General features: G+C 35.4%; 1 protein-coding gene, 1 long non-coding RNA gene and 1 pseudogene across 2 annotated transcripts; 1 reads left to right on the top strand and 2 right to left on the bottom strand.

Moving 5' to 3' along the window:
* Positions 1–10,057: 10,057 nt before the first annotated feature.
* LOC120158433 lies at positions 10,058–16,627 on the bottom strand (annotated as a pseudogene).
* Positions 16,628–16,856: 229 nt separating this feature from the next.
* Positions 16,857–31,878, top strand: LOC120158374. The gene is made up of 8 exons (XM_039169230.1): positions 16,857–16,863; positions 29,698–29,869; positions 29,953–30,024; positions 30,539–30,612; positions 30,786–30,930; positions 31,232–31,312; positions 31,410–31,505; positions 31,609–31,878. Exons 2-8 carry the CDS (start codon positions 29,735–29,737, stop codon positions 31,663–31,665), a joined length of 660 nt encoding a protein of 219 aa, XP_039025161.1. The 5' UTR covers positions 16,857–16,863; positions 29,698–29,734; the 3' UTR covers positions 31,666–31,878.
* Positions 31,879–47,875: 15,997 nt separating this feature from the next.
* LOC120158333 lies at positions 47,876–48,626 on the bottom strand. Its single transcript, XR_005519224.1, has 2 exons — positions 48,561–48,626; positions 47,876–48,288 (listed from the first exon to the last, which is right to left on the bottom strand). It is a non-coding gene; the product is annotated as an uncharacterized LOC120158333 (long non-coding RNA).
* Between the last annotated feature and the right edge of the window lie 6,753 nt (positions 48,627–55,379).

The raw sequence follows: 55,379 nt of genomic DNA on the forward strand, positions 1-55,379 counted from the left end.
AAGCAAGCATGTTGGATTTCGGGTTTGTTGAATCTAAGGCAGATGTGTCTCTCTTTGTCAGGATTCAGGGTGATTGCTATACATATGCCCTAGTGTATGTCGATGACATTTTAATAACGGGCACGTCAACTGAAACTGTTAATCAAGTTGTTCGTATGCTTAGCTCTCGTTTTTCCCTTAAAGATCTTGGTGAGCTGTCTTTTTTCTTGGGGATTGAAGTTAAAAGAATTGCGTCTGGCCTTGTTTTAAGTCAGAAATCTTATATTTGTGATCTATTGAAGAAAACAAATATGTCTCAAGCAACGCCTGTATGCACCCCGATGACTGCTGCCACAAAAACTAATGATCAAAGCAGTCCTTTACTGGCGAATGCATATGAATATCGTAGCATTGTGGGAGCACTTTTGTATGTCTGCCATACTCGACCGGACATAGCATTTGCTGTTAATAAAGCGGCCCAGTATATGCAGTCTCCTCGTGAAATACATTTGGTAGCAGTTAAAAGAATCCTGCGTTATTTAGCAGGATCATTAGATCATGGGCTAGTGTTTTCAGACAGTGATACTAGGTTGTGTCTTAAATCTTTTTCCGACGCAGATTGGGCTGGTGATGCCAGTGATCGTAGGTCGATGTCAGGATATTGTGTCTTTCTTGGAGGTTGCTTGGTTGCTTGGAATTCCAAGAAACAAAAGACTGTATCTCGCTCAACGATGGAAGCAGAATACAGGAGTGTTGCTGATTCGGCTGCTGAAATCACTTGGCTTGCTGCTCTACTATGTGAGCTTGGGTTGTCATTGTGTGATGTACCTGTGATTTGGTGTGACAACACGAGTGCTGTTGCTTTGAGTATAAACCCTGTGTGCCATGCTCGGTCCAAGCATGTTGAATTGGATGTGCATTTTATCCGAGAGAAGATTGCAGCTGGTACTCTTCGAGTCAGTTATGTTCCTGCTGCGTTTCAAGTAGCTGATGGGCTTACCAAGCCGCTGACTAGACCAGCGTTTGAGCAGTTTCGCGAGAAGCTACGAGTATTGCCTTGTTAAAGAAGTGAGAAAGAAGAAGCGGGGAGAATGTTGAGATATATGAGGCAGCTGAGGGTGCTGTTCGTATGATTCAGTATTTTATGCATGATTTACATGGGAATTGGTAGTATCTAATAAATATAGCATTGTATACGTGTCAAGGCTGTTAGAGAATCATTCTAGAATTTGTTAGTTTGTTAAAGTTGTTAAGAACTTGCTATAAGAAGCTAGCTCAGGTGATGTATTTGGTATGCTAAATGAAATATCACTGATAATCTGTTTGTTTTCTAGCCTTGTCCACTGCAATATACTCAACACTTTGCTCTATAATGTGGATAATAATGCAACAAAATTTTATTATTTTACTACCACATTATACTCAAATTATAGTTTATCATCTGGCTTAAGCTACCAGCTGGCCTTCATCGTGCTACTTAGTTAGGCACAACATCCATAATGATATTTTAATTACTCTATAATCTTTGTAATCAATTTGATATCGGATCATTTATGATTTTTGAACCCCATGACATCCCATGCCACTAACTTTGGAAGAAAGTCAATGTTCATTTGTTCACATAAAGGAAGTTTTAATTTAAATATTAACAACCTTAAATTATTTTCAAACCTTAATATATATTATTTTGAGATACAAACCTTACATATCATATGTATGCATGAAATAGTTAAGGAGTGGTATAAGATTTCTGATAATAACAAGTTTGTCTCATTAATCGTTCGCGATTCATTTTTTTTGGTATTTGAATGGAGAGTTATGATCAAAGAGAATGGTGTTTCTCCGGAAGAGAGAGTGAGCTCTGAAGATGATGATGAAGAAGAAGACAACGTTCTTTATATAGGTCTGGGAGGTTTTAATCCTTTTTTCAATCTTGGTTGGGATTTTTATAGCCACTCTTAGTATGTTTCTGTGGTAGGGTAATTATAATTATTTGTAGGTTAACAAGCTGGACAAATCTAATTGTCATACCTTGAATTATATTTTGACAAGTAACGTGGACTTGTTAGATGTATTATCCGTGTATCGTAGTTGATTAAGAAACTTGTATCCAACGAATACGATCATATTAGAGGCTTCGGTAGACAAGCATGTCTAAAGAACTTGAATAACATAATGCCAACAGTTTTGCTGGTAATTTTAACAAGTTCGATCTGGCGAAAACTCGAAGACTTTCGAAAATCATTTTGAAAAATATAGCATAGATGAAATTCAATACGAAGAGTCAAAAACAAGGTTTTATAGATGTTCACCCTTGAAGGTTGTGGGGGACCTTGATTGCACCACAATTGAACCGTGATTCCAGCAGATTTAGTGGCTAATGAGGAGTAAGAGATGGGTAAAATGAAAAGCAAAAAATAGATCCGGAGGTAAAAAAGGTAGAGTAGTTGGGAACATGTAAAAAAGTGGATACGGATGGAGCTTTCTTCTAACGCTGTGTCAGTTTTGGCACCACACTCTCCGTTCTTCATCTGGCAATGGCATCTTTTCACAGCCTTTCTTCATTCAGTGATTATCACTCAAAACAGAAAGGAAAATTCCTTTCAGATCCTTCACTCCATCTCCATCCTTTTGCTACTGCCCAAAGTAAAACAATGTATCTTACAAAATGGATACAGAACCCCGTGTCCTATAGCACCATCACTGTCTTATTAACTCTTTAAACAAAAGAGGGTAGGGGCCTGGGATGACATGTAACCCTTTCGACCAGCCCATACATTACGACTAGATCTAGTGGATCACACTAAATTTTTTTAAAAATAGTTTCAATTATTTTAAAAATCTTAGTTTCTTTAAAACATGATTATAATGATAAAATTTAAATCGAGGGATAGAAAACCAAAAATAGTGCAAATTAAATTTAAAATATCAGTAAGTAGTGTCAATAATATCCATAAACTAGCCTATCAAAATAATGACACATGTCACCAAAATAAAGCTAGTTCGAAAGATTGAAACATTACAATAAAAATATTGTATCCAAAATATCTTAAAGGGGAAACGAAGGAGGAGTGAACTAGGGAACTCGGTGTGTTCCAATAAGTGCAGAAATAAACATGCTCAAAACTGCTTTTAAAAAATCAGAGTAAAAATAACCATATAGTTTTAATTTAAAACTCCTAGCTACCCTCCACCCGTACACCATATGAAATAACCCAAAACAAACATCCATAAAGACTTATCCTATACCACTAAGATCTAGGAGTCCATTATAGAAGATATAGGCATCCATAAACTAAGATATAGGAGTTCAATATGGAAGATACATGCATCCGACTTGCCGTATGCCACTAAGATCTAGAAGTCCAATATGGGAGATACAGACATCCATAAGGACTTACTCTAAACCACTAAATTTAGAAGTCCAATATGAAAGATACAAGTATCCATAAGGACTTACCGTGGACCACTAAAATCTAGGAATCCAATATGGAAGATCAGAAAAGGCAAGAATTATTAGCTAGTTGAACCTCAGAATCTCCATACACCTACCCAACAATCATATGCACATGGTAGTTCAAATATATATTTAAAAAATATAAATATAGCACACAAGGAACACGCCTCGCGAAATGAGTCGGTCATGGCAGTCTGTTAAACACCAGTCTCGCTATGATCAAAAGCAGGCCATGATCTTAAATCAGAGTGGAACATAGCTACTATAGAAATAATGGTAGAGGTGGAAACGACCACGGATGGCTGGACGGAGGTGAATCGGGCCTTCGACGGTGATGGTGAAAGGCTTTGGAAAATTTTTGGGTTGTTCACTCATATCTGATTGGAGGAAAGATTTAGGGATTTAAAATCCCAACAAAAAACTTAAAATTTTTATTTTTTCCCAATCCCATCAACTATAATAAGCTAGCCTAATCGGTGAAGGCTTAGGGGAGAGTTCATAAATATGTGGGTTTAATTCCCACAACCAACATATTTTATTTATTCTTTTTCCTCTTTGGTGATAGGTGAGGGTATAATTCGGGAATAGGTCCCTGAACTAATAGGGACATTTTTCAACTATTAGGAAATTTTGAAAAATGTCTTAAAACTTCTAAAATTCATAATTTGTCCCAAAAAATTAATAAAATTAAATTTAAATCGAATGCAAAAATTGGGGTGTGACATGATCAAAGTTAGAGTTTTTAGCATGTTGATAAAATCTTAGAAAATACCATTGTCATATCCCTACAATGAATAATTCACCATTAAATATTTACCATTAAGTCCAGATGTTATAATATGTGAGGATTTATTTGAGTTCCCATTTTTGCATGAGGTTACAAATACATCATTCTTTCCACTAACAAATTATGTACTAAGTAGTGTCTTGCAGTAACGGTGGCAATATTTTATGTTAGAAGAAGAATTTATAAATTTTTTAGAGCAAATCATCAACAAAAATATAAAGAATTCTTTTTAAATATATGATAATTTAAAATTTTAAAAATATAAAAAAATTAAAATATATAATAATTTAAAATTTTTAAGAGTATTACTGTCCAACTACCCTCTCGATCCATCATGATGTCTTATGCACTATCGACTTATCGGATCAGCACGCCTTACCACCTACCATCAGCATCGAATACTTTTATGTTTGACCAAAGAGACCGAATGAATGACAAGATGGGAGGTGAAATGAAGTACGTTGTAGTGAAAAGCAGCTGAAAGAAACCATCGATGCCTGTCTTTTAAGGGTTGGGATTCCCTCTCTGCTTCCTGATTTAATAGAATCAGAGCCATACTGCCTGCGTCTGCTTTTTTCTTCTTCTATATATTATTATTTGCATTTGTCTCGGCACATGTTAAAGATCAGTGTTTAGGTTAAATGATAAGAACATGCTGATCTGCAGAGGCTGGCATATATAGGACTGGGACTAGGATTAGGCTGGATCGTAGTACTTGGGGTTGGTCTTACCATTTTTGGTCAAAGTTTCTAATTACAGAAATAGATACGTATCAATTATATAATTTCTGAACTTTTGAATTAATTCCCAAAAATCTTAGCCCGCTTTCATATACATGGTTGATCATTGATCGATCGAGAACTAGCTTGTAACACCTCTAACTCGTACCTGACCCGAAGATGAGTCTGATGTGTCACATTGACTTTTCAAATTTTAGACACTTAAAGAAAAACAAGGAAATTTTAAATTTTCATTAAAACAAAATACGTTAATTTACATAAAAGAGACCACAAATACAAAATCGATCAGAGCATTCGTAATTAACACCTTATTACATGCCAACACTCTATACACAACCAAAATACCTACTTTGTCAATTTCTTCTGATCTGATCTATTAGTAGTGATGCTGTCCTTGCCACTTCTATTCCTGATCTTCTTGTTTCTTGGTACCTACCTGTAAATCACTTACACGCTAAGTCATAGACTTAGTGAGGCAATAAATAAACATGTAACAATAGATTCATGAATATGCATTCTTACCATTTGATCATGATATTTCAATATGCATGTATCTATTACACTAAACATATATAATCATTTCATGCACATATAACACTCACTTTCTTGTGTCACTTTCACTTTAATTTATTTTTCATTTGCCCATGTACATTATTGAGAACAGAGGTATTGAGTACATAGAGGTTGTGCACTATGCTGTCACCACATCTCGTATAATTCCCTCAAGGGGCATTGAATATTTGTCCCCAAGAACCACTAAGTCCCGAAGGACCATTGGATATGTCCTGAAGGACCACTACGTCCCGAAGGACCACTGGATATATCCCAAAGGACCACTATAACCCTCGACTCTTGGCATGCCAACTATACTTATAGCTCTCATATCATATAACATGGACTTAAATATGAATACATTTCTCATTTCATATATCTTTCATCACTTTTCATATAAACACATATAATCATTTCCATTATTTCACATACATGGATTGTATTATCTGGCAATGACGTTCGTTCAGTTAATATAATATTAACACATAATGAATTATGCATGCAATCACTATAACAATAATATATGTATGCATGTACATGAGTATAGAATCATGAATTCAACTATCAGAGATAGACTTATCACAAGTCTTATCTCTATACACTTTAACTATAAAATGCACTCACCTTAGCCTTGCTTTGATTCGATTCTAATCCTTCGATTGTTCTGGAACAAAATTACGTTCTATATCTACATAGTAATACATTAATACATATCAATATACTAATTGATATATTTTAAACTATTACTCCTTAGGCTAAAAAGAAAACTATTTTCATCTTTTAATGAAGGTATGCATCGATGCACTCTCCGGTGTATCGATGCATTCCATAATGTGTGCATCGATGCACTACATGTGCATCGATACACAAATCACCTTTGATATTTTAATCTTAAGGGGGTGCATCGATGCACTACTTGTGTATCGATACACTTATGGCATTCGATGTTTTTATTTTAAAGGAGTGCATCGATACACTTCATGTGCATCGATACACCTTGAACAATTTCTGAGATTTTACCCTTGATGCATCGGTACACAGGTACACATTGAATGTGTACCGATTCACTCTGCCCAGAATTCACTTCTTGAACCCAAAAAATCATCCATTTTAGCTTAAATCCTTCATGTTTCATCCCCTTTTATATTCTTAACTCCAGTACACATACTTAAACCAATCTATACTCATTTATTTCATCTTAAACCACAAAATTCTATCATCCGCATGAAATTCAAGAATTAAATCCTCCTCATTTATTTCATCTTAAACCTCAAAATCCTATACTCTTTATGAAATTCAAGAACCTCTAATCTTGAATCTCTCCTAACTCCATCATCCTTTGATTTTAAGATAACTTAAGCTTTCCTTAAGCTTAGTTATAATCTAATAATCAAAAACCAATATTAAATTTAAAAAGAAACTCAGTACTCAGAAAACTCACCTTTGTTTTGCTTCACACGCACAAGGAAGAAAGAAGAAGAAGAGAACTCTAGAAGCCTTTGTGTTATTCCCTCTTCAACCCACGTGGATTAATATATAACCCTTCTTTACTTATTTTTTTATAAATGACCCATTTGCCCTTCCATTCATTCTTCCTTTCAATTCAATCCTATACAATAATTTACATATAAATCTTTATACTATTCAATCATTCTATTTTAATCACCAAATTCTGAGACTTTACAATTTAGTCACTAACCCAGTATTGAGGATGTTACAAATCTCCCCCTTAAGAAAATTCGTCCTCGAATTTTTATTACGCAAAGAGATAGGGGTACTTATTCCTCACGTCCTCTTCACGCTCCCATGTTGCTTCCTCTACTTTGTGATTCATCCACAAGACTTTAACCAATGGAATAGTCTTGTTCCTTAATTGTTTAACCTCATTAGCTAATATTTAAACAAGTTCTTCCTCATAAGTCAAATCTGATTGAACCCCGATCTCTTCGGTAGTCACAATATAGAATGGATCATATTGATATTTTCTAAGCATTGAGACATAAAAGACATTGTGTATCTTTTCCATTTCAGTTGGCAAAGCTAACTGATATGCTACTGGTTCTACTCTCTTAATAATCGTAGGGTCCAATGAACCGAGGACTTAGTTTTCCTTTACTTCCAAATCTCAAAACCTTCTTCCAAGGAGAAACTTTAAGAAACACTTTGTCTCCCACTTGATATTCTATGTCTCCCACTTGATATTCTATCTCATTTCTCTTTAAATCTGCATACAGTTTCTGTCTATCAGCTGCTGCTTTGATGTTACTCTGAATCACTTGAACTTTTTCTTCCATTTCGTGAATCAACTCGGGACCAATAACTTCTCTATCATTAAGCTCAAACCAATTTAAGGGCGTATGACATCTTCTTCCATAAAGAGCTTCATAGGGAGCCATTTTGATGATAACTATTGTTATACGCAAATTCAGCAAGTGGCAAATACCTTTTCCACGATCATTTGAATTCAATTACGTAAGCTCTTAGCATATCCTCCAGAATTTGGATAGTTCGCTCGGATTATCCATCGGTCTGAGGATGAAATGATGTACTAAAGTTCAACCGAGTTCTCAACGCTCTATGTAATGATTTCCAAAATCGCGATATGAATCTAGGATCTCGATCAGAAATTATGGAAACATGTATACTATGTAAACATATAATTTCTCTAATATACAGTTCGACATATTTATCCATGGAGAAATCAGTTCGTACCGGGATAAAATGGGATGACTTAATCAATCTATCTACGATCACCCAGATTGAATTCTTTTTGTTCGGAGTTAAAGCCAATCCCGTCACAAAATTCATTGTTACGTTCTCCCATTTCCACTGAGGAATTGACATTGATTGTAACAGTCCCGACAGAACCTGATGCTCAGCTTTGACTTGTTGACAAGTCAAACACTTTGATACAAATTCCGTAATGCTTCTTTTCATTTTAGGCCACCAATATCGCTCTTAAGATCCATATACATTTTGTTCCCTCGCGGATGCATTGTTAATGGACTACAATGAGCTTGTGTTAACAAATAATTCTTTAATTCATCATCATCCGGAATTACTAATCTCCCTCAATAATACAAGTTTCCATCAGACTTAATCTTATAATCATTTAGCTCTTCATTCTCTAATTGTTGTAATTTCTTCCAACACATTTCATAATTTCCTTGTAATTCCTTAATTTGATCCAGTCATGATGGCTTGAGAGTCATTTCTGCACATAACGCACCATCTCCACTTAACGATAATCTTTCGACTCAAATATCTTTCGACTCAAAGAATCCGCTACCACATTTTCTTTTCATGTATGAAAATCAATCACTACATCATAATCTTTTAAGAATTCCACACATCTCATTGGTCTTAAATTCAACTCTTTCTTAGACATCAAGTACTTTAAACTCTTGTGATCCGTATACAAGTAGCACTTTTTGCCATACAAATAGTGACGCCAGATTTTAAGAGCAAATATTACTGCAGCCATCTCCAGATCGTGTTTCAGATAATTCTTCTCATGCGATTTTTAATTGCCTCGAAGCGTAAGCCACCACTTTTCCTTCTTTCATTAACACACATCCCAAGCCATTATGAGACGCATCACTATACACTACAAAGTCCTTGCCAGACTCAGGTTGGACTAACACTGGAGCTTCTGTCAAAATCTTCTTTAACTTTTCAAAACTCTCATGGCATTCCTGAGTCCAAGAAAAGTTTACTTCCTTTCTCAATAGTTTAGTTAGGGGTAATGCTATAATCAAAAAGTTTTTAACGAACCTTCGATAATAACCCGCTAATCCCATAAAACTTCTAACTTCCATTACTTTCTTTGGAACTTCTCACTCCAGAATAGCTTTAATCTTTTGAGGATCCACTCGAACTCATTCTGCAGAAATTACATGTCCAAGGAATGTCACTTCACACAACCAAAATTCACACTTAGAAAGTTTAGCATAAAGCTTCTTATCTCATAAAATATGCAAGACAATCTTCAAATGCGAACTATGCTCTTCCTCTGACTTTGAATATATTAAAATATCATCAATGAAAACCACTACGAACTGATTCAAATAGGGTTGGAATATTATGTTCATTAAATCCATGAAAGTAGCTGGTGCATTCGTAACTCCAAACAACATCACAATAAACTCATAGTGACTATATCTCGTTCTAAATGTCGTCTTTGGAACATCTTTCTCTTGAATCTTCAATTGGTGATAACCCGAACGTAAATCAATTTTTGAGAACACCGAAGCTCCCCTTAATTGATCAAATAAGTCGTCAATTTGAGGAAGTGGATACTTATTCTTGATAGTCATTTTATTGAGCTTCATGTAGTCAATGCAGAGACGCATTGAGCCATCATTCTTCTTAACAAACAAAATTGGAGATCCCCAAAGCGATACACTTGGTCTAATAAAACCTTTATCCAACAATTCTTGTAATTGAATCTTTAATTCTTTTAACTCTTTTGGAGCCATTCTGTATGGTGCCATGGCAATAGGTGCAATTTCAGACATTATTTTAATCTGGAATTCCACTTCTCTATCTAGAGGGAAACTCGCTGACTATAGGAATTTCTTCAATCCCTTTATCCTTGGTTCTTACATCCAACACATTAGCAATGAACCCTTGATATCCCTGTAGTAGTAACTTCTTTGCAGTCATCACTGATATTACATTCGCCAACGGATTCCATCTTTCACTAAATATAATAACTTCTACACCTTCTGAACTTCTTAAGGTTACTCTTTTCGGTCTAAAATCGACATTAACGTAATAACGATATAACTAATCCATTCCTAATATCACCTCAAATTCGTCAAAAGGTAATTCCATCAGAATAGCAGGGAATTCAATTCCCTGAATCCGTATGAGACACCCTCGACTCACCATATTTACACAAGCACTGTGCCCTAATGGATTCGTCACACTATTACCTCATTGCTAGTAGTTTCTAACGAAATGTTCAATTCTCTCACTAACTTACTAGTAATGTATGAATATGTAGACCCCATATCAATCAATACCATAACATATTTATCAAACAATAGAAAGATACCTATTATAATCTTTGGGTCATCCCGATCCTCATTGGACTTGAGATTGTACACTCGAGCAGTGAAGTGTATCTCTTGTTGAGCAGAGGATTCTGACTGATTTCTTCCTCTGCCTCTACCTCTTCCCCTTTGGCGTGCAGAAATAAACTTCTCTGGTTGTGCAAATTCATCGGCTACCCTGGGACAATCTCGAACAAAATGTCTGGTGTCCCCACATCTAAAGCAAGCTCCAGAAATCATCATACATATCCCTGAATGATTCTTTCCACAATGTGAGCATTGTCTGACTTGACTCTGATTAGATCTCCCAGCTCCATATCCCACTGACTGAGTTTGTTTACCTCTCATCGGATTCGATCCTCTAGAGGAGGATGCCACTGACTCTAATCTAGCTTAGGTTTGAGAACCCACATCCATGCTCCTTTTTGATGGTGCAAAACTCGAAGAAGCACCTATTCTTTTGACTGTCTGAGCTCTTGAATTATCAAATCTCTCGTTCTGAGCTCTTTCCAAAGCTTTGGCATGATTGACTACTTCTTGAGGATAAATTCAATACACTCAGCATTTCCTTCAACCGAGGACGTAATCCCTCTACGAACCACTCACAAGCATCCTTCTTTGTAGGAACAAGCTCGGTAGTAAAGCGACTCAACTTATTGAATTTACACTCGTACTCATATACAGTTTGATTCCATTACTTCAGATTCATGAACTCTTGTTTCATCTGTCGAACAAATTGATCTCTGATGTACTTATGCTTGAATTCTTCTAAAAATAATGACAAGTTACTTGATTGCTAGACATCCTCAATGTAACATTGGTCCACCAAATCCTTGCTTGCCCTCTCAACAAGGAAATTACTCTATCCAGCTTCTCAGCATCGGAACAATGAAATCTTTCAAGCATGAATTTCACGTCATTAAGCCAAAGATTTTCCTTAACAGGACCTTTCTCAACTTCCCCTCTAAATTCTGAAGCTCCTAAACCCTTCAACTCCTTCACAACACTCATTTTCGGAGTTGAAGTAGTACGAGGTTGGAAACGCGTCAATACCGTGTCTAACGTTCTAAAGAATACATCTTGATCATTCACAGGCACTCCAGAGGGTGTCTGTTCCTCACTATGCCTGGCCAGGGCTGGTGAATTGCTACTTTCAGCGGGTCTATCATCTCCTGCTTCATTTCTAGAACTACTATGTCCAGACATCTATTAAAACACAATAATATTATTATATTAGTAAAACAACATACTTACTATTCTATCAGATCAGAAGTTTTCACTATTTTTTTGGCATATATATATTATAAGACACTTTAGACTTTAGTTTATGCCGAGAATCGACTAAACCGTAGCTCTGATACCATTAAATGTAACACCCTAAACCAGTATCCGACCCGAATATGAGTCCGAGGTGTCACATTGACTTTTCAAACTTTGACACTTAAAGAAAAACAGGGAAGTTTTAAACTTTCATTAAAACAAAATACGTTAATTTACATAAAAGAGACCACAAATACAAAATCGATCAGAGCATTCGTAATTAACAACTTATTACATGCCAACACTCTATACACAACTAAAATACCTACTTTGTCGATTACTTCTGATCTGATCTATTAATAGTGATGTTGTCTTTGCCACTTCTATTCCTGCTCTTCTTGTTTCTTAGTACCTACGTGTAAATCACTTACACGCTAAGTCATAGACTTAGTGAGACAATAAATAAACATGTAACAATATATTCATGGATATGCATTCTTACCATTTGATCATGATATTTCAATATGCATGTATCTATTACACTAAACATATATAATCATTTCATGCACATATAACACTCACTTTCTTGTGCCACTTTCACTTTAATTTTTTTTTCATTTTCCCATGTACATTATTGAGAACAAAGGTATTTAGTACATAAAGGTTGTGCACTATGCTGTCACCACAGCTGGTATAATTCCCTCAAGGGCACTGAATATTTGTCCCGAAGGACCACTACATCCCGAATGACCATTGGATATGTCCCGAATGGCCACTATAACCCTCGACTCTTGGCATGCCAACTATACCTACAGCTCTCATATCATATAACATGGGCTTAAATATGAATACATTTCTCATTTCATATCTCTTTCATCACTTTTCATATAAACACATATAATCATTTCCATTATTTCATATACCTGGATTGTATTCTCTGGCAATGACATTCGTTCAGTTAATATCATATTAACACATAATGAATTATGCATGCAATCACTATAACAATAATATATGTATGCATGTACATGAGTATAGAATCATGAATTCAACTATCAGAGATAGACTTATCACAAGTCTTATCTCTATACACTTTAAATATAAAATGCACTCACCTTAGTCTTGCTTTGATTCGATTCTAATCCTTCAATTGTTCCGGAACAAGATTATGTTCTATATCTACATAATAATACATTGATACATATCAGTATACTAATTGATATATTCTTAATTATTACTCCTTAGGCTAAAAAGAAAGCTATTTTCATCTTTTAATGAAGGTATGCATCGATGCACTCTACAGTGTATCGATGCATTCCATAACGTGTGCATCGATGCACTATCTGTGTATCGGTACACAAATCACCTTCGATATTTTAATCTTAAGGGGGTGTATCGATGCACTACTTGTGCATCGATACACTTATGACATTCAATATTTTTATTTTAAAGGAGTGCATCGATACACTTTATGTGCATCGATACACCTTGAACAATTTCTGAGATTTTACCCTTGATGCATCGGTACACAGGTACACATTGAATGTGTACTGATTCACTTTGCCCATAATTCACTTCTTGAACCCAAAAACTCATCCATTTTAGCTTAAATCCTTCATGTTTCATCCCCTTTTATATTCTGAACTTCAGTACACATACTTAAACCAATCTATACTTATTTATTTCATCTTAAACCTCAAAATCCTATCATCCTCATGAAATTCAATAATTATACCAACTTTGAAACATGATTTAATTCCACTTCTAACAATTAGTATGTCTTAACTAGATTGATGACAAGTCAAATTTAACTTCCAATTCTAGATATGAACTCTATTTCAAGATTTCATTCAAGAACCTCTAATCTTTAATCTCTCCTAACTCCAACATCCTTTGATTTTAAGATAACTTAAGCTTTCCTTAAGCTTAGTTATCATCTAATAATCAAAAACCAATATTAAATTTAACTAGAAACTCAGTACTCAGAAAACTCACCTTTGTTTTGCTTCACACGCACAAGGAAGAAAGAAGAAGAAGAGAACTCTAGAAGCCTTTGTATTTTCCCTCTTCAACCCACATGGATTAATATATAACCCTTCTTTACTTATTTCCTTGTAAATGACCCCTTTGCCCTTCCATCCCTTCTTCCTTTCAATTCAATCCTATACAATAATTTACAAATAAATCTTTATACTATTCAATCATTCTATTTTAATCACCAAATTCTGAGACTTTATAATTTAGTCACTAACCCGATATTGAGGATGTTACACAGCTCATGAGTGATGAGACATTAATGTCTTCTTCACGATATCGCCATTAATAATTATGGTGGTCATCTAAAGTGAGTGCCACAACTGTGCACCAGCAATGATTTAACGAAGTAGGTGTAACTTAATCCGTAATCGAAGGGATACACTACTGGTCCTTTGTAGAACCTATAGGTTCTTATAAGGTAATTTTTGTTTGGGCTTGAACGCATGGCCATGTTTGTCATTGGAAAATTTCAAACATAAACTTGTGGGTACATGTCATTGGCAACTTGCCCTCTGGATTGGTTGTTCAATGTAGTACATCAGCTATGGTAGCTCCGCGAGCTTGTCTGGAGTATCCGACCCATTCAATGGCTGCAATACGTGGGTCATTCATAGCATAAGACACATCGATAGGCCCACCGGCCATCAAAACTGGTACAATTGGACTCTAGGAAGCCATGGTTACATTGGAAACTAGATCTTGTTGGCGCCCTGGCTAAATCAACCTTGTCTTATCGTTGAATTTTGCTTTAATTAATTGGTATAGAACCATAACTAGAACCGTTGCATTCGATTGCTGAGAAGCATCGATTGCCCCACTCAATAATTTGTCATCAGCTCAAGCTACATCTGCATATCCCATCTGGTGAATTGTCTTTGCTTAATTTCCTATTCCATGCAAAGGAGATGTGTATCCACATGCAACACCTAATGGTCCATAAAGAAGAAAACCGACTAACCAACAGAAGAGAATTAAAAAGTTTAAAGAAAAAATCATTTTGATTAGAATTGACCAAAATAGTTTCCAATCATGGCAGCATTAACATCAAGGATGGAATTAGGCTAGGCGGGGCGGGTGGGGTGGTTGTCACTACAAATTTAAAATTACCATATATTTTAGATTTTATCTATGTATTTTTCATTGAAAATTAGTTTTCGTCCCCCTAAAATTTTATAAACTCAAGTTCGCCCATAACATAAAATTTTGTGTCCATCCCCATTTCACAATAGAGTTTGGTTCGATGACAGTGACGGTACGGTCACGTCAGAGCGATAAAGGCAATGAAAGACCATGATTTACCAACATCCAACGATTATCAACAGACCATAATGAATTTCGGGAATATATCTATCTGATAATGATGTTAGAACTTACCCGTTGAGCATTCATTGACCTCGTACAATCTTCCGTAGGAGACTAGGGTCAACGCAAGTAAGGACACCGTTGACTTGATTATAAGAACACATAACACTGGCTACATGACCATCCTTTACACACATCATGAAATAGTACATTGAATGTATGATTAATGTTCTGTTGGCTTACCTTGGCATTGAAGTGAGGCTCCCTTAAGTGAGTCCGGCTGCACCATCAAACTTGGTTCCAGGGCCTACATTGGAGACTACGTGAAGAGCCTCATACCAGCATTCGTAGCCTTCGATCCCCAGCCGTGGAATGCTGCAGCATTGTTTCACCAGCAACCTAATCTTCTCCTGCAGTGTCAATCTTGCTAGAAGGTGGTCCTTCACTCTACCATATATCGGCTCCAAAACCTTGCAGAACGAGAAGTTAGCCGTTGCATCTTTGGGGTAACAAGCAAACAGGTTACGGGATTAAGGGTCAGTGGCAAAAAGCCATTTTCATTTTGGGAAAGAGTGTTTGTGGATATTTGGCAAACAGCATTAAGGGTCACATCAAGACTATAGTCTCCCATGAACATAAGACGCAATGTGATTGAATGGAATAGGTGAAGATTCTATGGCTCCCATCACATGTGTAGCTCAAAAATGGATTCTTTTTAGATTCAGATCTTTGCTGTGATGGCTTCAAGTTTAAGATTATTGGACGGTGACATCTTAACCAATAACATGCAATGCTCTTTTATTTGGTTGTGAAACTGGAATTAGTAAAGCATTAGTTCTTCAATTATGTGCAGAAAGAAAGAAGTGGTGAAAAGATTTGTAGCACAAACCCTTATGTTCAAGTATACAGTCCTTCCTACTGATACACATCCCATTTTTCAACAATTAATTCAAGGAAATGAGAAAACCCCATCCATTTGCGATAATTAAACCCTACAAAAATCATGAGAAAAAGATTAACAGAGCACTTCAGGAATGGGTTCCAACACAGGCATCCAGGGCCTGCAATTCCCAAATCGGTGTCCAGAAACAGTAGGAATCTCATTTGTATATTTCTCTTCCTCGCTCACCATCACATCGGGTAAGACCTTAGCACCTCTCATCTTCTTTCGACCACAACAAGCTGCTTTTATGATAACCATATCCGCATCTGTAACCCTGCAATGAATCCTCCCTATAGGAACCAAAACGTAAACTTTACACCCCAAAAGTTCATCGTCAGCTCGCATAGCAACCACGCGACGAGCTCGTTTCAACTCTTCCACGCCACATATGATATGACCAGGTTCCTCAAGCATAATCTCCGCTGCCTTTGCCGGAAGCTTAACTTTCCTCGGCTTCCCCTGAGCGTCAATAACCTTGGCAAATTTGTCACCGCTGGATGAGGCGTTTCCCATCGGAACTTGAAGTAGCTTAATTAGTTTGCTGTAGTAGTATTGAATGTTGAGATTTGAAGAATGTAAAGGCTGCGTTTGGGTATATATATAGTGGGACGAGGAGGAAGGGTCAACGAATCAAAGGTAGGGTTTGACATGGAGGAAGACACGTAAAAAGGAGCTGTGAAAGTTGGTGGACTTGTAGCTGGGAATGGGATCTTTTGCTTTGACATTGGAAAGTAAGGTTTTGTTGGAAGGTGATCCAGCAAATGACACCGCCATTTGGCTCAAGTGAAGTATGACTTGGCATCTTGCCATGTCTGAATAACCTGACATCTTCTGGCCGCCCACATTTTTTTAATTGATAACGATGGAATTAGGGTAGGGAGTGCATCACTCTTGGTGTTGGATATGCATTACATTTTTATTCAATTAGCAAAACGTGTTAAATGCATTACTCTTCCTGACTCAGCGGTCTGCTAGATTATTGTATTTAAATCTTTAAAATTTAATCATTTAAATATTATATAAAATGGTTTGACTTTAAATCTTAAATTCTAATTATTTATTGATTATATAATAAATATCCATAACTCATTCACATATTAGAATATTGTTTTTATAATATATTTAATTATTTGTGGGATAATATTTTGAAGATAATATAAATAGTCCAATAGATAATAGATTAATTCTTTTTAAGTGATTTGAAGCTGATATTTTCCTTTTTAAAATTTTTTGAAGATGCTATCAAAATGAGATGAATGAGTAGTTAGTAAACTTAGAAATAATAATTAAGTACAATTTAATAATAATTAAAAGTAAATGATATTATCGTAAAAATAATAATTATAAGAAATAGAAGTGGTTTTTAGGATATGGAACTTTCAAAGGCTTCAAATAGACTTGAGTGGATAATTTTTGAACAATGGTTACTAGATTCCATTAATAAAAATAGTAGAAGAAATCAAAAATATAATGCACTTAAAGAGAAAACTGGAGACAATACAATAAAAAAATCCTACATAAACAAAAAATATTAACCAAAAGATAAGAAAAATGACATCCCATTGAAAATGACGTACACCATCAAAAGAATCCAGTAATCTTCATAAAATTTATTGTTTCTGTTGAATGAGACGCTTTACGAAGTGATAAAGAAGTGGTGAGCGAACTAAAGAGGTATGCAAAATGGCAATACGCGAGGATAATTGTACGAGCACCAATACGATTGCACATGTATGCGAAAAACATACCAAAAGTCATAAGAAATGTACCACAATAACAGAGAAAAGCGTATCACAAGGGCAAAGATTCCTATTTAAAACTGAAAAATTCAAGAAAAAACCAAGAACATGGTATGAAAATAGGGAATTTGTACAGAGGATATGACAGTGGAGTATTGGCTCTGGAAGTGTTAAGTATGGCTCATAAATATACCGGTAAAGGAAAGTCTCGTAGAGGGGGTTACGATTATGTGGGTTGGGGGTGCGGGTGTTGCGGTCCCGCGGTATGGTACATGGTTATTTTTGTAAATATGTACCATGGTTTATTTATTATAAAAGGAGATGTAACATAAACATATGAGACATTGAATTGAATAAAAATTATAGCGCTGCCTAAGGCACCGATGACGTAAGCACATTGTTGAACCTCGTTAAAATTCTTATGTTCTTTATGTTTTCTTTACCCGATTATTAAACAATTGGTATCAGATGTCAGGAGCCAAATTCGAAGTTACAAAATTCGATGGTCAGGGTAACTTCGGATTTTGGCAAATAAGGGTGAAAGATCTGTTGGCATAACAAGGGATCCTGAAGGCTTTGCGACCTACAAAGACGGCGTCGATGGTGGAGGAAGATTGGGAAGAATTATAGCACCGAGCGGCAGGAACCATACGATTATGTTTGGCGGACGAGGTCATGTATCACGTTATGCATCTGTCGTCTCCAGATGAAATTTGAAAAAAGTTGGAAAGTCAATTTATGTCCAAATCCTTAACGACTAAACTATATCTAAAGCAACGTCTGTATGGGCTGAAGATGCATGACGATCATGATTTGGCGCAACACGTGAATGTCTTCAATCAAATCGTTTCTGATTTGGCTCAGCTTTATGTGAAAATTGAGGATGAAGACAAAACGATGATTCTGTTGTGTTCGTTGCCTCTCTCTTACGAACATATGGTGACTACTGTTACATATGGGAAAGATACTATCAAAGTTGAAGAGATTACTGCAGCCTTGTTGGCTCACAACCAGCGGAAGCAGAATATAGGGGAAAACTCTCAAGTTGATAGCTTATATGTCAAGGGTAATCGAGACCGTGGACGGAAGCCAGAGAAGACAGGGTCTGAGAAGTGGAATTTTAGATCCAAATCTAGGGAAAAGAAGATAATTCACTGTTACAAGTGCGAGGAGGCGAGACATATGAAGCGAGATTGTCCGAAGTTGAAAAAGCAGACTGGTGAGAAGCGTGATGACTCATCCATGTCTGTGAATGTGGTCGATGATGACAATTCTGATTATAGTGAGGGTGATATGCTCTCTATTTCAATGACTCAATTGATGGATGTTTGGATTATTGATTCTGGATGATCTTATCACATCACGCCAAATAGGGAATGATTTTCGACATACAGGTCGGTTAATTCTGATTCTGTTTATTTGGGTGATGATCGATATTGCAATATTGTTGGTATTGGTGATGCCATAATTAATATGTATGATGGCTCTGTTTAGACGTTGAGTGGTGTTCGACATATCCCAGATTTGAAGAAGAATTTGATTTCTTTGGGCACTTTGCACATGAATGGTTTTATCCCTAAGGTTGATGAGGATAGGGAGACCATTCGGATTGTTAAAGAAGCTTTGACTGTGATGAAAGGAAAGATGAATACAGGGAATATTTACAAATTGTTAGGGAGTACCGTTATTGGTGGAGTTCATTCTGTTGAGTCAAGTGATGATACTACCAAACTGTGTCATATGCGTCTTACTCATCTTAGTGAACTTGGTATGACTGAATTACATAAAAGAAATCTGTTGCATGGTGTTAAAAGCTGTAAGCTCGATTTTTGTAAGTATTGTGTTATTGGTAAACAGACTAAAGTTCGTGTCAAGACTGCGAAGAACACAACTGAAGGGATTCTTGATTATGTGCATTCTGATGTATGGGGGCCTTCCACAATATCGTCTTTGGGTGGAAAGTTTGGGTGTATTTTTTAAAATAGAGGTCTGACGTTTTTTTAGAATTTCAAGCTATGGAAAGCTGAGGTAGAAAACCAAACAAGATGAAATATCAAGTGTTTGTGGTCTGACAATGGTACGGAGTACACAGATTCACAATTTCTACACTTATGTAAGGAGCATGGGATTAAGAGGCATTTTACAGTGCGCAAGACACCACAACAGAATGGTGTTGCGGAACGGATGAATAGGTCGTTGAATGAAAGAGCAAGATGTTTGCGGTTGAATACGGGCTTTCCCAAACACTTCTGGTCTGAGGTTGTTAACATGTCGTGCTATCTTATCAATAGATCGCCAAGGGCATCATTGGCTGGGAAAGTTAAAGAAGAGGTATGGACTGGTCATGATGTTACTTTTGATCACTTACGGATTTTTTGTTATTCTGCTTATGTGCATGTACATGTTGATGAGAGATCTAAACTTAATGCAAAATTGAATGAGTGCCTTTTTTCGGGTTACAAGAAAGGTGTCAAAGGATTCAAGTTATGGAATCCAGTTGCGAAGAAAATTTTGATCAGTAGAGATGTTATTTTTTATGAACAACTCATGTTGCAGCAGAAGAAAGACACGCCAGTGGTGGATTTCGAGCAGTTTCCAGTTGAGAAAACAGAAACTTCTCAACTGACTTCTGGTGGTTCCGCTACGGATAATTTGCAGGATTATAGTCTCGCAGAGAAAGGGTGAGACGGACGAATATAAAGCCTCTGAACAGATTGTGTTTTGAAGACTTTGTCTCTTTTGCACTTACTGTTAGCAGTGATGATCCAATTACTTTTCATGATGTTGTTACTAGTCAGGAAAACGACAAGTGAATGGCTGCCATGATTGAAGAGATGTAGTTTTTGAATCACAATCGCACATGAGAGTTAGTTCGCCTTCATGAGGGTAAGAAGCCTATTGGTTGTAAATGGGTGTATAAGAAGAAACCAGCAGTAATAGAAAAAGAGGGGGATAAGTTCAAGGCTCGTTTGGTAGCAAAGGGTTTCTCACAGCAGAAATGAGTTGATTATGATGATAATTTTTCTCCTGTGGTCAGGCACACTTCAATCCGAGTAGTACTTGCATTGGTGGCTAGTTGGGATTTGCATTTAGAGCATATGGATGTTAAAACTGCTTTTTTGCATGGTGATTTAGAGGAGCAGATCTACATGCAGAAACCTGAAGGTTTCACTCAACCTGGAAACGAGCATTTAGTTTGTAGATTGAAGAAATCTTTGTACAGGTTGAAACAGTCTCCAAGACAATGATACAAACGGTTTGACTCTTATATGATCAAGATTGGCTACAAGCGATATGAGTATGATTGTTGTGTCTATGTTAAGAGCCTTGATAATGTTTCTTTTATTTTTCGGTTACTGTATGTTGATGATATGTTAATTGTTGCGAAGAACATGGATGATGTTATCAGTTTGAAAACTTTATTGAGTCAAGAATTTGATATGAAAGATTTAGGTACTGCAAAGAAAATTCTTAGAATGGAAATTTACAGGGACAGAGACTCAAGGAAACTGTGGCTATCTTAATGGGGTTATGTTGAGAAAATGCTAGAAAAGTTTGCGATGAGCAGCGTAAAACCAGTGAGCACTCCATTAGCGAATCACTTTAAGCTCTCATCAGAACAGTGTCCTAAGACAGATAAGAAAGTTGAAGATATTGAAAAAGTTTCGTATTCTAATGTTGTTGGCTACTTGATGTATGCAATGGTATGTACTCATCCTGATTTAGCTCATGTTGTTAGTCAAGTTTGTAAGTACATGTCTAAACCTGGTAAGCAACATTGGGAAACGGTCAAGTGGATCTTTAGGTACTTAAAGGGCACTGTGGGATATGTAATTGTTTTTTGTAGTCAGCGGGATAATCCTTTGGTTGTAGGATATGTGGATTCAGACTATGCATGTGACTTGGATAATAGAAGATCTACGACAGGGTATGTCTTTACTCTTGGTGGAGGGCCTATTTGTTGGAAGTCTATTGTTCAATCTGTTGTGGCATTATCTACAACTGAAGTTGAATACATGGCGACGACTGAAGCTGTAAAAGAAGCTTTATGGCTTATTGGTTTAGTGAAGGAGTTGGATGTTCAGCAAGGTGGAGTTCAGTTGCTTTGTGACAATCAAAGTACAGTTCACTTGGCTAAGAATCATGTATATCGTGCTAGAACTAAGCATATTGATGTAAGGTTTCGCAAGATCAGAGAGTTGGTTGCATCTGGAGAGATTTTGTTTTAGAAGGTACATACTGATGAGAATGCCGCTGATATATTCACCAAGCCAGTTACGACAGACAAGTTCATGCATTGCTTGGACTTGTTGAATGTTTCAAATTGTTAAAGAAGTAAGATAACCCAGCCCACATTGAATGTTTCCTAAGGGGAATGATATTCGCCAAGGTGGAGATTTGTTAAGTATGGTTCATAAATATACCGGTAACGGAAAGTCTCGTAGAGGGGGTTACGATTATGTGGGTTGGGAGTGCGAGGGATGCGGTCCCACAGTATGGTACATGGTTATTTTTGTAAATATGTACCATGGTTTATTTATTATAAAAGGAGATGTAACCTAAACCTATGAGACATTAAATTGAATAAAAATTCTAGCGCCGCCTAAGGCACCGATGACGTAAGCACATTACTGAACCTCGTTAAAATTCTTGTGTTCTTTCTGTTTTCTTTACCCAATTATTCAACAGGAAGATATCTCGTAAAAGAATTCAAACATAGATTGAACTGATAACTAATTTTTTTTGAGGTTTCCATAAGAGTCACCTTAAAATAAATTCATCGTCTCCTTAATGTTTGAGAAAGTTGGACGTCTATCTCCCAAAATATAATAATAACTGTTCACTAAGGATAAAACCATTTCAATGCACAAATCGAATTCAACTTTAAATTAGGGTATAACCTGCTTTTCAATTTTTATTGTATGCTATTTTTTTATTTTGATTATATAATTTAAAATTAAAAAACACGTTAAGTTAATAAGTAGGTTATTTTTAAATTTTCAATTAAAGAAGACACATAAAATTACAAAAATACGTGAACTTAATCCACAAAACCATAATACCAGAGATTTGCTGCCACCAGAACATTTTACAGGGTAATGATATTAGTACACCACACACTTCCAAATTTAAACCCACTTCGGGGCTAGTTCAACTTCAAACAGATTGATCAAATACTGTGGCTTTTCTTTCCCTGAAGTTGGGGAGTGCAGTGTGCTGAGATGAAATTGGGGTTTGCGAGTCTTTAACTAATTCTTCCTAACCAATCTTTCTGTCAGTTTCACTACTTGATATACCTTGTCATCCACTTGAAGCCATCCCCGTATCCCATTTTGTTTACAATATATGCTGCACATGAATATCTCGAGCGGACGGACATTTGAGTCTGCTAGGTTTACCTTCCCCTTGCATGTTGTGAAGTTACTAAGCTCGATCGAGATGATATAGTAAATCATCTTCCGAGGTGGCATATGGTACAATATATGTTGTGAAGTCAAATTCTTTGAACTTAGTTTTGCCAATACTAAGCTCTTCGGGTGTGGGATACTGAATTGGCTGATGTTGGACCAATCTCTGGAGACACAGTTCAGTAATAATCAAAATCACTAATTACCTCTCGTTCAGTAATAATCAACCACCTAGCTAATTTCTACAAAATTATGCAAATATATGTATATAAAGACAAACAAGAACTAGTGAAGTAAGAGGGAAAAAGAACCTCATCTTTCAACAAGTGAAGTAGCGTGGTTTTACCGGCATTATCGAAGCCGAGAAAGATCATCTTAGCCTCTTTCTACCAATAGGCCGAGGGAGACGAGAACGCCGTAGAACCAATCACGAGGAACATCGTTTAAGCCCTTCGACTCGAGATTTATGGGAATTGTGAGAGAGGGTAAGTAAGTAAGATGGATGCAATCAAGGCATCATCATATCATAAAAGAATGGAATCGTGACCCCATGATTAAGAAAGTGAGACAGTATAGTAATTGTATGGAAACACATTTCTGTTTTGTTTTTTTCATACACTGTGCTCTGCGATTCAACTATGTTCGTCGGATATTATATATAAATAACTACGCGTGCATCGGCTGCTATTCTCCAACTCAGAGTATACGCAACAATGCAAATGCTCTCAGCGGTAAACCCAAGCTTAATCTCGATTCCTGTTTCCTCTTTTTTAGTTCATTAAATAAGTCCTCAGAATATTCAGGTTCGAAATTAATTTTTAAATTTCAGTATTATCAAAGATGGAGTTGTGCTTTTGGTTGGGAGCTGTTGCCTCAAAATATTCAGGTCCTCCTCAATTCATAATTTCTTTTTCTTAACCTATGTTTTTCTTAATATTTTCCTCTTCCTTTCTCTTTAATTTTTATTTAGTCAGCGGTGAAATTAATCTTAATATTAATTGTCGACTGTAGGTGATTATTAATTCTATGTTTTTTCATACTATGTCATTTTTCCTTAATTTTTTATTATTTTGGATAAGAATATTTGTACTTGTAACACACTTTTTTCTCCTCTTGTGGCACACGTCTTTTCTGCTCTTGTGACATGATTCTTATGATTTTTAGTACGTTTTTCACATGCATTTGAGGTCGTTTTGGATCTTTGGTGTTTGCACATAGATCCTCACGATATTTATTTTCTGATTGGTTTGTCGGTGGTCAAGTATTGTCAGATCACCTCTCTAGTAAAAGGTTGGTTGCTCATATAATCAGAATTGTGTAGCGAAGCAGCCTGCCAAATAATTTGGTTTGCTTACCACTCCTTTATCACTTCGTAAATTTTCTTATTCAATAGAGACAAAGAGTTTTTATAAAGATTACTAAATTATTTTAATGTTGGACGTCATTCTCAAGGACATGCTTTGTTTTTCTTCGTAATTCTAAGTCCTTCATTTGTTTTTATTAGTGAAATTCAGTTATCATTGTTAAAAGAATTACGAGTATGATTTGAGTATTAACATTCGACTTCCGGTCCAATCTATTTTCTAAGTTTATAATATGTTATTTTATTTATATATAATATATAATTTATATCACATTAAAAATCTATAATGGTGTATAAAATCATATGTAAACATCAAAAAATATGATAAGTTATTTATGTGTAAAAGAATAAAAATTTGATTTTCTTGTAAACATCATAATATGATCGTTGTCACCAGGAAATCGATATTTTCTTGTTATTTCCAAGAAAAAGATGAATGCTTTTTTTTGCTATCATAACTGCACAATTAAATCTTTTTTACTTAAAAATCTGTAAATTTGATTTTAAATAGCAAAAGCGAACGTAGTTGGTCTCCAAAAAAGTGTTGAAAATATTTTAAGATAAAATTTTCATATTTGTTTGAACTTTAAATTATTTTTAAATTAATTTGTCGTAGGTTGATATTGGTTTTGTTGGTTGCCTTGCCTTGTGGTGGAAGGTTCCAAGATAAGTACAATTTTTATCCAAAAACAGGCAATTAACAAATCATCAGGGTTTATGAACAGTCTGATTTGGTTGGTTCCAAATCAGATGAGGCGAGTGAGTGAGTCGTCCACCGCCAAGCTGTTTGTCACCAATACAATATTAAATTTGTGGACCAGCCCAAAGTAGGCTACATTTTTCTTTCATACGAACCAGACCCAACATCTAATCTCCATTCAAATTCTAATACGCTGGCATTAACGAATTCTATGTCCCCACTCTGAGCTTTCAAGCCACGTATATGAATGAATTCAACAGCCTAACCTTCCATCTCTAATCAACTTTCTTTGTTCTAACCACAGCCTCGTTACTTTTCTAACTAAAAACGCACATTTTATCCCCAAATTCACTACACAATAATTATACCAATAATTTGGGTTTAAATACCAATTAATCATTCAAATTCAGTTCCCCCAAGTGATTTAATTCATGTGTATAGTTTGTTAAATGAAAATATGGATTAGCACCTGATAGTTAACTCATCGGGGCAATATACTGTAGACACGCAACACTATCTAAGACGTGGATTCCATTACTCGGATGAAGTGGGCAAATGGAGCCCCCGCAAGCGCCTCTTAGCGCCGAACACTTGGTCGATCAGCTGCCATTTGTGACACTTTAAACTGGGAAACTCAGCTGCTGCCAAATTGTGAGGCTTAAAATAATTTTCTCAACAACTGTTCTAAACATACTATTTATTACTCAATACAATGAACGAAGTATTAGTTAAATTATTATCTACCGATAATTTTATTTAAAATGATTTTTTAATTGTTAGCAGAATCTAAAATGATACGTCATGACATAATTATCAGAAGAACCCATTTTAATTAGAGAGGAAAAATTATCCGGAAATAAACAAAAAGGGATAAGAACGACAAAAGGATAAGCACAAATGTCAGCATCGCAAAATTTGGATGAAATATCAGAATATTTAGTTATAATTTCTTCTAATCTGAAAATTCTAGAAAATAATATTATCAGTCGTCAAATAGAGGGGCCCAAGGAAGCTCAGCTAATTCTTTGTTCATGCTTTTTTTCGGGGACCGCGCTTGTTATTAGTTTACATACATTTGTATTTTAAAATACGGGGTTTCTGGAGGCCTGAGTGTTTGTGGCCGTTGATACTTGATCGGACGTCCGAAATTCAAACCGAAAAAGAAAATGGAAACATAGTGACCCTGATTAACTCTCTCAGTCCATCCAAAGTTGCCCATTTAAAACTTGATAGGCAAGTAAGATAATAGGCAATTTCATGGAAATACAACACTGACATTTGGGGAAATGAATGGTCAAACAAATCTCAAATCACCCACTTAATACTCTGTTCAACCTACCTATTAGAAAGTGTTAATTAATTTTTTTATGTACATGTTAACTAATGTTTAATCGTTTTACCTGACATTAAATGATAACTAGGGATTGGAATAAAGTAAGGGTAAAATATAGTAATTGTCACTAAATATTTTTGAAGCTTGCATTTAGGTCTCCAACTTTTAAAACTTGCAATACAGTCTTCCAACATTTAGTCCGTTTGCAATATGGTTCCTGACGTAATCAGCCATTTGACGTCGTTACACTACCGTTAGTACGTTTGCAATATGATCATTGAATTGCATTTAGGTCCCCTAACTTTTAAAACTTGCAACACAGTCCTCAATTTCATTCTAAACCCTAAATTCCTTTTCGATCTCGAATTTCCTTTTTCTCTTCTCTCTTTCTTATTTCCAACGTAACTTTTCAGTCGGGGATGCATGTGGAATTCTAATCTAACTTTGAATTCTGTGGAGATGTTGACTTGAACAAGGGTTCATTGAGAGAAGACCTGACCAAGGGACTATCGAGTTCATCAACGATTCAAGGTGTAATGTTAGATACAGATCATCTCAGGTGAAACATAGATGTTCGATGAAATGATTGATAGAAAAAAATGGGGTTAGAAATGCAGAGTTGACAAATACTACTAAGATGAACTAAGTATCATTGTTGAAAGTCACCAACAAAGCTGGAATTATTTTGTATAAATGACATATAATAATTTCTTCGTTTAATCCTTGTGGTTAAATATTTTCCAACAGATGATCAAATATAATGAAATTTCAAACAGCGTCTTCACCTCTTAGTCTCTTTCGCTTACATGCACTCTCATTTGGTTTTTGTTCTTCAGTTTTTCGCCATGTAAAATTGTAAACCCAAGCAGACTTTGTCTTTCAGCTTTTTATTTACAAAGAAAAAAATGGAGGAAGAATTGCTGGAACGTAACACCGATTACGTTTATTTCTTAGCCTCTCCTCTCACTTGCAAGAAGGTATTTATTTTCTCCTTTGGGCTATCTGGAAGTAAGCTTTTCGTCTTTCGCACTTTCCCATTTTCAGCTCGCATTGTGTGTTTTATGTTGAAATTGTGTGTTTTATGTTGAAATTTTTATGTTTCTGGAACTGCATGTCAAGGATCTGGATATAGTGTTAGTTTTGAACCAAAACTATCTAATTTTCTTTATTTCTTCTTAATCAAAACTTTTAGTATTCCTTATGAAAGATATTTAGTCCATCAGAATAAAAGTATAGAGTGTCTTATGCTAAATATTTTTGAACTTCTTGTTTGGTTTTTCTTTAAATTAGGGAATTAGTTGTGAGTATCGACATAGTCAAATCGCCAGGCTCAATCCAAGAGACTGATGGTACTAGTTTACTGGGAATTGTTTTGATACGACCTATGATTTTCGGCGTCCTGTGAGCTCGTATTCTTTTTAATAAGTTCATGTTGATTATGGGACTGATATATCATGAACGAATTGGATTTTTTTACATGTTTTGGAAATTTTACAGTTGAATTTGTATTGAATTATAGCTTTAGAAGACAATTTTGCATGCACGCAACTCGAAAGACATCATGACAAGGTAGTATATTTGGAGCAATTACTTGATATGTTGCCCTGTCATTGCACATTTGTACCTTCATTTCTGCCATTTATATGTTTGTTATAATGTCCTCTATGTTTTACAATGTCTTTTATTGCTGACATGCCATGAATTTACAAGAATTATGGGTCATATGATTTTAGTTCTGCTATTTGCTTTAGATTCTCATCATGTTTGGCTATTGAGGAACATTAAACATGGAGCATTATAAGAAATTATATGTTAAAAGGGTAGGCCATTAATGCATTTGCAACTAGTAATGTTGTATTTGACATCTAATGTTTATCTTAAACAACCCATTTGACGCCTTAACTTTTGGAGTGACTATGACCGAACCTCTTTCCCTTTATTTATTGAGTCCTCCTTTTGAATGAGTTATTAATTGATATTCTTGGTTTATTTTAGTTATTGCTTGGTTGTATGTTGTAGTCCTATAAACTAAAACTCTTTACTATTTTCACAGCCATTAGATATGCATGCTCAAGTTCCATCCAAACCTATTGGATTGTCATACCAAAGTGCGACAGCTACGAACAAGACAAATTGACCTTGTTACTTTTACTTCAACGGTTTATGCAATAAATGTGATAGGTGCACTTTTCATGTTCAAAGTGCGACAACCGTTAGATGTGCATGCAACAAACCTCAAATTTATATTGAAGTAAACTCTGTCAAATAGCAAATTCATGTTCAAAATTCCAAAATACTTCAATTACATTCTAAACCCCAAATTTCAAAATACTTTAATTATATTCTAAACCCTAAATTAAAGTATTTTAGAATTTTGGGTTTAAAATGTAATTGAATTATTTTGAAATTTGAGGTTTAGAATAAAATTGAGAATTGTGTTGCAAGTTTTAAAAGTTGGGGACCTAAATGCAGGCGCCTGAAAAGTTCAGTGACCATATTGCAAACAGACTAAATGTTGGAGGATTGCCACATCTTCTTCTTCTAACGGCAGTGCAATAACGTCAAACAGCCGGTTACGTCAGAGAACATATTGTAAACGGACTAAATATTGGAGGACTGTATTGCAAGTTTTAAAAGTTAAGGGATCTAAATGCAAGCTTTAGAAAAGTCCAATGCCCATTACTATATTTTACCCATAAAGTAACTGTAAGGCATAAACATAATTGCTTCACAAGCAAGTCAAAGGCTTACAGTTTAGGGGTTTCTTAACTGGCTTAACTCTTAAGCCATTAAACCGCGTCTTTCGTTGAATTTCAATTATTCTTCTTATTACCCAAAAAAAGGGGAAATAATAAAGTGAATGCAATTATGCAAGCTTAAGGCAAAAATAAAATATTTATATAATATTCACTTATGATAACATAGGGGGTAGTTATGGAACTTCGACACCAGTTTCTTATACTTAAATCCGGTTTCTAGAGGAAATAAAACAGACATTTAAAAGGAAAACAGAGGAGAGAAAATTCGAACAGTTGAGGAGAAGGAAAACAAAAACAGAGGAGAAACGTCGACAACAAATGGGAGATGTTGTTTTGTTTATTAATGATTCGTCATCGAATCCTTCTATTTCAATATGTAGAATTTGCCATGAAGAAGAGTTTGAAAGCTTTAGGAGCATGGAAGCTCCCTGTGCTTGTTCTGGCTCTGTTAAGGTAATTCGTATCAATAATTATTTTCAGATTCTGATCATCGATTTCCCCTGTTCTGATGATTTTATTTTATTAAATTGTATCAGTTTGCGCATAGAGATTGCGTACAGAGATGGTGCAACGAGAAGGGAAACACAACCTGTGAAATTTGTCTCCAGGTTTGAATTTTAACCATCGTAGCGAAATTCCATGCTTCTGTTCTTCGAATCGTTTCCTTATTTCCTTCCTTAATTATTAATTCGATACCAAACTGGGTTTCAAACTCTGTTTTCCTTTCATCGCTTTTAGTTTCGTTCTGTTTTTCTGTTTCTTTTTAGTTTGGGGCATCCAAAACTTACCCCTTTCCATCAAACTTTCTTTTAGTCCAAGTTTCCCCTCATCTTACATGTGATTCAAGCGGTTTGCACAACATTTCATTGAAATCTTTATTATTAAACAAACTAAAGTATAATTTTAATTCGATTATGGCTGCATTACTTAATTTAAATATCATTTCCTAAGATTCCTGGAATTGTCTGCTAAGGTTTATTTTTATAAAAAGAATATTTGCTGTGATTTTTTAATCCGAAACGTTCCCAGAGGTTTATTTAATCTTTATTCTAACATTGAACTAAGCAAATCAACGGTTATAAATAAAAAAATTAACCATATAATATATCTTTTATCGTGCAGGAATATGAAGCGGGATATACAGTAACAGTTCCTTCAAAGAAGTCTCAGCTGATTGAAGCAGCTGTAACCATCAGGTGTAACTTCTATTTTGTTTTCTATTCATAGTTTGTTGGTAATGGCGCATGACTTGCCAGCTACTGCTGTTGAAAATTACTCACTTTAACAATGAAAGCATTCACCTTTAATGTAAAAAGCTAGACGTGCTTTTCCGCTAATTATTGCTTTTTTTCTTCTTCTGGTGTCTCAGAGATAGCCTACAATTTCCAGCAACAGAGGCCGAAGACGAAAGATTAGTTGCTTTGGCCGAGGAAATGAACGTCGAAAACGAATTATCCGAATGTGCTTCGGCCGCTGACAGAGGCGCCTCTTGCTGCCGATCATTGGCCCTCACCGTAAGTGCTTTCATTGCTTTGCTACATGTATAAATAACAAGAGAGACATGCATTTTCTTTGGTATGTGGCAGCCACGACGGTGGTTGAAGAAAAGGAGAGTGCATAATTTTTAAACTTAGTATACAATTCAACTCAAAACAAGAACATTAATATATAATTTAGTAGTCTCGACGGTTGGATCAGTGGGCCAGTGAGGCTTAGAAGCTAAATTCGTAAGGGAAAACTATGAAAACCACAGATATCTACCCATTGTAACAGTTGACACTGGATTATTACCATTAATTGTTTTTTTTTTTGCAGTTCACTGTCGTGTTGCTCGTGAAGCATATCTTTGCCGTACTTAATGGCGAAACTGGTCATTACCCGTTTGCACTTCTTACAGTATGTATCCGATTTCATTTTCTCCATTGTTGTATAAGCATTTTTTTTTCTTTCTAGCCAATCCTAAGAAGACATTTGTTTTGGCAAATTTTTACAGATATTGTTTTTCAGAGCTACTGGTATTTTACTCCCCATGTACATATTGATTCGGACAATTACAATTATTCGGAACAGCATAAGGCGACATCATGATGTAAGTTCACCATATGATTGCCGTTTTCCAAACGCCAACAACCTCGTTATTTAGCAACTTCACTTGAATACGATACATTATCTTACTATATCATCCTGTACAGATACGCGATGAAGATATTTCTAACTTTGACGAAGAAGACGATGTCGAGCAACGGTAGTTTTGTAATGACTAAAAAATGATCATATATGTTCTCCGATTACTAGCTGCCACTTGTAGTCCGAGCCCAACCTACTCCCATTCTTTTACAATGAAAAGCGAATATAAAAAGGGGAAAATAAATATAATACGTTGATTTTGTGTACAGATTGGTGGGCCGTAGTTTTTGTTGAAAAGAGAGAGGGCAACGTACTATAATAAGAGATTTGAGAAACGCAGCATAATTGTCTTTATGATGAGAGGCCTAAAGAATTATTACAAATTCAAGTATTGGGTCAAATTCCACCACTGACATTAAATGCAGCCATAGACGTATAGCAATTATTAATTTGAAGAGACCAAACTACCAATACAATCTATGACTGAAAGGAAGGCTGAGTTCATCGCAGCCGTTCCTGCACATAGGGAGTAGTGATTGGTCAGCCGAACCCAACAACTCCTATTTGAAGAGAAAGTTGGGCAGTAGTCGGCATCACATTAACATCATTGTTTATAAAAATGGGCAAAACGAAGGACTAACAATGGCAAAGCATTGAAATACACATTCAGCAGATTCTATATGAAAGAAGGCACTCGAATAAAGTCTGTTCTATAGACTTATTAGGTCTGTAAACGAGCTGAGTCGAGTTTGAGTATTGTTGAACGTAACTCAACTTGAAAACTCGTAAACCTAAAAAAAATTAAATTCGAATCGAATTTGAAATTATAAATTGGAACTCGCAAAAGCTCGAAATGAAAAAAAAAATCTTAAACTTAACTGGATTTAAACTTTAAATTTAAACATGAACTTTAAATACAAAAAAATTCATATAATGTATTTTTTAGAAAAATAACACATAAAAGTTAATAATATTAATAATTTGTATTTAAAAATAAAATTTTAATATATTATATTTTTAAACTACTCACGAGTTTTTTGATTCGAGTATCAAGTAGCTCGTTTGGACTCGTTAAAAATCGAGCTCGAATTGAGTATTTATTGAGCTTTGACTGAATCAATCTCGAGTAACTTGATATTTTTCGGTCTCATTTACAGCCCTAGGCTTATAGCTCGATATGTACAGTCCGAATATTGAATTCAAAGAAAGAGTTCATATGGAAAAGAGTAATTCAAAACAAGTTTAAAAGGGTTAATTGTAACCGACCTCAGTTTAATTATTGTTTAAGTTTTAAATCAATCTATAAATTTTAGATATTTTGTATTTTGGATTATATTCTTTTTGAATATTTTCTAAAGTACGTTGATATTTCTCCATTTGTTAAAAATTTCAAGATTTTATATCTTTCGATAAGTTATAATCTCTTAACATGATTGTCAATAAATTTATATGATCTATTTTAATTAAATCTATCATCATATCATCATGTATGTTTATTATGATAATCTACAAATAATAATCATGATCATAAACATGAGCAATAAAAATCAATATATAATTTATCAGAGAAAAAAGGTTGACTATTAGACTTCCTCGTTACATTTCTCTTGACGATTATTCATCGTCTTCAACTAGACTGCTCTTTCCTTGTTCTCTATAGAACAATTGACTGCGATATTCAATCCAAACCAAAAAATAAATAAAATGGAATCGTCAGAAATCACCATTTTTTTCCATCGACAATTTCAATTAAAATATTATCATATATGGTAAGTGCAAGTTAGATATAACAGTATTGAAATGCTATAAAATCAGGCAAATCAGACTTGCAGATATCTCAAAGCAAGAACCACATAAGTAGTTCTACGATACGTCAGTCTTAATATACGATTAAAAAAATACTATCGATTTTATTATTATTTTAAATAATAAAATCGGTAAAAATTGGCCGAAAACATTATTACTTCTATTGATTTTTTTTAGAGAAAATAACCTCAGTGACCAAAAATCCCATAGAATATACGATTTTAACCAACTTTTTCCGGATTTGCCAAAATGACCAACAAAATCGCAATGCGATCGCTAATTCGCAACAAGATCTCCATTATCGCAAATTCGCGTTGCATTTTCGCAATGCGATAGTTGAAAATCGCTTTGCGATGGTCTATAGTATCGTTGCGATTTTCCCAATTCGCAATGCGAATAAGTAAATCGCAACGCGAATTGGGAAAATCGCAATGCGAATAAGTAAATCGCAACGCGAATTGGGAAAATCGCAATGCGATACTTACTATCGCAATGCGATAATAAAAAATCGCAACGAGATACTTACTTTCGCAACGCGATACTGACTTTCACAACGCGATTTACATAGCGCCATTCGTATTAACGCGTATTTTTTTTTTTAAATTCCAAACACGTATTTTTTCTTAATAAATCGGAAAATGAACCGTCCATAGTAATCGCAACTCATAACCTCAAACCCAAAAATACAACACTCAGTCCCATCTCCATCTCTCACTCTCTACGGCGAAATCCGTCCCCATCTCCAAAGATTTTCGTCCCCATCGCCGGCGAAATCCCTCACAACCATTCACAGTCAAAAATCCCTCACAATCATTCAGAAATGGAAAATCAACCTCCGAGGGTTAGTTTTTTTATTTTTATTTTGAAATTTTTGCATTATTTTAGGTTTTTCATATTGAGATTGATGATAAGTTTACTGGTAATTTCAATAATAGATTAACCATTTCACTTAGATTTCTTATTAAATTCATTCGATTGCTGCCAATACTGCTAAACTGTTTAGCCTGTGAAGTTAGTATTTGTCTTTGCTTTGTCTTTTGGTTGAAGTAATGCAGAAGAAGAATAGTTTCGAGAATGAAAATCGCAACGCGGAAATAACTATCGCAACGAGATAATCGCAACGCGAAATAAAAATCGCAACGCGAAACCAAAATCGCATTGCGATTTTCATTTCGCGTTGCGATTTTTATTTCGCGGTTGCGATTTTCATTTCGCGTTGCGATTGTCTGGTCGCGATAGTCATTTCTCGTTGCGATAGTCATTTCCGCGTTGCGATTCTCATTATCTCGTTGCGATTTTCATTTCAACCAAAAGACAAAAACAGTGTTGCAAATTTTAGTTTCAAGAATAAACTACTATTTATGTTTATTGTTTTGTTTTTGGTATATCTTGACAGTGTAATTTTTGGTATATCTAACTTGGTATGTTTATTGTTTTTTTGTAGAAATTTTTTTCGGCTTCATTGACATTAAGGAATAAAGTTAGCCTAGCCACTACAATTGCTTCGAAGCTTTCACCTGCACAAAGAAAATTGTTTGAAGAAACCTGCTTCGGGCCATGGCTGAGAGTACAGCATCCGGGTGGAGATGCTAGTTTGACCCATTTGTGGCTTCAGACCATGACTAGCGATCTACCCGACAGTATACAACGTGGTGAGGAAGAGATATGGTTTCATTTTCCACTGGCGTATACTTGTTTTGGGCGGAAGGAGTTCTGCTTAATCACTGGTCTACGATTCGGACACGATGATGTAGGCCGGTACACTCGTCATATCACCCGCCCATCATGGTTATCCAGGGTTTTTCCTGATGAGTCAATAGAGAAGCCGAACTTACACGTCGACGACATGAAGAAATTGTTTAATAAGAAAGATGGTTTTACTCGGATGAATGACGTCGATGTTGTCCGAGTATGCCTTCTACTACTTTTGTATGCCGGCTTTCTAGGCAGAGAGGCCAGACAACCTATTCCTCAGGAGCTAATATTATTGGTAGAGGACCTAAATGCATGGAATCTGTTTCCGTGGGGTTCGTATATATGGAAAGCTACCTGGACTAAGTTGTCGTCTGCCTTTGATGACCTTAAAAGTTTGCGGGGCGATGGGTCGAAATACACTTTGTCAGGCTTTGTTTGGGCCTTTAAGGTAAGAATTTCTATATAATATTTTCAAAATTATAATTAATTATTTAACAATTACTAATGTTTGTTATTATATTGTTTGTAGATTTGGATATTCGAGGCTTTCCCCAGCATGCGGACATATGCATTAAAATCCTCAGATGATATTCCTAGGGCTATTTCCTGGAAGAGGAAACGTATGTTGGATTGGGAAGACTTAATACCATATGCGACAATAAATAATGTAAGTTAACACAAATACTATCATATATAAACAAGTTATTAATAGTAGACGTTTAACTTTGTTTTAGTTTTTATATTTTTAGGAGGCCAACACTCCATTAATGAGACTGACACCCACGGAGGCTGAGCTTGCCACTGATTGGTGGCAAGCTAGTCAGCGTTTTTTTGATGGCACGAATGATGAGCAGCCTCCACTTCCTCTACTTCGAGAGCCATCACCTCACCCAGAGCCATCACCTGATCGACCCGACTATACACCTCTACAACGAGAGCCATCACCTATCTCGTCACATCATCGAGTCTCTTCTCCACCATCACCTCATGATAGGCGACCGACAAAGATGCCACGACTTCTATCTCCCTGTTCTCCACCTCCACGGGATGAGTCAAGGGAGTTACGTGATGAGGTCAATGCCTTGCGTGAGGAGATCGATACTCTACGCGATAACGATGGTGCATGGCGTGTGGAGGTGTCTACTTTACGTGGCGAGGTTGCCGCTCTACGTGAGATGGTAGTATCGTTGCAGAATGAGGTTCATACTCTACACAATGAGGTAAGTTTAAGATTTTCCATATTTAACTTGATGATAAATTTACTCGTAATTTCACTTAAATTAACCATTTCACTTAGATTGCTTAGTAAATTTATTCGGTTGCTGCCAAAACTGCTAAACTTTTTACTTTAACACTGTGAAGTTAGTATTTGTCTTTGTTTTGTCTTTTGGTTGAAAGTTTGAAATATATTTATCTTTGTTTTCACTGTTTAAATATAATGTCTGTTTATTTACTGATATTTGTATTTTTATTTAGCGGACCGATAAGGTGGATGCTTTACGTCGGGTTTTTCTTGCACGACAGAGTTCACGCATCAGACGGCGTGCACGTGCTATTAAGTCTCCGTATACCCCAATAGTGCAAAGACACCGCAAGAAGAAGCCCGACTCGCCTATCATCCCTCAAGAGTCCACTCCTATCGTTGAAGAGGCCCCTATCATTCCTCGAGAGTCCCCTCCCACCGTTCAAGAGGCCACTGTCATCGTTGAAGAGGTCCCTCCCACCATTTAAGAGCCCGATTCACATGGCGTCATATGTAGGATTCTTGAGAAACCCTCTGACGTGCCGGACATGATGGATTCAAGTTGGCTCTCGTATGAGTTACCGGCCAGTACCATACTGGTATCTGAAGAGGAGAGGAAACAACTACCGGACACAATTCTGGATAACACCCTTTGGGCTAAGACCGCAGTTGATTTTTATCTACATGAGCGAAGCCAGGGGTGTTTCACTGACATATGCAAGCTCAATGATGATATCTATTTGTTGCTTGATCGGTCTTGGTGGGGCGTATTATTAGGGGTCGAAGACAATGGCTATTTCGATGGAGGGGTAAGTCTTATATTTTTCTTATATTTCCATTTGATTAATTTGTTTAAAAATTAATGTAATTCACTAATATATGTATTTTTTTGTAAAACAACATATCGATGCGTGGGTGTCACGTCTACTAATAATTAGGAAACTTAAGGAAAATAAAAGAAATACACGGTATACAATAATGCCGACGGCTTTTAACGCAGTTCACTTGAAGAATCAACGAGATGAATCATTTGCGTTGGGCAATGGACAAGCTAAACTTTATCCTGCATGGTGGGAGGTCGATAAGGTTAGTGTTTATTTTAGATTGAGTTTAAAGGTATTCATAAATAAGTGCGCAAATGAATGAATTATTACTTATGATTGCAGGTGTTTATCCCTGTTTTGGAACGTAACCATTGGCTTCTCGTCGAGCTTCAGATCCCATCCCTTAAGGCAATAGTATATGACAGCATGATAAATTACATATCATTGGCTGATTTAAGAGATATTATTAAGGGATGGAGCTCTTATTTGGCTAAATACTTGGATGCGATAAATTATTGGACTCGTTCTGGAAACAAGAAGCCAAAGAAGCTCAATATTACAGTTAGCAGAGACGAGACCGCACCACAACAAACGAAAGGACCCAGAGGGGATTGTGGTCCTCTCGTATGCTTGGCGTTGGACCGTTTGATCACAGGAAGTATAAAGTATCTACCTCCCACCGATATAGATAGAGTTGCAGTAGGCTTGTGGTTTCGACATTATATGGCTAGATCGATATATACGAGACGCTGCCTACCTGCATCCGCGTTATAAAAATGTCCATAAATAATTGGTATGTTTATAGGCTTGTGGTTTGAAAATGTTTGGTTAAGTACCTAGAATTCAATAATTTGCTGTTTGTAGGTTTTAGATGTGTAGAAAGTGTTGTTTGAGCAAATGTTTGGTTTATGCAGGTTAATCTCAGAAGTGAGCTGCGTGAAAATGATGTATGGCTGCAAAAGTTGATTCAATAGTAGAAGTGTTATTTTCTCTAATAATTATTGCTTATTTTTTATTGTTTAATTGATTTGTAAAAGGTGATTTGTAAAAGTTGATTTGTTTAATTGATGTTAACATAATTCTTATTTGTGCTTGTTTAATTGATTGAAATGTAATGGTTGATTTTGTTGATTTCAATCTGCATTATGTTGAAGGCAAAAAGTACTATCGCAATGCGAAATGAAAATCGCAACGAGAGAATCGCAACGCGAAAATGAAAATCGCAACGCGAAATTAAATTCGCGTTGCGATTTTCATTTCGCATTGCGATTCCCTCGTTGCGATTTTCATTTCGCATTGCGAAATTAGCGTTGCGATTTTCATTTCGCATTGCGATTCTTTCGTTGCGATTTTCATTTCGCATTGCGATAGTAATTTCCGCGTTGCGATGGACATTAAGATGATTGCCTATTAAGTGATAACAACTGGAACAGGTCATAGCAATTTTCAAACTCAAGTTACTAATACATGCCTAACTGAAAATGTTAAAAGTTCACACATAAAATCTACATAATACAACGTTTGCATTTAAAAATCACCTAAGTTAACAGTCCCAAAAGGTGAAGCCAGTTGTGATTGGGATTTTAAAGATGATTGCGATTTTGATTGCCTTTTCTTGACACCATATGAGCTTTGGATTTTGATGATGATCCATATTTTGGTAGAGGAAAAGATGATTGTGATGGCACTGGTGATCCACATGTCAACCTTGTATGACCACTTTCCTTGCACCGACTACATGTCGATCTCTTCTTCTCTTCACCCTTAGACGGTATACGATCGTGACTTTTTGGTCGGCCAGGTAGCCTTCTGTCCATGGCTGGTGGCAAAACTGTTTGTAAGTCATCTGGTATGTCCCACTCAGAAGGATGTGAAATAGGGTAGACAATCTCGGCATAAGTCTGTCGATATACTTCTGTAGTGTAGCAATCCATAGCGTATGTGCTTGAATCATCTTGGTTTAGATGAAGAGCAACTTTTATAACATAGCCACATGGATAACCAGATGTTTGCCATTTCATACAACTACACGTCCTTGCATTTAGATCGACAAGCCCATTTAAGTTATTATCCAGTACTTCAAACAAAGTGTTTGAATATGGTTCAACTCTCCATGACGTTGACTTCACAACACGTTTCGTTATCTTTTTTTCAGTCCATGGTGTAACACGATGTTCCAATGTTCCTGTAAATTTAAATAAATAATACTTAGTAAAATATATGATAAGTTACGAATTCAAAGAAATAATACCTGCATGGTTTCTTTTCTTGTAGTACCACTGTTGAATAGAGGCTCGAAAAAACTCCATTAACATAGTAATGGGTAATTTCCGGGAATGACGACTTAGAGCGTTAATTGATTCTGCACTATTAGACGTCATGAAACCATATCTTGCTCCAAGTTGATGTACTCTTGACCATCTTTCAAACCCGACATCTTCTAGTGTTTGAGCACACTGAGGCAAAACACGTCTTAAACAATTTATATGCTTATTGAAATCCACTTCCCGATAAGCCTTTACAGCCTTCCAGTATGTCCATTTGTGCTTTTTTATACCAGCAGACCTTGATTTTAGATTTCTATACAAATGAACACCACAAAGTCCGTGAAAAGCATCTGGGAAACACCTTCTAACATCTTTGTCAATTGAGTTTGCCCTATCGGATATGATTGTCAGATTGCTAATAGGACCTATGCAATCCCTAAGATGCCCCATAAACCATGTCCATGAATCAGAGGTTTCAGATTTGCCAACCCCGTAAGCTATTGGCAATATCCCATTGTTAGCATTCATGGCTACTGCTAATAAGTTTACTCCAAGGTATCGACCTTTCAAATGTGCTCCGTCAACTATAATAACTGGGCGCATGCAAGTAATAAACGAACGAATCTACAAAATAATATACACAAGAAATATAATCATTTAAATTTTAAATGCATGTAACTAACAGAAATGAGTCAACAGAATTATATTGATTTACTAACTGCAGCACCAATGGCGATAAACAGCAACTCAAAGCGTCCATCTCTATCTGTTTTGATATGAGTTACCGACCCAGGATTTTTCAGCTTTAAATTGTGACAATAAGCCGGCAGTTGGGCAAACGATGCTTCTGGCGACCCCCTCAACAATTCCAAGGCATAACATTTGGCTCTCCAAGCTTGAGAGTATGATATACTAATCTTGAACCGAGCATTCATGTCAGTCATAATTTCATGTCCCCGATATACCCTGCCATTCAAAAACATTAACTCAGCCAGAAAACCACCCAACACCTTTTTGTTTTCCTGTCTATGGTGAGGAAAAACTTGGGTTCTTGAACATGTATGTTTATCAATAAAAGTCCTAACTTGAAACATTGTGCAATCTTTTATCCTCTTTGCAATCATACGCCACGTACAGTTTTTGTCAATCGTACACCTTGTTTCGAAACGATCTTTGCTTGATTTGTTAACTTTTAGTTGATAGCCATCTTCCACACATTTCGTATACAAAGCTATCTTCAAGTCTTCCTTTGTATCAAAACAATCATCTTTCTTGATACGAATAACTTTTGTGTAACAATCAACTGCTTTCTTTGCCAACTCTTCTTCCGGTAACTGAAGTAATTCTGGCATATTCCAGTTATACTCCCATGGCATTTTCTTTTCTTCGGGGACTTTTTCTTCTTCTTTTTCTTCTTCAGGATTATATGAATTACAGAATGGATGTTCAACATGTTCATTCACAGTCGTAACTTCCTCCTCATTATCATCAACAACATCTTCCTCGGCAACGGGTGTTTCATCATCAAAATTCGGGTATTGACCAATATCAAAATCATTACACGCAGGGTCTGTTTCTTCTTCTGAAACATCATCAAAATCCGTGTATTGACCAATATCAAAGTCCGGGTATTGACCAAGATCAAATTTCGAATACTGACTAGTACTCACAATTTTTTCTCTTGGCTCATCATCGTCTAATTGGTCAATACGAAAACCGGAATTTGGTACTGAAAGTTGATTTGGATTTGGATTAGAGAAAGGCTGTGGGTTTTTTGACCCACTTAGTTGATTACTACCCGCTACTGACCCAACAATACTACTTCTAGGTTCAACAACATACAATGTAACATCATCACTTGAAACATTAATGTAAGCAATGAATCGTTCAACATCTTCATTGTCGGTTAACAAATAAACTTTACCATTTCTCTGATAAGATAGCCTAAATCCACTTAGGGGCTCTAAATTCAATTTCTTTGAAACACGTAACATTAGGGTTTCATAAGTTAACTTCTTTAATGACAGTTTTAGTTGAAGATTCATGGGTAAAGGCATATATTGTAAAACACCATGAACATTCTCACATGACCCTCCAAAACACAAATCTATCCAAACATGATCAACATTAGATGATTTCATGGTTGTAACTAAACAAACGAGATGCGAAACTAAGACCTGTTGCCGGATGGGGAAGGATGTCGTTGGATATTGGAACGAATGTCACCGGAGAGAGTGATAGATGGAGATGGAATGAGTTGCGATTTAGGGATTTAGGTTATGAGTTGTTGCTGCTGCGTATATATATACACTCAAAATTTGGCTTGCGAAACTAAAACCTGTTGCGAACTTTGAAACTCGCATTGCGATTCTGTATTATCTCGTTGCGAAAGTCAGAATCGCGTTGCGAAAGGCAATCATTTGACCATCGCAATGCGAAATGCAAATCGCAACGATAGAATCGCAATGAAAAATGAAAAAGGCAACGAGGATTAACATGCATAAACTTTTAACAATTATTATTGAATTCTAGGTACTTAACCAAACATTTTCAAACCAAAAGGAGTATATATGTTAACAAAACTTGCATTATGTGTATTTTATGTGTGCACTTTTAACATTTTCAGTTAGGCATGTATTAGTAACTTGAGTTTGAACATTGCTATGATCTGTTCAGTTGTCATCACTTATTAGACATTCATTTGACTATCGCAACGCGAAAATGGCTATCGCAACGCGAAAATGGTTATCGCAACGAGAAAAGCGCAATGCGAAATGAAAATCGCATTGCGATTTTCTCGTTGCGATTTTCATTTCGCATTGCGATTTTCATTTCAACACAAATTATGTACACATCAATTAAACAAATCAAGATTTACAAATCATCTTTTACAAATCAATTAAACAATCAAAAAATAATAATAATTCTTATTTCTTCATCAATTATTGAATCAATGAATCAATAACTTTATGACCCCGTACATCCATTTCACGCAGCTCACTTAAGGATTAACCTGCAGAAACCAAACATTTGCTCAAACAAGACTTCCTACACATCTAAAACCTACAAACAACAAATTATTGAATTCTAGGTACTTAACCAAACATTTTCAAACCAAAAGGAGTATATATGTTAACAAAACTTGCATTTGACTTACCAATTAACAATGGACACTTTCATAACGCGGATGCAGGTAGGCAGCGTCTCGAATATATTGCTCTAGCAATATAATGCCGAAACCACAAGCCTACTGCAGCTCTATCTCTATCGGTGGGAGGTAAAAACTCTGTGCTTCCCGTCGTCAAACGCGCCAAGCAAAGGCATACGAGAGGACCACAATCCCCTCTGGCTCCCGGCGATTGCTGTGGCGCGGTCTCGTCTCTGACAACTGTGACATTGAACTTCTTTGGCTTCTTGTGTCCAGAATGACTCCAATATTTAATCCCATCCAAGAATTTAGCCAAATGAGAGCTCCATCCCTTGAAAATATCTCTCAAATCAGACAGTGATATGTAATTGATCATGCTGTCATACACTATTATCTTCAGGGATGGGAGCTGAAGTTGGACGAGAAGCCAGTGACGACGTTCCAAAACAGGGATAAACACCTGCGATCATAAGTAATAATTCATTTATTTGCGCACTTATTTATTAATACCTTTAAAAAATTTAAAAAATAAACACTAACCTTATCGACCTCCCACCATGCAGGATAAAGTTTAGCTTGTCCATTGCCCAACAAAAATGATTCATCTCGTTGATTCTTCAAGTGAACTGCGTGAAAAGCCGTCGGCATTATTGTATATAGCGAATTTTTTTTATTTTTCCTAAGCTTCCTTATTATTAGTAGACGTGACACCCACACATCGATATGCTGTTTTACAAAAAAATACATATATTAGTGAATTACATTAATTTTTAAACAAATTAATCAAAATCATATATAAGACAAATATAGTCTTACCTCCCCATCCAAATAGCCACTGTCTTCAACCCCTAATAGCACACCCCACCAAGACCGATCAAGCAACAAAAACATTTCATCGTTGAGTTTGCTGATGTCAGTGTAACACCCTTGGCTCCGCTCATGTAGATAAAAATCAACTGCAGTCTTAGCCCAAAGGGTATTATCCACAATTGTTTTCGGTAGTTGTCTCCTCTCCACTTCAGATACCGGAAGGGTACTAGCCGGTAACTCATACGAGAGCCAACTCTCATCCATCATGTCCGGAACCGGTGGGGGTTTCTCAATACTTCGATATATTACCCCATGTGGGGGGGAATCTTGAGGGAGAATAGGGGCCTCTTGAACGATTGGAGGGGACTCTTGAGGGATGACCGGTGAGTCGGGCTTCTTCTTGCGGAGTCTTCGCACCATTGGGGTGAACGGAGACGTAATAGCACGTCCACGCCGTCTGATGCGTGAACTCTGTCGTGCAAGGAAAACCCGACGTAAAGCATCCACCTTATCGGGCCGCTAAAAAAAATTAATACATAAATCAGTAAATAAACAGACATGATATTAAACAAAGACAAATATGTTTCAAACTAGCATTGTATTCACCCAAATCATTATTCTATCATAGTTCACAAAATGCTCAGATAACATTCCAGAAGTAAGCACTTATATAAACATTTAAAAGGACAACATATATAAACATTCCAGAAGAAGAATAGTTTACTTTCGCAACACGAAACTTAAAATCGCAACGCGAAATGACTATCGCAACGCAGAAATGGCTATCGCAATACGAAATGAAAATCGCAACGCGAAATGAAATCGCAACGACAAAATCGCAACGCGAAACACAAACCGCATTGCGATTTTCATTTCGCGTTGCGATTTTGTCATTGCGATTTCATTTCGCATTGCGATTTTGTCGTTGCAATTTTCATTTCGCATTGCGATAGCCATTTCCGCGTGCGATAGTCATTTTCGTGTTGCGAAAGTAAACTATTCTTCTTCTGCAAATTGAAACTTGAATGGATTGCATTACTTCAACCAAAAGACAAAAACAAAACCAAAAACAAATACTAACAAAAACAGATTGGCAGCAACCGAATGAATTACGAGTATGAAAAATCTTAAACTTACCTCGTTGCGTAGAGTATGAACCTCATTCTGCAATGATGCTACCATCTCACGTAGAGCGGCTACCTCACCACGTAATGTAGACACCTCAACACGCCATGCACCATCGTCTTTGCGTAAAGTACCGACCTCCTCACGCAAGGCATTGACCTCATCACGTAACTCCCCTAACTCATCCCGTTGAGGTGGAGGTGGAGAACATGGAGATAAGCGTCATGGCATCTTTGCCGGTCGCCTATCTTGCGGTGATGGTGGAGAAGAGGCTCGATGATGTGACAGAATAGGTGATGGCTGTCGTTGTGGAGGTGTATAGCCGGGTCGATCAGATGATGGCTCTGGGTGAGGTGATAGCTCTGGGCGAGGTGATGGCTCCCGAAGTGGAGGCTGCTCATCAACCGTTCCATCAAAAAAACGCTTACTAGCTTGCCACCAATCAGTGGCAAGCTCAGCTTCCGTGGGTGTCAGCCTCTGTAGAGGAGTGTTGGCCTCCTAACAATATAAAAGCTCAAACAAAGTTAAATGTGTACTAGTAATAACTTGTTTATAAACATATGGTAGTATTTATGTTAACTTACATTATTTATTGTCGTATACCGTAGTAAATCTTCCCATTGCAAGGTTCGTTTCCTCTTCCAGGAAATAGCCCTGGGAATATTATTTGAAGTTTTTATTGCATATGTCTTCATGGCGGGAAAGGCCTCAAATATCCAAATCTACAAACAATATAATAACAAACATTAGTAATTGTTAAATAATTACTTATAATTTTGGAAACATTATATAAAAATTCTTACCTTAAAGGCCCAAATAAAGCCTGTCAAAGTGTATTTGGAACCATCGCCATGCAAACTTTTTCGATCATCCAAGGCAGACGATAACTTATTCCATGTAGCTTTCCATAAATACGAGCCCCACGGAAACAGGTTCCACGCATTTAGGTCTTCTACCAATTTGATTAGATCATTTGGAATAGGTTGTCTGGCCTCTCTGCCTAAAAAGCCGGCATGCAAAAGAATTAGAAGGCATACTCGGACAACGTCGACGTCATCCATCCGAGTAAAACCATCTTTATTATTCAAAAATCTTGTCAGGTCTTCTACGTGTAGACTCGGCCTCTCCAGCTCAGGAAAAACCCGGGATATCCATGATGGGCGGGTAATGTGTCTAGTGTACCGACCTACATCATCGTGTCCGAAGCGTAGACCGGTGATTAAGCAAAACTCCTCTCGCCCAAAACACGTATACGCCGGTGGAAAATCAAACCATATCTCTTCATCACGACGTTGTATAGTCTCTGGTAGATCTCTAGTCATGGTTTGAAGAAACAGGTGTGTCAACATCGCATCTCCACCGGGATGTTGTACTTTCAGCCATGGCCCGAAGCATGTATCCTCAAACATTTTTCTTTGTGCAGGTGAAAGCTTCGACGCAATTGTTTTGGCCAGGCTGACTTTATTTCTCAAGGTCAATTGAGCCGAATAAAAGTTCTACAAAAACAATAAACATACTAAATTAGATATACCAAAAACTACACTGTGAAGATATACCAAAAATAATAATAAACATAAATAGTAGTAGTTTATTCTTCAAACTTAAATATGCAACACTGTGAATTTCGTATTTGTCTTTGTTTTTGGTTGAAGTAATGCAATTCATTCAAGTTTCAATTTGCAGAAGAAGAATAGTTTCTGAAAATGAAAATCGCAACACGAAAATGACTATCGCAACGAGAGAATCGCAACGCGAAACTAAAATCGCGTTGCGATTTGCATTTCGCGTTGCGATTCTTGATTGATTTAATAAGCAATCTAAGTGAAATGGTTAATCTATTATTGAAATTACCAGTAAACTTATCATCAATTTCAATATGAAAAACCTAATAATAATGCAAAAATTTCAAAAATAAAATAATTAAAAAAACTAACCCTCGTTGGTTGATTTGGTTGATTTCCATTTCTGATTGTGAGGGTGGCTCTGAGAGATTAGATAGACGGATTTCGCCGGAGATGGGGACGGATTTCGTCGGAGATGGGTGAGAGAGTGAGAGATGGAGATGGGACTGAGTTGTGATTTTAGGTTTTAGGTTATGAGTTGCGATTACGGGATATACTGTGGACAGTTCAGTGTTCCAATATATTAATATTCATGTTTGGAATTTAAAAATAAAATACTTGGCCAGGATACTAATGGCGCTTTGAAAATCGCATTGCGATTATGTATTATCGCGTTGCGAAAGTCAGTATCGCGTTGCGAAAGTAAGTATCTCGTTGCGATTTTTTATTATCGCATTGCGATAGTCAGTATCGCATTGCGATTTTCCCAATTCGCGTTGCGATTTACTTATTCGCATTGCGAATTGGGAAAATCGCAACGATACTGTAGACCATCGCAACGCGATTTTCAACTATCGCATTGCGAAAATGCAACGCGAATTTGCGATAATGGAGATCGCGTTGCGAATTAGCGATCGCATTGCGATTTTGTTGGTCATTTTGGTAAATCCGGAAAAAGTTGGTTAAAATCGTATATTATATGGGATTTTTGGTCACTGAGGTTATTTTCTCTTTTTTTTATTATTATTAATTACCGATATAGGTAAACACGGTAGAAAAATCCAGTAAAAATAATAATGTTTTCGGTTATTTTTACCAGTTTTGTTATTTAAATAATAACAAAACCGATAACGCATTTTTTAGTTGTATATTAAGGCTGTCGCATGTGAGCATTTTCCAAACTACATCCATCCAGCTAAATACAACCAAGTCGGGTGTTTCCAAATCTATTCCACGCTAGAAGATTCTCGTATCTTAAGAGTGCGTTTGATTCACGAAGTGTAAGATTATCAGTGAGAATAAAAGATTATCGAAAAATAGGATTATTGAGAATGTTGTATTTTGTGTTTGGTTAGTTCAGCATGAATGTAAGATTACAGTGTTTGATTAAATGAATAAAAGATTATTAAAATGTATATTTTACCAAATTATCTTTATTATATATTTATTTTTTTAATAAGTTAAATTCTACTATAATTAATTTATATATATATTTTAAAAATTTTAAATTCATAAAATTTATATAATTTTTTTTACAAAATTAAAAAGATAAATAAGATTAATGAATGATAAAATTTTATTTTAACTCCTGGATTTTATATAAAATTTTAATTATTGATTTTTTTTGTAAATCTAAAATAATTTAAAGATAAATTTATAATTTAAATTTTGTAGAATTTTTATTATTTAACGACCGAAGAATGATATTTTTTTTTTAAAAAAATCAAGAGTATTTTAATCTAAAACGCTGATAATCTATTAATACCTAAGAAAAAAGATAATCACATTCCTGATAATATACCTAAAAAAATCCACCATTTATAATAAAAGATTATCAGAGGCCGAAAATGCTAGTCTAAGGAAGAATGAAGATTGTATTTCTCTGATAATCCCATATGCATGCCGTGAACTAAACGGCCCCTAAATAACACAGGAGAGTGGAGAAGATGAAGACTCGAAAAATTTCATACATTTTTTCTTCTCATTTCCAAAGCACTAATTTATCTTGGGATTTTAGGGCTTGGTCTTGGACTTCCTGGACACTTCATCTTCCTCGTCGTCAGAAGAGCCTTCCAGCAATTCATCGGGAACATCAGTTGGAACGTTGGGTTTGGTAATAAATTCCTTAAATACTCCCATACTTTCTTCTTTCACAGAAGACAGCTGCTCAGAGACGGCACCAACCGCTTTGGAATTCACCGTGTATAATTCAGAACCCAGCCTAAGCGTCACTTTAACCTTGGATTGACCATCCATTGTCACAATCTCTACATTTTTAGGAAATCCGAAAAGAAAAATTAGAATCCAACCAAAAGTGGCATTAATTTTTTTTTCTAGAATCCTTATTTTTTTTTGTTTGACCCTTAATTCGGTGCTTTGGGTCCTCCAGATGCGCCATAATTATACAAGTATGAAGGATTCTTCCCTTGTTTTCTACAAATAAATTTAAGAAGTGGAGTTCTACCTCTAACATTATCCACTACCAATTGAGGTAACCATTAATGCGTAAAGAATAAAAGGGAGAAGGGAACTGTTACCTGAGAGAATCAAAGGAACTCTGAAGCTCTTTGTTTCTTTGCTTGCCTTACTTTCTCCGCTGTTTCAGGACCAAATGCGTTTTTAAGAGTTGGGCTCTAGATTTGGGGTTTTTTATTGAGTAAACTACATGTTTAGTACCTAAAATATTAATTCTATTTCGGTTTAGTACCTAAACTTTTAATTTTTAAAAAATCATATCTAAAGTTTGTTTTTTATTTCATTTTAGTACCATCACCGTAAAAATGGGATACTAAAATGAAATAAAAAGTAAAAAATGGGTACTAAAATGAAACAAAAAGTAACATTAGGTATGATTTTAAAAATATTGAAAGTCTAAGTACTAAAAGGGAACAAAAGTAATACTTTAGATATTAAAGATGTAGTTTACTCTTTTTTATTTTGTCGAAACGACGCCACTTTGATTTCTTTATCGTGAAATTGTGATAAACCGCGGGACAAAATTAGATTTGAGTTTTGTATGCAGACTGGATCTGTTTGTTTGTTAAAAATGAAAAAAAAAGTAATACTTTTTCAACTATTAATGAAGTAATATTCAATTATAGAATTAATTTTTTAATTTTATATTAATTTATGGTCTTTAAATGAATGTACATTGACGATTGAGGTTAAAAATTAAAAATAATAAAATTTTGATAAAAAAGTTAGATAATCTTAATTATCAATTTACTCTCATACAATTATTTTAAGTTAATGTTATTCCCTTTTTTACACTGTGTACAATAAATCCTACCCTCACTCTAAAAAATGAAAAATGAAAAAAAAATATTTCAGTATTAAATGTCATTTTGGTTATTGAAAAAATATATTGTTATCATTTTAATATCAAAATAATTTGATAGTTCAATTTAATCCATGAATTTTTCAATTGTTACCTTTCTTATTTTTAGTTTAAAAAACTTACATAAATATAGATCATAGATTTGTCTGAACTTATTGGCTAAGATTTTTTTTTTGTTCTTATTATTTCGAGAGTATAAAGTACTCATCAAGGATGATATAAAAGTTGAAACAAAACAGATGCATGTTTTTAGCATATCCATTGTGTCGTAACCGGTTTTTGTCCGGGCGCGAAATTTTTACTTGGCAGGAAAAGTGATGTGAATAAATTAATGATTTTGATTTTTAAAAAAATATTTTGGGAGTCGCCATCGGCCTTTTGGGTCAGGTAGGTCGAATATCTAAAAAATCATCTTTTAAAAGAGTTTTTAAGAAAACATCATTTAAAAGATAAACTGATCTGCGTTTAACCAAAAATTCGTTCTTTTTAGAAATAAAAAGGGATTCGTGGTCGGTTACGTTTAGGGAAGGATTAACACCCCTACAACGCCCAAAATTGATACTTCTTAATTATAAATTGTCTCTATTATTAGAAATTTAAATTTTCAAAAATATATTTAATTTATAATCCTATTATTTCAAAATTATAATTATAAAAAAAATATTAATTTATATATTTATAAATAAAATATTTATTTATTTAGAAATATCAGAAAAAGACTTCTAGGTGCCTTAAGACAGCTCTTTTCTTCGATATTAAAAAATAAATAAATAATTAAAACAATTAATATATAATTTAAAAAATAAGATATTTATTTATTTAAAAATATCAGAAAATGGACATCCAGTTGTTTTAAGACTGCCCTTTCTTAATATTGAAAAATAAATAAATATTAAAACATGATTAAAATAAGTTAAAAGTAATTAAATAAGATTTTAATAAATAAAATAAATATTTTTATTATAAATATATATTTATGGCTAAATAATAATAATAGTAATAATAATTAAAAGTAAACATATAAAATTAACATATAACTAAACAATGAATAAAATTAAAACTATATATTTAAAATAAATAAAACAAAATTGAAATTAGTGACTAAATTATAACCTAATAGAATTAAATACCTAATTTATAATTAATTATTTAAAATTACAGGGATTAAATATGTTATTTTACTCATTTATTAATTTACGGACTAAAATAAAACTATATTAAATTCATATATCAAATTAAAGAAATTAAAACATGTTATTCGGGGTTTAAAATATTAACTAATAAAGTTACAAGGACTAAATCGGTTATTTTAATTAAAACATATATTTTATGTTAATGACTAAATTATAAGTTAAATAAAATTAAAAGATCAAATTAAAACGATCATAAATTGATCAGTGACTATAATGGAAAATTACAAAGTTACTGGATTTCGGACAGAGTTTGTCCTTTAATTAATTACACACAGACTCCTCCCCAAAACGACGTCGTTCGGAGAGGGGTATATAAGCCCCAAACCAGACGGCCTTTCGGCCAAAAATCAGTTTCTCCTTCTCTCTCTTTCTGAGAGAGTTTTTTAAACTCTCTCATCCCTCTCTAACTTCCCTCATCGGAGGGAAGCCAGTCACCGGCCGGTATCCTTGTGCCGCCGATAAACTCACCGCCGGCCACCGCTTCCGGTGGCCGGAAAAGCAAAAACCTCCCGAACGATAGATCTGAGTGATCTACGTTCAACTTTGTCCTTAGTTTTCCTTAAAACGTCCCGTATTTGCCTAGATCTAAGAAAACTACCTTTGGTATTTTGTTTCTACGGCGGCCTATGAACTCCGGCGACGTCGCAGCTTCTTCGGTAAGGCTTCTCTTAATTTTTGCTTTGATCTTTTGATGGTTTTGGTTGCTGTGTTCTCTCTGTCCTTTTTTTTTCAGGTTCGGTTGATGGCTTTATAGCCATCACCGACGCTTATCTCGGACCGGGTAAAAGAGTAGAGTTTGGTGAGTCACCAAACTTCCAGTGGTGACTCACCGTTGGGGCGACATGTGTGCGGCTGGAGTGGTTCTTCTGGAAACTTTCGATGAGGCGTGGCACTGACGGCGGCGTGGCAACAGCTGAAGCGTCAACGTGGAGGCGGTGGTTGAGCAGAGGCAGCGGCTGGCCTTCTGGAAGATTGAGGCGACTGGGAGCTAGGGTTGATACAAACCCTAAACATTTAGGGTTATTGTTGGGCTACCAAATATGGGCCTTTGTATTTGGGTTGGGTATGTAATAGTAAATAAATAAAATTATTTAATAATAATAATAATATAATAATTATTATTATAATTATAATAATAATAAAATATAAATAATATTCAAATAAAAAAACAAAAAAAAAACGAGTATCTTCAGCTGCCCCTCTTTGCTTATTCTTGTATTAACAAGAATAGGGAAAAGACGAAAAGATAATAAGTTTTTTTTCATTTGACTTCACTTGGAAATGTTGAACTAATTCTTCTTTGGGATTAGTTCTTCTCATTATGAACTTCTTCTTCTTCAGATGAGTTCTTCTCATTATAAACTCCTTCTGGAAATGCTGATGATGATATATCTCTTTATGTGATAGAGTTATGCAAAAGGTTGAACAAGTTCTTTTCATTATGAAATTCCTCTTCCTTTTTCAGATGAGTTCTTCTCATTATGAACACTTCTGGCAATGCTGATCCATCAAATGATGAATTCAAACAAAAGATTGAACAAATTCTTCTTATTATGAACTTCTTCTTCCTTCTTCAAATGAGTTCTTCTCATTATGAACTTTCTCTGGAAATACTAATCCATCAGGTGATGGATTTGAGCAAAAGGTTGAACAAGCTCTTCTCATTATGAACTTCTTCTTCCTTATTCAGATGAGTTCTTCTCATTATGAACTTTCTCTGGAAAAGCTAATCCATCAAGTGATGGATTTGAGCAAAAGGTTGAACAAGCTCTTCTCATTATGAACTTCTTCTTCCTTATTCAGATGAGTTCTTCTCATTATGAACTTCCTCTGGAAAAGCTGATCCATTTAGTAATGGATTTGAGCAAAAGGTTGAACAAATTCTTCTTATTATGAACTTCTTTTTCCTTCTTCAGATGAGTTCTTCTCATTATGAACTTTCTTTGGAAAAGCTGATCCATCAAGTGATGGATTTAAGCAAAAGGTTGAACAAGCTCTTCTCATTATGAACTTCTTCTTCCTTCTTCAGATGAGTTCTTCTCATTATGAACTTTCTCTGGAAAAGCTGATCCATTAAGTGATGAATTTGAGCAAAAGGATGAACAAATTCTTCTTATTATGAACTTCTTCTTCCTTCTTCAGATGAGTTCTTCTCATTAAGAACTTTCTCTAGAAAAGCTGATCCATCGAGTGATGGATTTGAATCTTTGCTAAAATCTTTGAAATTCCTGTTAACATTTAACATGTATAAAATGAATGAAAATGCACCTATTTTTGCAAATGCCTAAATATGATGCATGAATATTAAGCTCATTTTTATTTGATTTCAAATTGGTGAACTCGGTCTTTCTTCAATTGTGTAGAAATCTAATAAATCTTTCCTCTTCGAATGGAGAATCTATCATCTCTGAAGAGTGTAGATGTAGATATGCCTGAATTTTTGCATGATGTCACAAAACCACTTGAGAATAAAACTCAATAATATAGGCTCTTGAAAAGCTCGCACTCATGCAACATGTTGATTCTGATAACTACTTATCTGATCATGAAGTGATCTTTCAATATGATTTCACAGATATTGATAGTTCTTCTGATACCGAGGAAATCCTGATTTCTGATTCTGATGAGGAGAGTAAACTGTTATACTTGACGAAAATGGGATACTCAAATGCTAAGTCTTCAATAGTCATAGAGATGTGGTCCTAATTCATCAATTGCAGAATTGACAGATTTTATATGTGCTGCTCAAATGGCTAAGGCTGTTGACACACTTCTTCCGGTAAAAGATAGGAAGCCATTATGCAATGATCCCAATTACAAGAAAAGGCGAAACTTGGGCTATGATTTTCTTAGAAAAGAAGAAGCATAGGTAGCTTGGAAAGAAGACAATCATGCAGTTCATCTTCCTAATCCAATGATTGATTTTGGAGTTCTTACCAAACCAGATCATATAACTCAAAGAACACTTCCAGAAGATGTTATTGAGTCTCCTTATTTATACTATGATAACATGGTGGTTGCTTCAGTTGGTGTTTGGACCAAAAACATCACAGTACTTATATGATGTAGAGCCAGAATTTGTAGACTCGAAGCATTTTTGTACTGCTGTATGGAAAAAGGCTATATTTATAATCTGCCAATTGAGAACAGATTTCTTCTTGTTCCGCTTCCAAATAACTCTATGATGGTAATAACTTGTTTGTTTTTTTAACAATGATTGCAAATGTTGATAGGACTTACTTTGTATTCCATGCCTTTAAAAGTATTAACATAAAGTGATATTAAGAAATCTTTAACTTATTTCAAAATTATGTTAATCCATTTACAAAATAAAAGAATAAGTTGAATTTTCAAAAATAAATTGAATCTCAAATAAATTGAATTTAGAGAAAATAAACTTAGAATTTATTAATAAATAGATAAAATTGTATTCAAAGTTATGGCAAGCATATGAATGATAAAAATTCAAATGACTCAACAAGTTATTAGCATAAGTATTTCTAAATTAATCAAATTGATATAATTTAGAGTACTGATGTAAGCTTTTGTCTGAAAGATCTCAAACGTTGCCAAAATGATTGTAGATGTGAAGTTCCTCCTAAACTATCAAAATCTTAAGAGGGTTCAATTGCCAGATGCCTAATATCAATATGCATTTGAGCCGCCCTTTCAGGTTTTCAACTCAAATCATTCCTTTGGTTACAAGATGCCCTTTGCGGGTTTTCATCTTGACCCTTTTTTTTTCTTTTTTATCTTTTTTTTCTCTTTTTTTTCTTTTTCTTCTTCTTCTTCTTTTTCTTTTTATTTTTTCTTTTTCTTTTCTTCTTCTTCTTTTTTTTTCATTTTTTTCTTCAAGCATAATATTTCTTGACAGAATCTGAGTTTATTGGGTTTCTCAGAATTTTTCCATCCATTTCTGCCAAGATCAACGCTCCTCCGGAAAAGACCTTTTTTACAACGTATGGCCCTTCCCAATTAGGCATCCATTTCCCACAGAAATCTTTATGTATAGGCAAGATCTTTTTTAGTACTAGATCACCCTCTTGGAATTCTCTTGGATGTACTTTCTTGTCATTAGTCTTCATCATCCGTTTCTGATACATCTGCCCATGGCAAATAGCTTTCAATCTTTTCTCCTCAATAAGGTTCAATTGATCAAATCTAGCTTGGATCCATTCAGATTCATCCAATTTTGTTTCTCTCAAAATTTGAAGCGATGGAATCTCAACTTCAATTGGTAAGACTGCTTTCATCCCATAGACTAAAGAAAAAGGTGTTGCCCCAGTAGATGTTCGAACAGTAGTTCGGTATGCATATAAAGCAAAAGGTAACTTCTCGTGCCAATCTTTGTAAGTTTCAGTGGTCTTTGTAATAATTCTCTTGATGTTCTTATTTGCTGCTTCAACTGCCCCATTCATCTTTGGACGATATGCCACTGAGTTTGCATGTTTGATCTTAAACTGTGCACAAAGTTCGGTCATCATTTTGTTGTTCAGGTTCAGAGCATTATCTGTAATGATCCTTTCTGGTAGGCCATACCGGCAAATTATTTCTTTCTTTACGAATTTGCAGACTGTGGACCTCTTAATATTGGCATATGAAGCAGCTTCAACCCACTTGGTAAAATAATCAATTGCCACAAGGATGAAATAATATCCATTCGATGCTTTTGGTGTGATTGCCCCAATGACGTCTTTTCCCCACATAGAAAATGGCCAGGGTGCTGTCATTACATGTAAAGGAGATGGGGGTACATAAATCTTATCTGCATATATCTGGCATTTATGACATTTCCTTGCATAATCAATGCAATCTGTGTGTATGGT

The sequence above is a fragment of the Hibiscus syriacus genome, unplaced genomic scaffold (genome assembly GCF_006381635.1).
Source record: "Hibiscus syriacus cultivar Baekdansim isolate YM2019G1 unplaced genomic scaffold, ASM638163v2 tig00111311_pilon, whole genome shotgun sequence".
Taxonomy (NCBI): domain Eukaryota; kingdom Viridiplantae; phylum Streptophyta; class Magnoliopsida; order Malvales; family Malvaceae; genus Hibiscus; species Hibiscus syriacus.

Coding starts and splice junctions, on each gene's coding strand:
- LOC120158374 (XM_039169230.1), top strand. CDS start 29,735: ATGGGAGATGTTGTTTTGTTTATTAATGATTCGTCATCGAATCCTTCT. Junction 29,870..29,952: donor CTTGTTCTGGCTCTGTTAAG/GTAATTCGTATC, acceptor AAATTGTATCAG/TTTGCGCATAGAGATTGCGT. Junction 31,313..31,409: donor ACCCGTTTGCACTTCTTACA/GTATGTATCCGA, acceptor AAATTTTTACAG/ATATTGTTTTTCAGAGCTAC.